General features: G+C 32.5%; 4 protein-coding genes and 1 pseudogene across 5 annotated transcripts; 2 read left to right on the top strand and 3 right to left on the bottom strand.

Moving 5' to 3' along the window:
* Positions 1 to 424: 424 nt before the first annotated feature.
* On the top strand, positions 425 to 6503 carry LOC114178282 (serine/threonine-protein phosphatase PP2A-2 catalytic subunit). The gene is made up of 6 exons (XM_028064101.2): positions 425 to 1055; positions 2017 to 2131; positions 3709 to 3817; positions 3894 to 3971; positions 5662 to 5853; positions 5951 to 6503. The coding sequence occupies exons 1-6, from the start codon at positions 803 to 805 to the stop codon at positions 6122 to 6124; spliced, it is 921 nt and encodes a 306-aa protein (XP_027919902.1). The 5' UTR covers positions 425 to 802; the 3' UTR covers positions 6125 to 6503.
* A 3265-nt stretch (positions 6504 to 9768) lies between these two features.
* On the top strand, positions 9769 to 10398 carry LOC146887845 (uncharacterized). Its single transcript, XM_085670281.1, has one exon. The coding sequence runs from the start codon at positions 9801 to 9803 to the stop codon at positions 10230 to 10232; it is 432 nt and encodes a 143-aa protein (XP_085526407.1). The 5' UTR covers positions 9769 to 9800; the 3' UTR covers positions 10233 to 10398.
* A 2059-nt stretch (positions 10399 to 12457) lies between these two features.
* PDE327 (FAD/NAD(P)-binding oxidoreductase family protein) lies at positions 12458 to 25571 on the bottom strand. 2 transcript variants are annotated; one of them, XR_003603532.2, is made up of 14 exons: positions 25164 to 25571; positions 25017 to 25079; positions 24008 to 24451; positions 23268 to 23339; positions 20685 to 20810; positions 20367 to 20579; positions 18674 to 18721; positions 16269 to 16430; positions 14725 to 14886; positions 13846 to 13939; positions 13644 to 13762; positions 13520 to 13564; positions 12840 to 13183; positions 12458 to 12728 (listed from the first exon to the last, which is right to left on the bottom strand). XR_003603532.2 is itself a non-coding variant. In XM_028066300.2 (13 exons), the coding sequence occupies exons 1-13, from the start codon at positions 25509 to 25511 to the stop codon at positions 12950 to 12952; spliced, it is 2130 nt and encodes a 709-aa protein (XP_027922101.2). In that variant the 5' UTR covers positions 25512 to 25571; the 3' UTR covers positions 12458 to 12949. The 2 variants fall into 2 exon arrangements, 1 of the variants encoding a protein (XP_027922101.2); XM_028066300.2 differs by having other exon boundaries at positions 12458 to 13183.
* A 3290-nt stretch (positions 25572 to 28861) lies between these two features.
* Positions 28862 to 30152, bottom strand: LOC114179181 (transcription factor MYB1R1-like). Its single transcript, XM_028065420.2, has 3 exons — positions 29836 to 30152; positions 29529 to 29737; positions 28862 to 29453 (listed from the first exon to the last, which is right to left on the bottom strand). Exons 1-3 carry the CDS (start codon positions 30032 to 30034, stop codon positions 29241 to 29243), a joined length of 621 nt encoding a protein of 206 aa, XP_027921221.2. The 5' UTR covers positions 30035 to 30152; the 3' UTR covers positions 28862 to 29240.
* Positions 30153 to 53651: 23499 nt separating this feature from the next.
* On the bottom strand, positions 53652 to 55761 carry LOC114175683 (glycosyltransferase family 92 protein RCOM_0530710 pseudogene; annotated as a pseudogene).
* Positions 55762 to 72089: the final 16328 nt, after the last annotated feature.

Raw genomic sequence — 72089 nt, forward strand, 5'->3', positions numbered from 1 at the left:
ACATCTCTAAAAAAGAGTATCATAAAAGACATTTTGTTCTCATTAATTAGAATTAATTATTACTCTTCTATGGTTTGACCATCATAGAAAAAAAAAAGGTAAAAATTAGTTCTAAAAGGTTTGAGAAAATTTAAAAAGAACAAAAAGGTAGTTGTGAATACCTAATTAAATAATTAAAATTCTTATAGATTATTTTTAAAATGTAATTTAGAAATTTAATCTTTATTTCTTCTAGAATCACCTTTACAAAAAATTAATAGCATCTTACATATTTAAAAAAATATAACAACTGATTTTTTGAAAAAACAAAACTCAAACAAACTCACCTATACTTTAGCCTTAGAAATTTTCATTATTTATTCTGTATTTGAATTTCATTTCATTTTTCTATTTAGTTATCTGGCTGGCAAAGCTCCGCCACCCTCTTCTTCTCTCTCAATCACACAAAATATGAATTAACAATTAAATTATTGTTTTCTATGATTTAAGAAAAAAAATTGTTTTGTTTTTTTGTTTTTGTCTGTCTCACTGAGAAACACAAAGCCGAGGAAACAAAGAGAAAGAGAAAAGGCGCAACCGCGAAATTGAGAGACCAAATCCAACCACGCCATTCGAAACGCTGCGTTCCACTCTCCAAACCCTAGCCCTATCCCCGGCATTCCTCCGTTTGCCATCGACACCTTCTGCCCTAACCGCCCGAACCTAAAGAAATCGATCGATTTTATCGTCTCGGAAGAGCGAATCGATCTGAGAGAAGAAAAAAAAAACAAGAAGGGGTGATCTCAGACGAGGGAACGAAACGATGCCGTCTCACGCGGATCTGGAGCGTCAGATCGAACAGCTAATGGAGTGCAAGCCTCTGACGGAGTCGGAGGTGAAGACGCTGTGCGATCAAGCGAGGGCGATTCTGGTGGAGGAGTGGAACGTGCAACCGGTGAAGTGCCCCGTCACCGTCTGCGGCGATATTCACGGTCAGTTCTACGATCTCATCGAGTTGTTTCGGATTGGAGGGAGCGCACCCGATACCAATTATCTCTTCATGGGTGATTATGTAGGTCAGTCACTTTTTTTGAATTCAATTCCCTTTCCCTTTTTTTTTTCTTTTTTGTATTATGGTTCTGAGATTATTATTTTTTGTTTAGCTGAGAAATTGGCTTTGTGGGTCTCAATGTGTAATTTGGTTTCATAAATATTCAATGAAATTATTATCAGGTTGATAGCACGGTCTTAGAATTATTTTTTTCGAACGGATTATTTTTTTTCTAATCGTTAAACTTTTGAGGCCTCTGAAACGCTTTTGCTGGAGAGCTGTTTGTGAAATGTTCTCCCAATTTTCTCCCTCCCTCCTGGTGAGGTGATTTTGTTTTGGGCTGCCTTGAAATTGAAATAGTGGGTATTAGTTTTATGAAACTGTGGTTGTATTGGCACTGGAGGGGTGAAGTTCTGTGATGTCCAATACGTGTTTGTGAAGAATTCTGGAGAGCTTTTTAAAATAATTGTATAATAACTATATGGTTTCCCATTACATGGCACATCATTTCCAGTTTTCTCTTGCATGATTGCTTTGATCTTCCGATCTAATGCTTATATCAACACAATGTACTAGCAAAGTGTGCATAGCAAAATCTCATCTTTCACAACTTTACAGATGATGGTTGATGGGGCGATGACTTTGGAGCTATTCCTCATTGTAGGAAATAGGCAATGATTTCTGCTAATAATGGTTTAGTTATATTTCATTTCAGTAATGTTTTAGAAGTATAATCTTTCTCTGGACTTTTGGAACTGCAATTGTGTGTGTGTGTATGTATGCATTTCTTATGTTAATATTTTGTTTTCTTGCATACTACATTTTACAAGAATAGATATGTTGCCTTGTACCTGCATTGTATCCGTGCAACATAGATGGTCCTTATAATTTTTTTGTCATTTTTCTTTTTATGACTTTCAAGTTATACTCTTCATCTCTATGGATACTTCTACCTTTTCCTCATTATCATGGATTAATTCTTGCAGATCGTGGGTACTATTCAGTAGAAACTGTTTCTCTTTTGGTGGCTCTGAAAGTTCGTTATCGGGATAGAATTACAATTCTCAGGGGAAATCATGAAAGCCGTCAAATTACTCAAGTGTATGGACCATTTCTTCTCATCAATGTTTCTCACACAACAAAATCTCTGGATCCGTTGTTATTTTTGTATATGTTAAGTTCTATCATTTTAAACTGAAGGTTTGATGTATATTCAGCCACAATTATCAATAGCACGCTGTAATTGGATCACATTGCAACTTGCAAGACAGCTGGGTGCTATGGATTGCAATTTTTCATAGCTTCCATTGGAACTATTATAGGATTGAAATTGCTGTCTTTTGCAGCTGGAATGAGTGTGACTGGGATGTGAATAATGGATGCAGAAACCCTAATTTATCCCTGTTGGTGCCTTACTATCTTCTAGGGATGTATTTCGGATAATTTTTCAATTTTTCCCCAATTGTTGTTAAATAAACGTTATAGGGCTGCCATATTCTAACATCGATTGACCCCTCTGCCATAGGCAATTTGCAAGGGAGGCCCACTAGCACCATAGGCTGCAATGTCATTTTTATATGGTGGAATTTTGGTCTTTTGCTATCCGTCATTGATAAATTTGATTGCCCCTCTCTATCGTTGAATCAGAGGTTTCAAATGTAATCCCAAATTTCTCTTAACTTGCATTCAATGCATTCTCACTGTTGGCGACATTATCCACGTAGTGGTGGATCTGCTGCCATTTTTCCTGTTATCCTTTTTAGCACTCTCTATTTATTCTCTTTTTCTCTCTCCTTTAAAATTTTTGGTCTGTTCTCTGACCTTGTTACTTTTCATTTCTAGCAATCAATTTTAGATGATATTTTTTTAATATTTGAGCATGTATGTATATATCATTTAGCATTTATCTAAAATTTCGCAATACTGGTCATTCCACTATCTGGTATCACAGTTTTGGTGTCAACCAGTCCACATCACTATCTAGGATTAAATCTCACTAATCATTGACTTCTTTGCCCAATGGAGCTCACTTATTTGTGCTCCATCTATCCAGTGGGTGATTTCAAAGGGCTTAGAAAAACAATTTGGTTTTGTAATGTCTTTAGGCCATATAGATTTTCTCTTTTTATATTTGTCTTTCTCATCATTATTATGCTGACTAAAAAGTTTAGTTTTAAGACATAAAAAGTTAGAATAATAAAGAATATACGCTTTGTTTATAGCTATTTATTAGATGCCTAGTGCTTATATAGACCTTTATGGTCACTGAATGAGTAGCAAGATTACTTTGTGCCTATGTGGTTAACTCTACTAATTATGGGTTCCAATGTGAATCTTGTGGTTGAGATAAGTTTCTATACATCTCTTAATTACGTTCAGAAGTTCAAAATTAATTTTACCAAACTCAACGAAAATAATACTTTGTTGAGATGAACCTGGTACATGAATTCCTATCGGAACTAACTTTAAAAGATACCCTATATTTTATTCTGAAACATTATGATCATATACCAAGCTTGTAAGTTGTGTATGAATGACTCTTGTTAAAACTAATTTATCAATATTAGGCAGAAATGAAATGGGAAAAAGTAGAAAATATTTTTGAACTAAACAATAGATTTTTAAACTATAAATGTATTGTTTTGCTATTTCATTTATCCTTTGCCTTCTGCTTTCAGGTATGGGTTCTATGATGAATGCTTGAGAAAATACGGAAATGCCAATGTCTGGAAATACTTTACAGACTTGTTTGATTATTTACCTCTGACTGCCCTCATTGAGAGTCAGGTTTGAGTTAAATATGTTGCAGAAAACTCATCTGGCTAATTTTGATGGCAGGCTCTAACTTCAACTTATATTACAGGTTTTCTGCTTGCATGGAGGTCTCTCACCTTCTTTGGATACGCTGGATAACATCAGGGCATTGGATCGTATACAAGAGGTTTGTGTGTAACGGCTAGCATGAGTGCACTGAATTTCCTTATGATCCATTTAATATGAAGAACATATATTTTGAAAATTATATCTTGAGCTTGATATAGGTCTGATGTTTAATATGGTTTGAAAAATATTTTACTTGATGTTGCAACTTGCAAATATAGTTATTCTCTGGAGATTTTTTTCATCTAGGATCAACAATCATGACCTTCCTCTTTAATTTAATCTTAATATATTTTAACAAACGCAAAAGAAGGAAATTAAATGACTCAAGGATTCCATAGGATGGTCTTACAATGTTAAAATTAATATTTATAATATTATTTAGTTTATATTTTAATTCCCTAAATGAGATGATGCCACTTGTAGGATCATCATTTAGTTTTTGGTGTCTCTTAGCTTATATAAGTGTAGTCCTTCTTACCTATTGTCATCAATGAAGAATATCAATGTTTATCTTTTAGCTCTCAATACTTCTTTATTTGTAGTTTCTCTTAGTTTAACAGTAGCTTAGCTTTTGCTTCTTATTAAATGGTGCTTTCATACTGTCTACTCTACCTCCCATGGATATCTACTACTCTACCATTATTTGTGGTCACTACAACACCCCCAATGGATTCGCAAGCTCATCAACACCAATATTTGTGTTATCCTCCACAACAACCACAACCATCAATGCCACAGCTGCTTCCACAGCACACAGCGGAGCTCCACAGCCATCTTAACGAACATTTATACTAACTTCACCAAACAAAACCACTATCTATGCAAGGTCCTATTTTCCTCTTGATTCCTAGACTCATTGACCTTTTTCACTTGCTTTTCCCCCCAAGCTAGCTGGTTTCCATCTATGTCAAAAGCAGCCAAGTCATTGGATTCCCAACCTTTAAACTTCCTCAAATCTCCATTCTCTATTCAAACTATTAATGGCCCTTCCAATTATTTGTTAGTTTAAGTCGTCAACCCGTCCCATCGCAATCAACTTTTCAAACCCCAAATCACCCCTTTAGGCCCCCATGTCACACCGTATGGATTTCCTTTTCACACAAATACACCTTCCCACAAATTCTCACGTATACCTCCAGTCACCTTAACACATGTTACAGCAAGCAAAATTGACCTTCCAATTATACCCCAACTCATCCACTTGGCTTTCTTCATAAAGCCACTATTAAACAAATCTTTCCACGGGCCTCTATTTTCAACAACTTGATGCAGTTTTCAAGGACCTTGCGGACAAGGTCCAATGTGAATGGGTGGGTAATGATATGATGGGTCTAAAGAGGCTGAAAAGAAGAAAAATTTAATGGTTAAAGATTTTATGGTATGTGGTCAGAATATTATTTAGTTTATATTTTAGTTCCTTATAGTGAAATGATGACACTTATAGGGTCATCATTTAGTTGATGGTATATTTTAGATTATATAAGTCTATTACTCTTTACCTATGAATGAATCATTGAAGCATATGAATGTATATTAGTTAGCTGCCTTCAGTTCTTTAACGGTACTTTTTCTTAGTTTTACAGTAGCTTAACTTTAGTTTTGTATCGGGCATAGTCAAGCACATAAAGCTTTTAGGGTATCTCATCTTAAACTCCACGATGAAATGGCATTTCTGAACTTTATGTTTGCCCAGTTACTTCTCGATTGTCTCACCTGGTTTGCCTAACAATCGTACTTGTATGTTACAGGTTCCACATGAAGGACCAATGTGTGATCTATTGTGGTCTGACCCTGATGATCGCTGTGGATGGGGAATATCTCCCCGTGGGGCAGGATACACATTTGGACAGGATATTGCTACTCAGTTTAATCATACCAATGGTCTCTCCCTGATATCTAGAGCTCATCAGCTTGTTATGGAAGGATACAATTGGTGCCAGGTGACTGACAAGTTCTTTCAATCAATATAACGATCTATTTCCACGTTGGGAAACCTTCTTGATACTATCTGTTGTCTTTATGTTGGCGATCTTTCAGGACAAGAATGTGGTTACCGTATTTAGTGCTCCAAATTACTGTTACCGATGTGGGAATATGGCTGCCATACTAGAAATAGGAGAGAATATGGATCAGAGTTTTCTTCAGTTTGATCCAGCTCCCAGGCAAATTGAGCCTGACACCACACGCAAGACTCCAGATTATTTTTTGTAACTTCATTTATCTACCTGTTTGTAGTTATTGCTTTCTGCTGTTACTGTAGATGTGTCTTTAAGGAAAGAGGAATTTTACTGTTTAAGTGGAGGGTGGTCATCAACATATTTCTTTCTTTCGGAGTTTACCTGCTGCCGCCGCTGCCGTATTTGTACAAGAAACCAATAGAACTGACGCAAGCCACCAATTGAGGTTGTATATTTTTGGGAGGAGGAAGCGGCAATAACATGGTATATCTTGTTCTGTAATCCTTTTTTTCTTATCGTTAAATTAAATCTCAAGTTAGAGAGCAGATTTTTGGATCCTGACATTGTTGTCCATTTGAGACTTTTGATGATGCCTAAAATGAAAGTGCAGGTGTTAATTTTTCGTGATTAAATTATGTCATGGTAACCTTAAGTTTTTTCATTTGAACCGATACCCATAGGTTTTGCTGTTTACTCATTTAGTCGTTGACTTACTTTTAATGTTGAACTGAGTCGACAGATTTTTTATCAATTTTTTCACTCAAATCGTGGATTAAGTTGCCAAATTCTTCAGAGGGTACATGTGCAGTTATTTATTAAGTTTCCTTATTTACCATTAGCTCCTACATTTTTCCCCTCTCACCTCTCCGACCGCTATCTGGTGCGGTCTATAATATTGCCCAACACATTATGTTCATCATGAGCAGTGAGTTTTGAAATAGACTCAGTACAATACCCTTTGTCTTTCCCTCCACCATAATGAAGTTTGTCATGTTGCATGTTTGCCAATGTAAATTTTCTGAATGAAAACTGTGGTGCAGTAGCTGCACACAGGTCAATAACGAGGAAAGCAGTGGGTGGAAGTGCAGGATGAGAAAAGGCAAGAAAAAAATAACGAAATGAGAAAAAAAAAAGGAAAAAGGAAGAAGAATGAGGGAAGGACTCATCGATAGACTATTTTTTGTGGTTATGAAAATTCGTTTCTATAATATAATTATTAGCTTCCGTAATATTATTTTTTAAAATTACGATATTGAATTCTTGTAATGCATTTATTTTTATACACATGGATTCTGGTTTCTCTAATATAAAAATTAATTGTATAACGGAAACTAATATCTAAAGTCGAATTTCTACATTACCAAATTTAGTTTTTGCTATGCCATTGTTTTTGTTCCTGAACTAGAGTTTAGGATTTAATTTTTCTACGCAATCCAACAGTTTAGTAATCAAGCAACTTACAGAATGTGAAAACTAGGTTCTGTCAAATAAAAAAGAAGAGGATTACGTGTAATAATTGAAAAATATATTTTATTTGACTTCTAATTTATCGTTGATATTTTTGAATTGCTTTAGCCAAAAGTTCATATTTTAACGAAGCACATGTATATTAACTTTGGTATTTTGGAAATCGTCAATTTCAAAGTTGGAGTATTTTATTGATTGGTGATGGTAAGACATTGGAAGTATTCACTAGGTAACAGTATCCTTAGAATATCATCATTATAAAATTGAATCGCCTGTTTGTTTAAGTTTTAACATATGATAAACCAATTTTGAATGTTGAAATGTATGAGTCCATGAAATACTGAAATAAAAAGACAATAATATTTTGACTCTCACAATTTGACTCTCATTTTGTATTCTTTGATGTGGCTTAGTATCAGGCATTGATTCTTTCAGAAAAAAGATAATAATACAATAATCAATGTTCCACACTAAATCACATAAGAAAGTTCAAACCAAATAAAAAAAAAATTGAGTAAGAAGATTATCTCTTAAGTGGCAATCGAAGATCTCAGTTTTAATTTTGAATTGAATGACAACACTATATTGTAACGTAATTGTTAACCATCAAAATGATCCTTAGTTCAATTTTCATTGCAAGATCCCATAAATCATGTTAGAATGACTTAGCAAGCTAAGTGAGGTTAAATTGCTCTTAGAACATCCACACAAAAAAATGAATGATTTGGTGAAAAAAAATGTTCATCCCAAAATAAAGTTGTTATGAATGTAGGGTTAAATGTTTACTTAAATAATTTTCAACCTCTCTAAATTTTCACTCGTGTTGTATGTTTGGTAGTCTTGTTTGCCAACCAATACGTGGGTACTTGTCTGCTTCGAGGATTGGGTAAAACAATAAATGTTGTAATTAATGCGAGACAAAAGTTCTAACAACTATACTTTTGATTTGTATTTATAATTTTTCATATGGGTTGATGATTAGGGTCATCCTAATTATGGTTTAACTACTTTTTAATCTTGATTACCGATATGTTTACATTAATTAAACAACTATTTAATTCATTCCGATACTGCTCAACATGACTGAACGGATGGCGTGACACGTTCTTTGTATAAAGGTTTAGGATGGGATCCTGTGGGCAGTTGGCATTAGGGGACTGCTCGATTACCAAGCGGTTGCTGATCGCATGATGAAGATCTTCTTCGAAGTAATCTCACACGAACGGTGAGTGAGCATTGATCACATTTTTAGGTACCTTCTTTAAAATAATCTCACGCAACCAGTCAATAATTCCGATCGACCGGTCCATTCAATACATAAATTAACCAAAGTAATTAAATAAGGTGCAAAAAATGTGATCATGAAAGTTATACACATTTTTTGGCCAAAATGACCTTTCACTGTATCAATCATTTTCTTCAATCACGTTCAGCTATACTTAGTTTTATAGACTAAAATATAAAGGCACACCGTATGAAAAAAAATGGTTAAATATATTTATAGTCTCTAAATTTTGACGTAAAATTTAAATTTGTTTTAGACTGATGGTTGAGATGAAACGTGTCAAATAGTATAAACAACTCAAATGTTAATCTAAAACAATGTTTGACACAAAAAAAAAATAATTAACGTAATTGAGTCAAGAGAACTATATATATTTATTTTTAAAGTTTCCGAACTTAATTATATCAAAGTTTAATGAATTTTATATTTTCGTTAACTTCGAAGAATATAAATATATTTAATTAAAAAATATAGAAAATAAAATTAAAAAAAGAGTGAAAGATGAGATGGAAGAGAAAGTGAGTAAATGGAGAGTAATTTGAAATGACGACGCAAGATCCAAAGTATTGATACTAACAAAGACATTGGTGCTTGAAGGCAACTTTGATTGACACGATGAAGTTGAAAGAAAGTAGAAGTTGGGGAAAAAACGAAGTAAGAGAACTTATGGTGGTCCCAATAAGCATGACAAAAACGAAGGACGATTCCAGAAGTTAAGGCTAAAGGAATTCATGCTTTTTACTTGCTTTATTTCCCTCTCCCAAACATCATACGTTCCTCACAAACACATCACTTTAATAATAAATGAGTCCAACTTATATAAGAAAGTTGCACCAGTTTCAATATAAAATTTTAAAATAATAAATTTGTACATTTTTTCTGTGGTACTATATTTATTTAATATGTGACTTAGACTTATACAATAATAATGTGATGAAAAAAAACAGAAATATCAAATAAATGTATATACTTTGGTGTTTCCGTGTGGATATTGATAAGTTACTCATTAGAAGCCAATTCAAGAACGATTTCTTTATTTCTTAGAATATACTTTTTGACAAAATATGCATTAAGGAATACTTAACATTTATGATGAACAACGTATAAATACGTGGTACATATAGTTATTGAGTTGTCACTTCCCAAATCATTGTTACGAAACTTTGTCTTAAAGTGAATGTGCTACGTGGTCACCATTTGGTTCACCATTATTATATCTATAATCTCTTCAATTCCACTTTTTGTTATGTTATTAAAACAATCATTTAAGCTTGCCTCAAGCATTTACACGCTCTTCGCAATGACCAACAAGGACTACAACAAGAGATCAATTTGTGAGACATCAATATTGGTGGTTGCAAACATCATAAGATTATCGTCTCTTAGATTTTGTGGGCAGAGTTTCAGAAAAGACCTTGCACCAACCAAAGGCAAAGAATGTTCAATGTCGAAAATTTACAAGAGTGAAATAACACAAGAGATGAAGAGAAGAATCATGAAACCACCAAAGGAGGACCCAACAACATTGGAAGATGTTGACATCAACGCTGAGAACTACATCAACCATGTTCGTGGGAAGATTAGGGATAGTGCTAATATTCAACATTGATACAAACCAAAACTCTTTTCTTCATACCTTCCTCCTCCTCTAGTATAGTCAACAAGGTTTTACCATTTTAGTGATTTATTGTGTAAATAAAGCTATATCAAATACCTAGCTTCACAAGCTTTTCATGCACAAAACATCAATGCAGAGTTAGGTTTAATTTCACTTATGTCTTCCTTTGGAATGACTTGATATGTTCATTCTATATTTGAATAATGAATAATCATGAAGGAATTACTTTATGTAATGCAAAAAAAAAAAAACGTTTAATAGTAATTTAATAAATTGAAATGAGATTGAATTTTATTTTTCCATGCAAATAAAGCGTAAAAGGGGTATTTAGTATTTGAAACTCGATTAGAAATGAAATCTAAAGATATGTATAATGAGATAGTAATTTTTTAACGAAATTAATTTAGAATCAATCAAATCTAATTACGCATGAAAGTAAATTGTGTTTATTACAATCATGAAATAAAAAAAATACGTACAAGTATAAGAAAACAATAACATACATAAGCACAATACTATCCCATATTATCCATTAGTTCTTGAATCATGTCTTTAATTGCATGAACATGTTACATGACGGAAGTTTTGGGATATCATATTTAAACATTGTTAAAGTCGTTACATACTCTGGTGGAGTTCTTAATATATAAGGACAATGATATTTTAACTCACTTTTCTTGACCCACTTTTAACCTATCACTTAAATCACCATTAGATCATCATATCACATCACTAAAAAGATCAAAATAAATTATCTAAAGGTAATTATAATATTGGATTAAAAATAGGTCAAAAAAAAAAGGTTAAAATATTATTTTTCGATATATTATTATAATTGTTATCCAAATACAAAAGTGTGAATATATTAATCTATAAAATAATATGTATTGAAGTTAATTAATAAATGTTATTTTTCATTCACATTTAAGTGTTGTCCCTTTTTGGGATTCATAAATAAAGCATATATAATTATTTTATAAATAATTTCATTTGTTCCTTGCATGAAAATATTGTCTATTGTGTAAAATATGTTATCATTTTACTGAAATATCTCAATTTTCTTCTCGATTTCGTTTCACCATCACGAACATGCATGTTTATATATGGAACCACAAAATGAGTATCAAATCAAAACAAAAATCGAAGTTTTCATTAAAAAAATAATAATTTAATATTGCATTTTGAAGGCAGACATAATCCATTACGCCTGAGTTCTGGAAGTGTTAAAATGAATTTCATGTTCTTTCGATTTAATTTTCATTAGATTTTAAATTTTAATACCTTTTTATTCCCAAACTAAATCAATTTAATACATTATTATTATTATTATTATTATTATTATTATTATTATTATTATTATTATTATTATTATTATTATTATATTACAACATTTAAACCGAGAATGATTCTCTTATAGATTATTCTTCAGGAATAATATAAAAAATTGATTTTTTTTTTCGTCCAGAATCAATTTTAACTTATTGGGATTATGTGTGTATCTTCATTGTGCCTCCATCATTGATTATAGAGCTTTGAATCAATTATGCATACAGCCATAAAATCAAATCTTATTCTGGTTGTTATCCATTCACACACCAAAATAAAGGAAAGGTGAAAATATATAAAAGTTTTATTACCATCTTTCGCTTTTCTCTTCAAAACAAAGGGGAGCCTTCAACCATTCTCCCGCATTTCCATCGTTGCAAATCAATGCAAATATATAAAAACAAACAATCATAATCATAGTATGTACTTTTCCATTTACATGTACAACATATGTCTCAGAATAAAAGTAAATAGATGCGATTCTTTTAAACTAATGTTATTAACTTTTTTTTGAATTTGTTAAATAATGTTCTAAACTAACATTCAAACTGAAATTTGTTAAAATGATATAAACAACTCAAAAATCATTCTAAATTCGACAGATAAAAAATTTTTAATACATTTAGATCACGATAATTATATTTATTCCTTTTAAGAATTTGGAATCCAAACTATATCAAAGTTTGGAGTAAAAACATATTTACTCTTATGATCAAACAATATAACATACAAACGATTCAAGCCGGCCGAATTGGATAACATGACAAGATATTGGACCGAAAATAGAAGCGGTTCGGGGGGCTACATTTGAACGGTCAATGTTGTTAAAACGTTGATGCAAACCATACTATGTTAAAACATGATAAGAACTTAACCACACACATATGGAGTTAATGGTGAAATACTCTCGGTTTTATTTAATAAATACCACATTCTATGTTTCTAGATATCATGGGCAGCTACATAAATGTTAATGTCAAATTTGTATTCTCCCAAAATCGCAGCCACCGGGTCAAATGCTCACCGGTCCTTGCTATAAGTTTCAACTTCTTAGCAGCAAGTGAATATCTGGTATGCTATTCAATTTATGTCAAGAACAGCAACCTAAATGGATGTTGAAAATGGCCATGCCTATCTCACTTTATCAGTCTGGAAGATAACCTTTTGAGACAATATGGCAAAGAAGATAGCAAGTATCACAGTGCTCTTCCACGAAAAGCTGAAGCTAACAGTACTGTTTGCAGACAAGAGTAAAATAATGTAAAGAATTACCTTGAATGTTTAGCATTGTAGCCCAGTATGGAACCTTTACCACTATCTGCAGTTGATCTATATACCAAAAATGTAGAATTCACTTGTTTAAGAGTCGATATTAGATCTTCTTAGTACTTGGCAACTCCGACACTTGGAGCCTTGCCCAGAACAGACTCAACATCTCCATGAAATAAGCTGAATCTTTTTGCTACAGCAAAACCAGCATGCATTCCATCTACTGCTGCACTAATGATCCCACCAGCATAGCCTGCTCCTTCACCAACTGGATACAGTCCTTTTACTGAAGTGCTCTCATAAGACTCAATATTTCGTGGAATTTGGATGGGTGAACTAGTCCTAGTCTGCGACCAAAACATTGTTTAACACAAATAAATAGCAGTTGCGAAGAAAAATCAAAAGAATCACATGGTTTATGAAGAAGTTTTGTTAAGTAGACTTTAAGTCTATCTCAACCCTACAAAACCGGTTTGTAAGATAAGATTTGCACCCACTTAAATATTGTAAACTCATCTTATCACTAGTCAATTTAGGATCTTCAACAAGTTTTATCAACAACGCCATTCTGAACCAGTTGGCAGGATCAAGGGAATAATTTGCAGAATTTTGGAATATCATACATACATCGAGAAGTATTGATATATCAGACCGAACCAGAAAGGATAGCATGTTTTTTATACCTCTACACCATGAAGGAGAGCCTCATTGCAGATAAATCCAGGTAACTGAAAAAGTTTGAATTAATAAGTTATTCTTGTTAATTTTGTTTAAATTTATATAGAAAGTACATGAGCAACTGCAAACCTCCTTGTCAAATGTTACAAGTGAATGTTTCAAAGCTTCAGTTATATGCATGGGAAATAGCTGATGGAGATTTGCTGCCTTCACGCCCAACCGATAACTTGATGAGGGTACAGATGTTACTGGCACAGATTATGAAGCTGAGTTCATCTATAAGCTGAGAACCTGAGTGTAATAAATAAAGGATTGTGGTCAATAATTTTACCTGACAACTGGTTCTCAAGAAAGTCTGTAACTGTCTGGACAGGCACTACAAAATTTCCTCCTCCCATCATAGCAGCTCTTTGTTCGAACTCTCTCTATATAATATAAGCATTAGATAAAACCCAGATACAGTCAATTTATAACAAAAAGAGCACTGACCAACTAGTTGAAAACTTAGTATCTGATTCTGATGCAATATATTGGTCCATTCACTTACACTTAAAGGACAGAGAAACAGGAAATAGATTGATATATTCTATTATTTAATAATTCAGGATTGGAATAAGGATCTAGGGAATGAAAGAAAAATTTATTAGTAAAAAAACTGAACAATGAAGATATCAAGTTTATCTTCACACATTGCTTTTGATAATAATAAAGATGTAAAAAATAAATGAATGATGTTATTATAATTAATGCTGTTAAATGTTCAGTGTAATTGACTATCTTTTAATTCATAACCGATGCCAATAATATTTATATATTTCTTCCCTACTTAAAAATTTCCATAATTCAACAATGAACAGTAGGACATACTTTACATACAAAAAATTATAAGAACTGCAACAAACCTAGGAAAGAGAAAACAGATATTGACAGAAACAAACAATGAAATTCACCAGCTTTTTTGAAAGATTGATTTGAGATTAGAAGGAACTCCTTCAAGGGTTTCTCCTTCACAAAAAGATTTCTACTATCACAAAAAACTGCAAAATTCATAGAGTGATCCTGTCTAATTTGATTTTCCCGTGTATAATTAGTCCTATTAACTAAACTAAGCAAACTAACTAACGGACTAACTGACTAATCCTTAGATCTCATTTTATACCTTGTACAGTCTAACAATAACACAACTACGAAAATAAGAATTCAGACCAACCTGAAATTTGATCCCCGCAAGAGGACCAAAATAATTCAAAGCTTCAAAATCCTTTGTTGTGACGGTCACCACAAGTGCAGCATTTGCCCACTTTGATGCTCTCCTAGAAAACGACATGCCATTGATGCAAATTTCTGATGGACTTGTACTGGTGAGAACAACCTAAAAGTTTCAACTTTCTGTAATTCAGTCGTGTTGATGACATCCAATGATGGCTGAGGAAAATTAAAACACTGAAATGACAGTTTAATGATACAATTATGCTAGACACACCTCCCCCTTCCCCCTTGCAAATCAATCAGTAAATATTTATACTATAACATTCATTTGCATGGGCTCAGCACCACAGAGCTCATATTCCAATTAATATGATAGAGACTTTGGTATGTGGAGTGTCTAAGTCTCATATCGAGCAACATAAGAAACTCATACATCCTAAACATCAGAAGGCACAAAGCTCAAGTACAACACTGCATACCACCCCAAACTGATGGTCAATCTGAAGGTTGGTTCAATAGTTGCTTGAAACATTTACGGTCCTTTTTTCCAAGGAGAATCCAAAGTAACGACTTAACTTTCTATCCTGGGTACATTATTTGTTTAATACCATATATACCATTGTTCAGCAAAAACGTCTCCCATTCAAATTCTACCAGGTTGCACAGACAACAAAAGTGAAGTAAATTTCAGTGTGGCTGACTGGTTGTATCTTAAAGTTCAACCTTACTACTTGAGATCTTAATAAGCAAAGAGAAATAAGAAGTTATCTATGTTACTAATGGTCCCTATCAGATACCCTAGAATTGGTTTGGTTGCATACAAGCTAGAGTCAGAGCATCTCACATCCATCTTGTATTACATGTATGCCTACTATAGACGGCACTGGCAACAACATCAGTTACAACCTCTACCACTAGTTCTAAGACAAGGAATTCGAGAGTTACAACCCTAACCAGAAGATGTGCTAGCTGTTAGGTTTGTGGATCACGGATCAACAGATGTTCTCACCAGAAGGGAGGATCTTCCTCCTTTTGGGAATTTGGGGGAACAATTTGACATCATTTTTGTTTTTTGTGGCGGGGGTAGGACCAGGAAGAGTGTAGGCCCGTAATTAAGCAAGTTATTTTAAAAGGGGACTAACTTCCTGCACTATGTAACATTGCTGGGTCACTTCCTTTCATTCTAGATTATATAAATTACATTTAGGAATGAAAGGAGGTAGCTCACGAACTTTATAGGGTGTAGAAAGAAATACTCCATAAAAGGTAGTTGGACCAGAGCTGGATGACCATTTATGTGTAGTTTTCTGTTATAAACAGTAAACCACTCTTTGATAATAAAAGGGGGAATATTGGGATATTGTTATGGAACTATTCAGAATTACAAAGTTTTGAGTCGACCAGACTCCAAAAGTTTGTGAAGTGTGTACAATTCTCATAGGGAGATATTCCCTATTATTCAATAAAGACCGACTATTTTTTGCTATTCCTGTCAAGTGTTCCATCATATGATGCAAGATATGCATGTAAAATGAGAACACCTACCTGCCCACCTGGACACATGCAGAAAGAGTAGCAACTACGATTTCCCACCCCTGAATTAGATACTTCGTGGAAATCCTCCTTGTCAAGATAATTGGCAACTTTGTAATCTGCCACTGGAATTTTACCACGTCCATGGCATACCTCCGAAGCCAATTCAGCATACTACACGTTTAAATGAATAAAATTTAATGTATCAGTATCATGAGAAATAGATAAATAGCTTTTATTACAGTCAACAAGCTTCTATCAGTACACAACAAGTTGAATACGGCATCACATATCTGTATGAAAGTAACTCTCTTTTCCCCCATTAAATAGTTATATATTATAGATCACTACCAAGACTGTGAACAATGTAAACTTATTGTTGTCTAATCAAGCAAGAGAACTATAGTAAAACATAAAACATTATACAATAAACAAATTTATACACAAACCCCATTTGTTTTGTTCTATTGCAGTCAATACCCTCCTCCGTATCTTCATATTACTTTGACCACTTTAATGAAACAGTTCTAATTTTATGTTGAATGACGAAGTTGTCCTCTATCTGTTACTTAAGGTCACCCCCTAACTGGATTAAACTTGCTTTCTTGGGGACACCCCTTTGAACTGCTCAGCACTAGTATCATTCACACCTTTTAGCATCACAAAGCGAAAATGCTAGCTATTGTGCAAATTCAAATTTGCTACTGTAGTTTTCTCCACCAAATTTTCTTGATCTGTCTGTGACAATATCTGTGTTTTTGTTCAATTTTGTTGCTGGATTTGTGATCTACTACCTCTATTAGTGTTGTGGAAACCCTTTGATTTTATTTTCATGTTATGTGGATGTTCAGTGTTTTATAAATTTGCTGCTTTTAATGTCATGGCCAAAGAGAATTGAAGCACAAACAAGGTGCTGGACAGACTAAAAAAAGTTCACTTTCAGAATATATTACTTTATTTTATTTTCTCTATTATTTTCTTTAAGGGAAGGGTGGATTTGGTGTGTAATGGCATATTGGACTTTTCTATCACTCGAGAATAGTTTAACCCCAAAAATATTAAATACTTGTTTTGAAATTAAAACTATAAAAATGGCACATATCATGGGTACTGGGTTGGTACTTATCACCTATGAATCATAGCCAAGAGAATGAACTAGGTATTGGTTTGGGTATGATCAGTAAAGTTCAGTGTGATCCTTCAAATTATTGAGTTTTCATGAGCATCAACTGAGTCCTCCTTGCTCTCGAAAATTTGGTTATGGTATTCTTTGGTGCTATGTGATGTTTGAAATACGATAGCTTGTGTTTTCATGAATATTCTTCTACCTGCAATATATTCCAGTGTCTTGTTTTAAGGGGTTTGAAATGAAGAGAGAAGATACTAAGGACATCCTGGGAAGAAAAAAACATTTAAAAAATCTGCCAGTCGCAGGAGGCATCCTGCAAATAGATTAAAACATTGCTTGAGTTGAGACACGGGTGGATGGGAAAGAAACAGGGATTCCAGCCACAATAGAAGCAAAGTACTGCGAGGTGAGAGCAAAAATTTCACACTTAATAAGCAACTATTTCAAACTATAGCAGTTTCAGATTTAAAATAAGATGAGGAAGAAAATCTCCCCTCAAACCTACAATTATTTGTTCCCTGTTCATGCAATATGAAAACGCAATAAAAAAGTAAATATAATGCTGTACTAGCTGTATTGTGAATTCAGACTTATAATGCTACGGCAGTAGCTCATTTCTCTGTTTAGAGTGCATCAGTTGAAATAGCCCCACAAAGTCAATTTAACATCTTTAGAGTTCATTCTCCTTGCTTTCTTTAATAATTTCCTTAAATTAGCAGGTTTTACTGAAAAGTGCACATTATTCCACATGCAGGCTTATTTTTAATCAGGGAATAAAATAAATAAGATACAATTGACGACAATCTCTAACTAATAACAAAGAGAATCCCAACTAATAGCTATAAAATATTCCAAGTTTCCCTATGATTCAACAGAGTAAATAGGGCATATGACTAGAGAATAGATTATTAGCATCTTAAGATCAAGAGCATGGATTGTTGATAGAATTACCGGAGGTATTAACTTTTGAGGTTAACTATTAACAATTGAATATAAGTCAAGCCCCAACTCTAAGTACCACATAGCCCTTAGAGTGTTTTTCTGTTGCTTCAAAATCACAGTTTAATTCCTCTCTAGATCATTTATAAATTGTATGCATAATCTCCCGATTTCAATTTTCTAGATAACACGTTGATTTTCAGAACTGATGATCACTAATAACTCTTTGTGGGAATGATATATCGGACTCCATCCTTGTATTACATGAGCAATAAGGAACACTTCTCATAAGTATAGTTTACACTAATCACAAAAGAAAGGTGTTGAAATCATTCAACTAGAGAAAAACCTGTATGCTGTTTATTAGCTCCTGCGGATGCTCAATCCGTAACCCTACCTGAAACAAATGTAAAAAACAAAACAAGAATCATGAGAAATTGAATGTCTAAGAAAACTTCATGCGATCATTTTTATTCAACTAAAACAAAATTACACATGACCAAGAAAGGGAACATGATGTTATAATAATAAATAATAAATATGAATTGATCAATCAAGGATTTTTCGAGAACTGGATCAGGCCTAAGGATCTAAATTAGTTTCTACTTAGTGAATTTAGAGGTCCAGCTTTCCATAAAGAAGGCTCTCTGGTGTCTATGGTATGAAAGGAAAGATAAACAAAAATGTCCAAGGTAACTTTAGCTTCAGATTTGTGATGGGTTTATCAAGGGGAGAATTCATTAGGGAGAGATTATGTGACCTAAGTCCAACCGACATAAGGGATTGCCACTACTTTCAACCCAAAATCTTAAGGTAAAGGATTTATGGGTCTTCTTTCTTATATGATGCTCAACTTTCTCATTTCTACCCAATGTAGGACTTATATTGTCAACAATCTCCTCTCAAGGGTGAGTCCTTTCTAAATTGGTATATTCCCCTCGAGTGAAAAAGCATGTACGGTGACCTTTACTTATATTGTCATTGTTGTTGTTGTTGTGATGGTGGTGTTGTTTTTATCACAATAGACTAAGTTGACCACCAAGACAAACCAATGACTCTGATACCATGGATGAATTTATCAAGGAGAGGAATCATTAGGGAAAGATTACATAAATGTGACTTGAGCCTAACCCACATAAGGGTTTGACACCACTCTCAATCCAAAACCTAAAGGTAATAGGTTTATGGATTTTTTTCTTATATGATGCTTAACTTTCTCATTTCTATCCTATGTGAGACTTAGACTCACATTTGGATTCCCAACAATTTGGGACAAGGCTATTGTTTTTTCTTTTCTGTGGGGAAAGGGTTCTCTGCAGTGGCATTATCACAGCATGATATTTGACTATTAAAAAATAATCATAAGATTATATATTTTAATTCTAAAATTGAGATTTAAAAAAGAAGGTAAGATTTTAACACATGAGGAAATCCTGCCGATCAGAAAAAAAGAAAAACTTGAGGAAATCCAAGTGTTCTTCATAAGAAACAGTAAATTTAAAAGAAAATTTATCCCTCCTCCATCAAAAGAAAATTTAAAAATCCAGTAAATGTACATTTTATGCAGATTGGCCCTTCATAAGACAACATAATGTAGGCCATTCTCCTAGCCACCAATAGATTAATCATGCATTAATTTGATATTGTTAAGAATGCCCTGATATTTTATAATGATCAATAAGCTCCAATGCTGCATTGTCAGCTGAGATTTTCAATCCTTTCGAGTGTTAAAACTGGCTCCTTCAAATGTAAGAGACATATGGAAAAGACAAGAACAAAAGATAATCTTAATGTCAAATGATGAATATCAAACAAAAACTGAACCAACTATCTAATCAAAATAAAGCCACATGAATCAAGCCTAACTTATAAACAATGCACGGCACTAAGAAGCCACAGCACTACCATTTGGAAGTTGGAACTGTTTGAGGAATACACAAATGTCACATGGGGATATGCAAACAGATGATTATGAACAAATAAGCATACCAACTTTAATAAATTAAAATAAAGATTAAAATACAACGTCAATATAAACTCACGGCAAAATCTTTTGGTATTAATTCCACATTGTTAGCATGAAGTACTTCATATGTATCACGAGCAGAATGACCAACAGCCAGAATAACTGCATCATATTCCATCTTCTTACTTGTTGAACGTAATTTATCAGCTGATTCAGATACCATGACTCCCAGAACATGTCCATCTTTTATAACTAAATCATCCACTCTTGTTCCAAACTTTATGGTGACCTACAAAAATAAGCAGTATTGTCCATTGGACAATGTGAAGCTACGAGGAAAACTATAATGACATGAATATATTTTTAATAATATAAGGAGGTTATTGGAACTCACACCCAAATCTTGCAGATGTTGTCTAAAGTTGCGAAGCAATGGAACCAACCTATCTGTCCCTAGGTGAGGTTTTCCATCAATTAATATCTCTTTTGGAGCTCCAAACTGCACTAGAGTTTTCATAATCTAACAAGAAGATATGAAGCCAGCCATTCAGTAAGAGATATAGGTTAAGCATTTTGATAGGATAATTGATAAGCCAATAAAATATATTTGTTGAAAACAGTCTTTTCTGAATATTCAGAAGATTCATGAATAATGCTTATTTTATGAATGTTCATCAACGTTTAGAAGATTCCCTAACAGTGATTATATTATGTACTTAGGGAATTGCATATTATTTACTCTTTAAAAATGAAAATAATTCTGAAATGTATTTATAAATAAATATATGGCGTTTTCAGTTCTTTTTCACTCAAGCAATTCATCAAAACTAAGTCTTCAACTATATTGTACACAGAAATGACATGCAATACAACAATACATTTGTTGTCCCAGAGAAAAGAAAGTCTCCGATGGGAACTAGAGAGTATTCTCAGTCCACAAACTACAGATAACAACACAATTGCCTAATTAAACACCATACTATAAGATATAATGCTAATATGATTACCATCAGTTATTTCCATGAGTAATTGCTGCCATATCCGACAGATTCTATAGTATAGGATAAGTAATTTTCTATGATATATATACCCTAAGTCCTCGTAACATAATAACATGTCTAATAACTGCAATCCTATTAAGTGCAGTTTTATGATATAAAATAAATTACAGTACAGGATGCAAGTGATGGTACTATTAGAAAAATTAAGCCAGATTAGTAGCTAAAGGTTTTCGTCAACACTCTGAATATGATTTTACTAAAACCTTTTCTCCAGTTATCAAACCTGCTATTATCAAATTAATTATCACCCTTTCTCTGCCTAAGCATTGGGCTTTCCATCAACTTCACATTAACAATGCATGTCTGGATGAACTTCTTGAAGAGACTATCTATATAATGCAGCAACCTTCAAGATTTGAGGCTGCTGATTCCTCACTCATCTGCAAGTAAATAATGCTTTCTATGGCCTTGAACAAGCTCCAAAGAATTGGTTTGACAAGGTACAAAACACACTTCTACAATTTGTCTTCACAGCTAACAAGTGTGGTCCTTCTTTGTTTGTATACCATGTTAACTCTGATGTTGTTTATCTACAGTTTGATGTAGATAGATAATTACTCACAGTTCTCCTTGTCTTACTCAGAAGATTATTACTCGGCTCATTCATACTTTCTCTCAAACAGTTAGGATCACTTGATAATTTTTTGGGTATTGAATTTATGAACCTTCATACTGGATCAGTATTACTTACGGAAAGCAAGTATATTAAAGACCTATTGCAAAAGAGAAATATGCTATAAGAAAAAGCCATATCCTCTCCTATGATGTCTACCTGTAAACTCTCCAAAAATGGAGCTGACCTTCAACCTGACTCAACCCTAATCCAGATCAGTGGTTGGAGCACTTTAGTATGCTAAAATCACCAAGCTTTCTTGTGAACGAAGTAAGCCAATTCATGGCCAAGCCTCTTGAGTGTCATTGAGCTGCTATATCAAGAGAATTCTTAAGTGATGTTGGACTTCATATTCAACCTGCAATTGCTGGTCAACCTTATTCTTTTCAAACCTTTTGAGATGTTGACTGGGCTGTTGACCCGATGACAGAAGATATACCACATGAGCTGCCATCTCTTTGGACTAAATCATATATTTCTTGGTGGTCCTGAAACCAACCTGTTGTAGAATGGTCCACTACTGAAATAGGGGAGTCTTCCTCAAGTTACTCATGAAGTTCTTTGGATAGAAACAATTCTAACAGAACTACAAGTACGTTTTCCAACTCCAACTATTTACTGTTACAACCAAAATACAATTTCTCTTGCTCGCAATTCTATTTTGTATTCTCACAAAAAACTATGTATATCAATTTGTCCTTTGTTCAAGAAGAGGTTCTTGCCAAGCAACTTCTTACTCAGCACATTCTTTTTCAAGATCAATGGGCTGATGTTCTCACCAAACCCCTCTCCACTATTTAATTTTTGTTTCTTAGGGTAATTTAGCTTCCATCTACATTTCAGCCACCTTGATTTTCTAGGGGTGAATGAATATTGTAAGAGTTTTTTAAAGCTAACTCTGGGGCAGTTAGTTTGTTATAACTGTCCGTTGTCAGTTCTCTTTTTATACCAAATCTATATATAGGGTTGTCTCTCGTGTATTCGTATAGGAAAAATTCAGTTTCAATAATACATATAATATCTTTTAATTTTCTCTCTCTGGTCTATCAGCAGTCCCGAAAACCTTGCAATGAAAGCTCTCTTTGAGCATTGTGCAAGTAAGAACTACGGACAGAGGCAACAGAATGCATTCATAATCATCACAAATTATGAGAGTATCTGATATTAATTTCAACATAGGGTAGAAGTAAACCATTTACCAGTTAGAAATGTTTCTTCATAAGTCTACAAGCAAAATCCGTTAATTTAACACATACAAAGGATGCACATATAAACTTTATAAATACTAAACAGGAGGACTAACTGCAAGAACACTGCCACTGTTGCGTCCAATTCTGGTTACCAACTTTCCATCGCTCCAGGTACCTGCACCACCCTGCCACACATAAGTCCTTAATAAATGACAAAGTAAATAAACAAGCAGACTCATATGAGAGAAAGACAAGTTAAATAATGAAACATGAGAATCACAAATGAGTTGAGCAAACTAACTTTAAAAACCCAATTATAATTTTCATACGATTTCAAAAATCCTAAGCAATGTATAAATATTGCAGCCTAGATGACCATTAAAAAGGTACATATTATTTCCATTAGATCAAACATGTCATATATTAAGAAGTGGAGTTTAAGTCTAACTCAACTTCACAAAACTAGTTTATAAGGTGGGGTTTGCACCCACTTATATATTGTGAATTGGCCTTATCTCTGGTCAATGTGAGACTTTTAATATCATAGCCAACTTGATTGTTCCTTTTGTAGAGATTCTGAAGAAAATTTAAATTGAAGTAACAAGCAACAAAGTTGCAAAAAGGAACGAAAGAATATTTCCATGTGTTTTCTTTTAGAGAAAAATGACATTTGTCAAAACCTGACTAGTTAATGCAAAATTTAAAATAAGAGTTGAATGGACGTAGTAAGAAATCCAAAAACAAACTCATTTTAAGTCAAAATTGATGAATGATGTAATCATGAATGCACCATTTGTCATAGTGAAACGAGAAACCATCATTAAGAGAAATAAATCAAGATGCATAGTCCAACCTCCCCAAAGCAGAAGTTACTTTCCAATTCTAAAATTCGACGAACTATAAGAGCGCCAATATCACGCCCTCTTCTCTCTACTGGTTGACCTCTTTCTATCAGTGTAACATCTGCACCTAGCTGAGCAAGAACAAGAGCTGCAAATAAGCCAGAAGGCCCACTACCCACTACCGCAATTTTTGGCTTCCTAGAAGCCTGGTTCTTGCACAACTCCGTTGAGAAAATGCTGTGTCCATTTCCCCCTGCCAAAGCAGCTTCTTTATTTTCTTTACAGTCAAGAATGATATTTTTCAGATCAGTAAAATCTCTTTCATCATGCACACGTTCCACAAGGCCAACTTTAGGCTCCAACCGTGAAATAAAGTCCCAACAACGAGGCTCCAGACTGATGAGCTTTTGGACATCCATATCCACAGTATGTACAAATTTGGGTTCTTTTAATTTCTAAAAGAGAATCAGCAAAACAAAATAAGAGGACGCAAATGAAATTATTTCAGCTATGGCAATTCAAATTGAAACTAACTGCTTCAAAGATTCCATACGTGTATAGATTTATCTCCTCAGGTTTATGTTCTGCATTTTGTTCATAGTTTGACACACACAAGTCATAACCAAAGAATTGAAATACAGAACATCTAACTCATACACTAACCCGAAACAAAAGGAATTAACAATTGCACAAGACCATGCCAAACATTAATTATTACGGTCAAATATTTAAAACCTCAAGCTAATTATTATTACTAGAAAGTCCAACTTCCATGTACAACAGCAATTGTTATAAAAGATTAATACTTTGGATTTTGGAGCAATTCCATGTACTACAACTGCAATGCAACCACAATTAGGGCCATATCAGCCACCCCACTACTCCTGGCAATGCACGCCCCCATTTCCCATTTAACCTCTATTGTATCTCTCCCTCTCTCAAATTTATTTTAAATGTAGAGAACAAGGAATTGAAGAGTGAATTTTAGTTTTTCATTGAACAACTGATATTAGTACATACCTTTCTAGCATCAAAAGACTTCCTAACGACGGTGAAAGCTTCTGCTGGCAACAGAGAAGCAACCTGAGAAAGAGAGAAGGGAATGAAAATTAAAGAACATTTCTTTATCGGTTTTTCTTATGTAGAAGGGTGGGTTATGTCAAGTACCGGGAACTTAAGAACTTTGGCAATTTGCTGGAGAAGGGCATCGGAAACATGGATAGAGTCCTTGCCAGGATCTTGATCAAGTGGAACGGCGAGCTTGAAGAGCCTCCACGTGCCCTCAAACTTGTCCTTCTCCTTGGACTCGGATAAGAGCTCTTTGTGCTTTGTTCTCAGTTTTTTCTTCTCGGACGGGTACCTCTGTTTACCGGTTCTTTTTGCACACGAGATGCGCCATGTTTCACTGCCGGTGTAAGGAACTCGTCCACGAGTGCGACCGTGAAACCAGACAGCATTGTGGTGGTGTTTTATTAAGCAGGTGCAGGACGAGGAAGGGGAGGGAACTACGAACATGTTCTGGTGTTGGTGTTGGTGAAGAAGTGACTGTGGAATTAGATTGCTTCATTTGGATAAGACTTTTTTCATTTCCTTCTCTTATTATGAGAGAATGTTAGGTGCAATTTTTCTTTTTTTCTTTTTACTTCAATATGAAAATAAGAACTTTAAAATAAGATAGAGTTGTTTGTTAAATGTTATTTTATTAAGCTGAAAATGGTTTCGTATTTTTATTTTTTTTTAGTTTTATTAAAAGCAACTGATATGCTCAAGTGAAAAAGTATATTTATAAATAAAAAAAATCTTGTTTGAATTTAATGTGTTTTATTATAGATGACAAATAAATTTGTCCTTGTTAGTATTGTTCCGACCTGTTTTCGTTTTGAGTTTTGATGGAAAATTCTCGCATTGATTGGGTATAGGTATGGGTACGTGGAATCCTCAAATTTTTCAATTGGATATGTGGATGGGATGAGGATGTCCATATTCCAGTTATATCTCCATCCTCGTTTAAATTATTAAAATATTCATACTTAATTAAGTAACTATATATATATATATATATATATATATATATATATACTTCCTATTTTTTATTTTTTTTTAATTATTTGATTTGTTGTGAAACTCATTCGCATCTTCAATATATTTTTTTATCTTATCATAACTTTTATGTAATTATGTTAAAATGATGTATGTCAATTAAAAAAAATTTATTTCTAACATTTGAATCTATTATTTTTTTAATATTTTTATTTATTGTATATTTTTCTTTCACACGATAATGTTTAATACTCTCAATTGAAGTGTTTAATAGCATAAACCTTTTATTTACTAACTAATATAAAAAAAATTACTTATTATTATTAATTTTTATTTCATTTGAATAACTCTTTTGTTTCGCTAAATCAATTTTTGTTATTTCTCAATCATTGAGTATATATGTTCATATTTGAAAAGTTTTCTTAGATCTCTTAGATATTTTTCATCTTATCATATCCTTAATTATACATTTGTTTTCTTTTGTGCGATTCTTTTCAATAGTCTCCAAATTGTTTATAAGACACACATTTGTTAATTTGTTAATTTTTTTATTTTTTGATTTATTTTCATCATGTAGAATAGTATTTTGATATATTTTATTTAATTATTTTTTATTTTCTAACTCATTACAATCATACTTTAATTTTTTCACTAAGATTGCATTAATAATTTTTATTTACTACAATATAAAAATATAATGTAATTGTCATGAATATTTTTTATCACCATCCAACAAATATTGAAGTTCAAAAGACACAAGATCTATATTAAAATTTTATTATTATGTTTATTATTTGTTCTTTGCGTCATTTTGATAAAGTGATATGCTATAACTTTTATTAGTGTATAAAAAAAATTAATTATAATTTAAAAAATTGAAGTAAACAAACATTTAAAATATATTTTAATTTGAATATCTTTTTCCTTTTATATTTTTTTTAAAATATTTTTAAATTTTATCAACTAGATTTCATCAATGTTTGCAAATTTAATAAATGTTTTGGTTTTCATGAAATTTTATTTAGTATTATAATCTAAAATGTAAACAATTATAATTTATTTAAAAGTATTTGATATCGAAGAAACAATCATCCTCTTAATATTGAATATTTGATACTATTATGTTCCTTTACCGTAATTTTTATTATTTTATAAAAATTAATTAAAATTAATATTAAAGTAGTAAGAAAATTGGTACATGTATGAGTACAAGATTATACCCGTTACCCCGGTGGGGATGAGACAAAAGTTTGATACTTGATGTTGGGTTTGGTGATGAGGACGGGGATATTTTTTTTACTGAGATGGATATGGGTTAGCGAAACTCGTCCCCGTCCTGTCGTTGTCATCCCTAGTTTTATACAAATTAAATAAAGCTTAATTAATGCATTTTAGATGTAATGATTTTTTAAATAATATACATTATCTCTTAAAGAAATTTAAATTTATAAAAAATGAAATATTTAAGTTATTACATATTCTTCAATAAATCTTTAAAAGCAGTAAATGATTGAAAATGTAGTAGTTTTAAATAATCTTAAATAATATATAATTTGTTACTGGCATCACGTAACACCTTTTCTTTTCAAATTTTTCGTAAGTTTGAATATTTTTAATTAAGTTATTATGTTTTTAGAGATGTTATTCTGCAATTAATATTTTAATTATTATTATTAATTATTAATCACAATATCATTTTATATTAATTATAACATTTTATATATTTTAATGCATTAAAATAAATAAACAAGATAATAAAATAATATAACAATCATATCATTTAATTATTAAAAAATAAAATAAAAATATTTAATTAAAAATATAAAAAAATTAATTACTTAAAATAAAAAACCTAATTAGAAATAACCAAATTTATATTAAAATTAAAATTTAATTAAGTCAACTAAATCTATAACAAATTATCTTAGTGTTGTTTTACGTACAATATTTATTTTATTTTAGTTTCCATTTTATTTCTTACTTATATTAAGATGCTCTTCTATCTTCTATAATACCCTCTCTCTCTCTCTTTCTAAAATGAAGCAAAATCCAGCAATATTAATAAACACTAACAATTTTTTTTGTTTTTTAAAATCATATCATTAATGACATTCTATTCTTTCACTTAAAAATGATCTGTGTCAATATTTGAATACTCTTTCGCACTTATAATATAAGAATAATATAAATTAAAAAGAAAAAATTATTTGTTTAACAGATACCTAATAAAATTTATGATTGATAGTTAATATTCGTGGATACGAATAATAAATAGTAAGTTTTTTAATATATATTTATAATTAGATGGTGTGTGGTGTGGATATCATATTATTCGTATTTATGGTATTTTTTATTTGCAAAAATTAAAATTAAAATTAATTTTATTTTAGTAACCTAAATTTAAATAAAATTAAAATTATATTTTGTTAGATTAAATTTAATTAAAATTGAAATTTAATTCATATTTAATTTAAGTTATATGTTTTTATATTTTCTTAATTTTTTTTAAATTTAATTTTATAAAATATATTTTTAAAATATTTAAATATATATACACAGATTTTTGTAAATTTTAAAATATTTAAGTATATTTTTTTAAAATAGATATTCAACACATAAATAGACAAGCTATAAATTAATATTTTTATTACAGGTGAATACTATTCATGTCCAACTTATTATCATTCCTAAATACAAAATAACCCAAATACAAAATACCCCAAGAACAAATCAGTTAACACAAATAGCGAGGAAAATATAAACTTTACCCCATATAAACCAATTCTTTCATGTATCATTCTTTAAATATTATAATATATACTTCCTTCATTCCCATCTTTCATTAATTATTAAAAAACAACTCTTCATCAAGGGTTTATATTCAAAAAAGAAAAAGAAAATCTAAACTCAAGAAATAAAAAGTTGGAAATCTCTAACACAAATCTAAGAAATTTTAAGACAAAAAAACACAAAAATTAAATAAATATCCGGTTTATTTACATCACGCGTGACAAAAACGTGAATGTCACGTTTAAACCAATTGCCACGTCGTTAAAAAATTAGGAGAGAATATTTCCCTATACTAATAGAGTTAATCTCTATCCCCCTTCTAAATTCCATCGCTATATCTTGTAGGCTAAATCTTTCACACACAGAAGAAGGTAAATCCATCAAAACCGCATCTCATCTCATCAATCACTGTATTCATGCAACACGAATCATGTCCACGTCACCGCTCAATTTCCCACTAGACACAGCCTCAAAAGTCACCGCCGACGGCTCCTCCGACTCCGGCAGCCTCAGCTTCAGCGACAGCGACCTCCCACTCAAGTCCAACTCAGCCATTCTCAAAGACGGAGGTGTCGGCAAAACCGGTTTCGACCTAGCCGACGGCACCGCTTGTTCCTCTTCCTTCACCTTCATTGTTTCAAATTTCAAAAAAGGAATTAGTGAAAGTTAAATTAAATTAGAAGCGTGTGGTAAAAAGGATACCGAGTTGGTGGTGATATCGAAGAGACTAGATCTCCGGCGGCGGCGATTGTGAGTGTGACGGCGGAGAAAATACTTTTGAGCGTGACTAGCGATCTGAGTGGGCGTTCGAGTCTTGACGAAGTTTCTAGAAATTCCTCTCCAATCACCTTTCCCGACGTTCTGTAATCCCAACAGGAACTGCCGGTGCTCCTCCTCCGTCCACGGAACCCCTAATTAATCCGTTAATCCAAACACAATCATCCATTCTCGATAACCAAACAAACACATCAACGAAAAATATTAATTAATCGATTAATTAATAGAATACCTCGCTTGCGCGTGCGACGGCAGAGGTGAACGACGTCGTCTGAGGCGTAGCCTGCATTGGGATGGTGCGGCGGAGGCGATTCAGAGTTTGGGGAGAGATTGTTCATGCTGGCACTCTTTCTGAAAACGGCGGGGTTGTTATCGGGTACGGTGAGGCGCACGCCGAAGAGCATGATCCCGTCTTTCTCCGCCGTACACATTTTGGGTTTGGTTTAGTTCATGCAAAAGACGATGAAGAGTGTTTGTGTTTTGTTTTTTGTAATAAAAGGAGTGAGATGAGACAGAAAACAAAGCGGGTGGATTTGTTTCTCCTCCTTCTTCACGTGCTTATTTGTTAGATACTACTATACTCCCTGTCATTGGCCAATCTTATTTTCGAAAGGCTTAACAAATATTCTTTATTTTTTGTGCTGTATAAATATTCGTTAGAATAACAAAAAATAGAAATGTCATATTTTTATTGGATCTCGTATATCGTACTATATTTTATTTTCCATTCAAATAGAACAGATATAAAAGAAAGTGGCATTTTATAAAGTTAGTCTCTTTTAATATTTCTTGGCAATATATGAGTAATTTTGTAATTCTATAATTAGTTTACTATAATTTCTTTATTTATTGTTTTAGAAATAACTTTTTCATTTTATACTATTTATCTTTAAATGAAAACTGTATATTTCATTTTTTTCTCACATTGTTTATTTTATTTTATGTCCTTTTTTTGTAGCATTTATTTATTTCACTTTTTTTTATCAGAGTTGCCTGTTATATATGTATGTCGGTAATCTATTCCAATAATTTTCCTTTCAATTCTACTTATTAGATTTGATTAGGTAAAACATTTTTAGTAAAAGAATGTGAAAATTAACTATGTTTTTAGTTTTTAAATTTTAATGTGAAATTGAATTTTTAAAATTTTGATATATTTTAGTTCTTAAATTTTTAAAATGAGTAAATATAGTTTTTTAAATCAAATTACGTTTAATCTTTTAACATGTCAAACACACTTCATACTGGTATTTGAATTATTTATATAGTTTAACCTGTTCCGTTTCAATATCTATCGAAAAATGTATTTGACATATAAATTTTTTTTAATGTAATTGGACTAAAAGGACTATCTACATATTCATTCATTTTTAAATTTTAGGGACCAAAATATATTAAAGTTTCGAACAAGAACGAATTTTAATTTCACATCAAAATTCAGATACTAAAAGCATATTTAACCCAAAATTTAAATTATTCTTCTCTAATATCTTTATTCGAGAATATTTTGTTGAAAATTCTAATATGAGTCTAAGTCCTATATTGAGTAAAAATGAGAAGGCGGAGCATTACATAAAGATGAAAACCTATAACCTTTAAAGTTTTTAGTTAAAAGTGATGTTAATCCATTATACGTGGATTGAACTCATATTTTATTGATATTGTATTTCTTAGTGATATTCTTTCAAAAGATCCAACATATTTAAATCTTAGAAATCTAATCCAATAAAAAATATCAGATTTGATTTGTTTCGAACACTCTAACTTTTTGCAATTATTTCGTTTTTTCTATCTTTCATGTTACTTTTCTTTCTATCTCTTACTAGTATGAAACTCGTGCATACGCACAGGTTTTTGTTGTTGTGTTGTTGATATTGTGGGTATTTTGTTTAAATATTATACATTATAATAGTAAAAAAATTAAATTAAAGTATTGTTATTATTGGTATAATTTATGTGGAATTGTAAATATATTATTTAGATTTTGGTTAATTATGACAATATATTTTATTTTCTCATTATTTAAGACCATTGATTCATTATATATTGATATAATCCATATTTTACACAATACATATTTTATAATTATACTTAATTTATATTGAAATATTGAAATCATTTGAGAATAAATCTGAAGGGTGTGATTTTGGTGACAAGGTATAGTAATAAGGTGTTTTGTGAACATTTTTCCCGTACATATGTACATATTGTTGTTAAAATAAAATGTATGTATATTGTGAACTTTTGTCCTGTGCAAAAGTATTGTTCACATACAAATAATCAACTTAAAAGAAAAATGAAAATTAAGACTCGTGCTTATGGACAGGTCTTTTTCTTTCTAATTTAGAGTAAAAATGTTAATATAATTATTGTAACATTTATAAATTATTTATTCATGTATATACATATTTTATTATAATTATATATATAATATTTAAATAATATAATAAAAATTAAATATTTTATTTTTATTTTTATTTTAATGAATTAATTAAAAGTAAATAGTATTATTTTATTATTGTTTTTTATGCTAAAGTAATAGGTTATAAAATATACGGCTAGTAATATTAATAATAATAGAATATACTAATGATAATTTAAAAATAATAGTTAAATATTAAGATTAAAAAATAATATTTAAATATAAATTTATTTGTTTTAAATTATAAAATTAACACAAATTAATTTTTAATAGGTAGTAAAATAATATTGTTATATGATTAAAATTTATAAGTAACTTTTTGTGTTAAATATTATATTAAAATAAGATGAGTGTGCACGATCATTGTTAAATGTAGAATGTAGGCATAATTAGGGATGACAAACATGCTCGTGCCCGCGGATATCCGCGGATAAAATTCGCGATGGATAGTTAGTACCCGCGGGTATATATTATCCACGTGTAGCGGGTAGCGGGTATTTTAATACCCACTTATAAACGGGTCGGGTGTGAGTATCATATTATCTGTACCCGCGGGTACCCGTCACCCGCAAAAAAGTTAAAATTAAATTTTAATTTATAATTTATCAAGTTAAATTTAATTAAAATTAAAATTAGCAGTATATTTTATTATGTCAAATTTAATTATAATTATAATTATAATTTAATTTAATTTAATTTATATTTTATTTTTATAATTTTATATTAAACAATTTATAAAATATATATTTTTTAAATATTTGTGGGTATTGGATATCCACGGGTACCCGCGGATTTTAGAAATATCAACGGATATTTTTTAAGCGGATACTCGGCGGATAAACGGGCGGGTAGCGGGCGGATTTTTTTTTTTGCGGGTCAGGTTGCGGGTAGGCACTATCCGTGTCCGACCCGACCCGTTGCCATCCCTAGACATAATGTATAAAATGGTCCCGTAAGTAAATACAAACATGAAATTAATGTTAAAAGTTTTAAATGAAAATTCATGTAGATATAAATACATGTATATTATATTAGGTATAATTACTGATTTGGTCCCATAATTTTTTGGTTTAATTTAATTTGGTTCCTTTATTATTGGTTGATTCAAGTTAATACCTTAATTATTTAAAAGGGTTCAACTTGATCCTCTCCGTTAAGTTAGAATTAACCCCGTGTCCATACAAGACACTTGTCAAGTCACTGTCACGTTGAAAACAACTATTACAACTCTGCCATGTGTCATGTAAACTGCTACGTGGCACGACAATAACCTAACACGTGGCAATTTATAAATTTTTAGAAAAGAAAATTAAAAGAAATTAAAAGAACATTCACGGCTTGACACGTGTCTTGTAAGGACACGGTGTTAACTCCAACTTAAGGGAGATTACCAAATTGAATCCTAATAAATAATTAGGGTACTAAATTGAACCAACAAATAATAAGGGAACCAAATTGAACTAAATAAAAAAAATAGGGGATCAAATAAGTAATTATACCATTATATTAAAATGAAGGCTTAAATACATATTTGGTCCCTATTTTTGTCAAAATTATTCAATTTGGTCCCTATTTTCGTTGTTTGTTCAATTTGGTCCTCATTTTGGTAAAATCACATTCAATCGGGTCCTTTTGGCAAACAGAGTTAAAATTGTTAATGACACAGTGACACAGTGTAACTGTTTGGGTTACATGTCAATTTTTTGAATACATGATGACACACGTTGGCACAGTGTTTCGTTAAAAAAAAATGGGGAAAAAAGGTTGAATAAAGTAAAAAGTTAAAAACATGGTAAAGTGAAAAAAAATTAAAACGTCGAGAGCATTCAATTGAGGGTTTACTGCAGCGAGAAGCGAGAAGTGTCATTGAGTGAAGAACTGAAATTGTGCATTGGAGAGGTTGAGAGCATTCGAGAGGTCGAGAGATAGGGAAAAATTAGGGTTGGTGAGAAAGGGGAAAATTAGGGTTTTTGGGTGCATAATTGAAGATAACATCAGTTAGGGTTCGCGAAAACGTGGTAGGAGAGTGATTTGCGATTGAAGCTTCGACATTGCGCTTGGAGGTTGGCATTCGAGATTGGAGCGTCAACCAGGTTCAAGTTAGTATTGTTGAGTCCTCTTTGTGTTGTATTTTTCGTTTGTGGTGGGTTTGCGGTGGGTTTTATAGCTTTGTGGTTTAGTGTTTAAAAAGTTGTACTCTTTTGGTTGATTTCTATACTGGCTTTTCGTTTGTGGTTGGTTTGCGGTGGATTTTACAGCTTTATGGTTTATTGTGTATTGTGTTGTATTGTCGCTTTATGGATTTTACAGCTTTCACACTTAAGTCTATGGGTTATTTAGCTGTTAAAGAATTATGGTATGTTGTAGATAGACGATTGCAGTTGTTGTATGATGATAATGGGTCCATTAATATGGTAAACGTTGCTAAGTGTATTGGAGAAGTCCACTTGTTTGTGGTTCATATTGTGTCAGAAGCAGTAGTTGTAGATGATGTGATATAGATAATAATTTGGAATATGCGATTGTTGAAGTTAATGCTGAGTTGGGACATGGAGGTTTGAGTAAGGTTGTCTTGGGGGATGAAGGTTTGGGGGGTGAAGGTGGAGGTCTGAATAAGGGTGACTTGGGAGGTCGAGGTGAGAATGAGGATGATTTGGGAGGTGAGAATCAACCTTCCTTAGGAGGTGAAGATGAAGCTGAGTTGGGATTAGGAGGTGAGGCCGAAGCTGATTTGGGAGGTACATGTGCGGATGAGGCTGATTTGGGAGGTGTAGGTGAGGATAAAGCTGGAAATGGAGGTGAGGCTGACTTGGGTGGTGCAGCGGTGAGGATGAGTTGGATGGTGCAGCAAGTGAGGCTGACTTGGGTGGTGCAGGTGGGGATGGAGTGTTTGAAAATGAGGTGGATATTGAGGCAGAGGTTCACAATTGGGATGAATCGAATACTAAAAATGAGGAATTTGTTGATATTCCTGTGAATGTAATGGGGGACAACAATAATTTTGATAATGATGTGGGTTATGTGGCAGTTGAAGTGGGTATAAGTGAAGAAGAGAATCAAAGTGAAAGTGAACACCAGGTGAACGTGCGAAAAGACATCGATAGAGGGCTTTCTGATTATCAGTGGCTGTCAAATGAATTATTGAGTGGTGCAGAATCTGATTGTGAATCAGAGGATGATGATAATAATGGAGATGTTTTTGGGATGTTTATGATGCCAAAATCCATGGCAGACTACAAGTGGGAAGTGAGAACATATTTCCTTGACAAGGAACACTTTAGAGATGCTGTTAGAACGTATTCAATTCATAGTGGAAGAAATATAAGATTTGTTAAAAATGATAAGCGTAGAATTAGGGTGAGATGTATGGGGTCCCAAGGAAACTGCCCCTGGTTAGCTTATTGTGCTTTGTTGACTTCCCATCATAACTGGAAATTAAGGAAAGTTGTTGATGTTCACACTTGCAGTAGAGAATTTACTATTGATATAATCAATTCTAAGTGGTTGAGTGGGACTTTGGAGACAGACCTGAGAGAAAATCCAAGTATAAAAAGCAATGAAATACATAACAAGGCTGTTAGAAAATGGAATACTAGAATGTCAATGTCTATGGCTCGTAGGGCAAGAGCAATGGCAGCAGACCAAGTCCAAGGTTCATTTAAAGAACAGTTTAGGAGAATTTATGATTACGCAAATGAGTTGCTGAAATCCAATCCTGGATTTACAATAAAATTGAAAGTGGAAGACGTGTAGGGTCAAGCCACATTCAAGAGGTTTTACACTTGTTTAAAAGCGTATAAAGATAGTTTTGTGTCGTGTAGACCAATAATTGGTCGAGATGGCAATGACCAAATGTTGCCACTATGCTATGCGCTTGTTGAAGTAGAAAACAAAGAGACATGGACTTGGTTTATGGAGCTATTGATTGAAGACTTAGGTGGGCCAGAAGTATGTCAGTCCATCACTTTCATGTCAGACCAACAAAAGGTAAATTCCATTACTGATTTAATTAATATTTTAAAGTGTTTGCAATATGCTTATGGACTTATATATTTCACTTTTTGCTTTTGACAAGGACTTATGCATGCTATACAAGAGCTATTACCTGGAGTAGAACAAAGATTCTGCATGCACCATTTGTACGCCAATTTTAGGAAAAAATTTGGTGCGAAGAAATTAAAGAATTTAATGTGGCAGGCTACTGTAAGTACATATCCCTAAGCTTTGGAAAGAGAAATGAGAAATATCAAAGAAGTCAATCTTGAGGCTTACAAATATCTTATAGCCATTCCACCAAGGTTTGTGTTTATTATCCATATTCACAATACTGTTAGACACTATGATGATGCTAACCTTTGTGTGACACTTTCATTTTCAGATTTTGGTCCAGATCTAGGTTCACAAGTCAAGCCATCTGTGACACTCTGGTAAACAACATGAGCGAAGCCTTCAACAGTGTGATAATTGATGCAAGGACTAAACCAATTATATCAATGCTAGAGGACATCAGAATTTATTTAATGAAGAGGTGGGCCAAAAATCGGAAGAAGGTGAAACCTTTTAAAGGTTCAATATGCCTAAGGATTAGAACTAGGCTGCAAGAAGAATCAGCCTTAACAAAGAACTGGATTCCAAGGTATTTAAATAGGCATTTTCACACAATTAATATTAATCATTTAGCCTTATTGCTAACTTGTTATGCTTTGATAGTTGGTCAGGAGAAAAGATTTTTGAAGTCAAGCACATTTCACTTATTGGAGAGAAGTACAAAGTCAACATTGACACACAAGAATGCACATGTAGGAAATGGATGCTCAGTGGTATTCCTTGTTGCCATGCACTTGCTGCAATGAGGTTTTTAAATTTGAATGTCGAGGAGTTCATACCACATTGGTTCAGAATTTGCACGTATGAAGAAACATACCACTCCATAATCTATCCAGTCAATGGGCAGTTGCTGTGGGAGAGGACTTGCTATAATGATGTGCAACCCCCCCCCCCCCCCCCCTCAAAAGGAGATTACTTGGGAGGCCAAAGAAAAAGAGGAGATTGGAACAGTGGGAGTTAAAGAAAAATGATACAGAATTGAGGAAAGGTGACCATCAAAAGAGATATAGGGTATGCCGTGAAATGGGACATAACAGAAGTAATTATCCACAACTCCCTCAACAAACACAGCCTACAAAGCAACCACCCCCCATCAAGTCAGCAGTCCACACAAACAACATAGCCTACACAACAACAACCACCACCATCAAGTCAGCAGTCCACACAACCAACACAACCTTCACAGCAAGCACATAAGTCTCAATACAGATTGGGCAACCAAGCACAAGGCGAAAATTGCAGATTCGAAGACCACCAACTTGAAGATCATTTTCTGTGTTTTAAATAGGCCTACTTAGGAGACCACTTTTGATGTACTTAGGCCTCTTTTGGTGTAATTTTGTAGTAATTGGTACTATGTTTTGTTAACTTCTTTTGTCTAGCACTTCGCTTTTGTTTATCATCTAAATTGCATGAGTTTAACAGATTCTGATTGCAATTAAATGAATATTGGTCTCCAATATTGGAGTTGTGATTGCCATTTGGACTTGTGTGATTGACAGGTTGTGTATGTTCAATATGGATTGAATTATATTTTGCTATATTTTGCACTTCTGATTGGAAGGTTGTCCTATAAAACAGGGACTGTATTCAACATTTTAAACTTAAAATAGGGACCAAATTGAACATTTTAAACTTAAAATAGGGACTAAATTGAACATTTTAAACGAAAATAGGGACTTAAATGAACCTTTTTAATCCAGAGTTGGGATCGAATTAAACAACTTAAACGAACATAAAGATTCATTCATGTAGAACAAAATACACATTTCATCAACAACACAAATAACATTCATAACTTCATTCATAAATTACAATGCAGAGCCACTGGTTTTTTACATTCATAACTTCAACACCCAAAAAACATCATCCTCACCTAAACACATTGAATTTTTAACATTACTGGCACCATGACTATAAAGATTACAACAACAACAATAACTAATTATAAGAAAAATTGAATCGTTTTCTTCATAGCCCTCACAGAAATCTCCAATTCAGAAATCTCCAGTTCAGAAATCTTCATCCTTTGCTGGGCTATAATACCATCCCTTTCATAATATAATTCTTCATCACACCACTTGAAGTAGTTACACCACACATTATCACTGGAAGCAACACTCTTGAACTTAGAACAACCCCAAAATTGTCTACCATTATTCTTCAAAGTTCTTGCCACTCGAAGCACTGCAACTTCTCCACATTTGCAAATGGGGATTAAACCCATACCCTTGGAACCACAAATATGAGACCCACTGCAACTTAGTTGCCCCCAACTATTACAACAAGAGGAGGAAGACGAATGGTGACGAGACATACCTCTCAAATGCGAATTTCGAATCACCAACTGGATTGTGCACAAGATTCTTCACCAACTGGATTGGCCACAGTTTTGCTTCAAACCTCTCAAACCCTAATTTCTTCCCCAAATCAATTTCACTAACTTTTAAACTTACAACGGGCATAAAATTTCACTGTGCCAATGTCACTGCTAAAATTTTGACACGTAACCCAAACAGTTACATCGTGTCACTGTACCGTTAACAATTTTAACTCTGTTTGCCAAAAGGACTCGATTGAATGTGATTTTACCAAAATGAGGACCAAATTGAACAAACAACGAAAATAGGGACCAAATGGAATAATTTTGACCAAAATAGGGACCAAATGTGTATTTAAACCTAAAATGAAATATGTATGTTGTAAACATATTGTATAATGGTCCCGTATAAAATAAATACAACATGAAATTGATGTTAAAAATTGTAAATAGAAACACATGTAAATATAAACACATGTATGTTATATTTTATATTAAAATGAGATGTGTACACAAATCGTTGTTATAGTAAAATGTAAGCGTATTGTGTAAGATGGTCCCGTACAAAATAAATAGAACATGAAATTGATGTTAAAACTTTTAAATGAAAATACATGTAGATATAAATAGGTGTATGTTATACTAAAATGATATGTGTATACATGGGTATACATATTATGTAATATGGTCCCGTACAAAATAAATATAACATAAAATTGATGTTAAACCTTTTAAATAGAAACACATGTATATTTTATTAAAATGAAATAGGTATGCACGATTGTTATTTTTCTTTTTTTACATTTTAATTTTTTTTACTAAGTAAATTAATATATATTTTTATTACATTTAAATAAATAATTTTATTATATAATTATGTATAATTGTAGATATAGTATTTAGATCAAGATTTTAAAAATATAAAAAAAATTAATCATTTTTATTGTTATTATAAATAGATTTGTGAATATTAATTAATTAACTTGATTAACTTATATATATATATATATATATATATATATATATATATATATATATATATATATATATATATATATATAAATAATGGTCTAGACCATATTGTGTGCTTACATACTCAGTGTTCTTTTTGTTAAATTTTTTATTTTTTAAGAAAATAATATAAAATAAATTTTGATTTTTTTTATTAATAATATATATGTAATAAAAGTCTCGTGTTTAAAGAAAATTGTACTAGTTATTAAAATTTAAAATAATCTACGATATACAAATATAATAAAAGTAATTAATTGTATCTTTCTTCTTAAAAATTTAAACTACAGTAAAAACATATATGTAATAAAAATATTGAAACTAAATAAAATTATAATAATTACTGAAATTAAAAATATATCTATATATGTAACTGTAATAAAAATATTTAATTATATTTTTAATATTAACTGTAGTAAAAATATATCCATAATAAAAATAATGAAATTAAATAAAACTTAATACTTATTAAAATAAAAAATTATCTAGTATATACAAATCCCAATAAACAACAAATGAATAATAGTTTTGTATAATAAATAGATTGAATATCAAAATGAAAAGTTTAATCTTTTAAGAAAATAATTAAATAATTATATCATTATACTAAATACTTATATAATTAATTATTATTAATAATATTATTAAATTATTTTATCGTATAAATGTATTTATTTTATTATTATTATTTTTTATTATTAAGTTATGAATTTGTATTATATATAATATAGTATATAGATATGCTAAGGAAAAAAAAGGCATGATAATGTAATAAAAGTTAGTAATTTAATTATCATATAGTAAGATGTATTAAAAAAACATTTTTATGCATAGATTAATGAATTTAGTTTACATATAAAATGAAATAAATGGAATACTGAAATGACATGGATAATTCATTTTTCTTTTCTGTTATTGTTATTAAGGTGCCTTGGCCAACACAAATTGATATACGATAAGACGTTTCAGTGTCATTCCTTTTTACATTATTTCAACTTCTGTTACTACTCCATTCCAAATCATAATAAACTGGTTACATGTGCATGTTATGCAGCGTTTCCTTTTAAAGTTTGGACTTTATTTTTATATAATTTAATATAATTTATATTTTATAAATCGTGACGTGTGGTGTTGGTTACAAAACATTAAATTAAAACATAAGAATGAACTGAGTAAAAAAAAATTAACATTAAAAATTATAATAGATCGAGGTACACCAGACAGAAATCAAAACACCACAAACAAGGACTTCAACATAACATCACAACTCAGCTAAAGGCTTAATTTGTCACATAAAGCTAAGGGAAGGATTCTACCATTTTAAGAACATACACAACATTGGAACAATACCATTTGATGTCCCATTTGTGCCACGGATGTAACTACCTGTGGCACGAATATTGTGAACAGAAACACCAATTCCACTAGCTGATTTGCTAATGATAGCACACTCCTTCAAAGTGTTATATATTCCCTCTATACTATCATCTTTCATGCACACAAGGAAGCAACTACTCAACTGCCAAAGCACATGAGCAGATCCAAATAAATGAGAGCTAGGATTATCAAATATCAAACTGCATGCTTACAAAAAGAGGAAGAATTGGAGATAAAGAGCATTAACATATACTGTACCTGTGGTCTAGGTGTTCCCGCATTGAAAAGAGTTGGAGATGCATGAGTGAACCACCGTTGAGACATCAAGTGATAAGTTTTGACAGTAAAGTCAATGTCTTCCTTATGAATTCCAACAACAACCCTCATCAACATGTGTTGTGGTCTTTCCACAACCTTACCTTGAACCTTTAAGAGGTAGGACCTCTCAAGGGTTTTGAAACCAAAATAATCGTAGTCAAAGTCCTTATCGTAGATGTTGACAAAAGAAGAAGATTGATTAAAAGATTTTGATGATGATAAAGATGCTGAAGAAAACACTTGAAGATATTGAAGACAATATAGTTTATATTTAAAAATTCTTATTGTAATAGATTTAAACTTTTTCTAGTTAGGTGTAAAATTGTTAGAACAACAGCCAACTCGCAACTCCTCTGAGACAAACTCATTTTTCGCAAAATTTAGTATGGTAATCGATTACCAACTCAAAAAATTATATTTTTCAAAACTCACTTAAGATAATCGATTAACACTACAAAAATTTGTGTTTGAAAATCACTGCAATAATCGATTATCTTAAGTGTTAATCGATTATCCTTGGTAGTTTCAGTTAAACTCTTCATTTCTAACTCAGTCTGTGAAAATCTCTTTAAATAGAACTCAGTTTCCAAACTTCAAACTACCTTTTTAAGATTCAGAGTTCTTGTGTTGTGACTGTAAAGTGTTGCTCTATGAGATTCTTAAAAATAGCTTTGAAAAGCCTAGTGTGAGTGAGTGATAACTTTTTCTAAGTAAAGTTCTTAGAAGATTGAGTGCTGTGTTGTTGTTAGGAAAGCTGGTCATCCTCTGTGTGATTCAGGGGGAGCTTTTGTTCATCTCTTGTGGTTGTTCAAGAGAGGTGTTTTATAATCCTTACTCTTTTATAATTTATTGTAATCTGATTATTATAGTGATTGAGTTAATCTCTTTGTTTAAGAGATTAACAACTGGACGTAGGGTCTTTTGATCTGAACCAGTATAAATATCAATGTGCATCTTCCTCCCTTAACCTCTTTATTTATCTGCACTTGGATTTAAAGTAACTGTTATTTTAAGTTAATCAATTAAATTTTGAGAAAAAGTTTTAAAACCTGTCAAGACTTATAAAAATCCAATTCAGCCCCCTCTTGGTTTTTGACCCTTGTTTAGTCATTTCGCTGCGCGATACCAACAATAGATTATTTCACTGTCCAATCGAGCAGCATTCTGAAGCATAACAGAAAACAACACAAACATGAAAATCCTATCATACCAAAACATTAAATTCAAAGTATGTAAAAATGATAAAAGGCCACCTTTGGAACTCTATGTGATTTCATCCAAGATCTTCTCCACCTCAAGCAACAACTTTTGCAATTTTGGAATATTGTCCTCGAGTTTTGGTATCAAATTAGTTCATTCCTTGCTTTATTTCATAAAGGCTTCAATTTTGGATGAATTGAAGCTTTCTCTTGCCATTTTAACAGAGACAACTTGTTCAACAACTAAGTTGTATATAGTATCCTGCGATGCCTACAATCATTATGAGAAATTTAGGGTAAAAACTGTAATATTTGAAGGAAGTAAAATTATAGTAAATTCATTGGTATCAGTCCTGCACCCACTGCCTTAAACAAACAACAATTTAAAATGAAACATAACAACATCAGGAAAAATCACAACCATAATCCAACAACATAAAAGCAAGAAATCATAAACATAACTAAAGGCATAAAATAGATAAACGTAGAGATGTCAACCTTAAGCCACACACATGGCAACTAAAAAATAGTTTTCCAATAAAAGTCTGATTTATTTGGTAAGAACTTACCAGTGGACCACTTGCTACATAACGTAAACCAATAGATTCCCCATATTCTTTCCAGAAGGCAAACTTCTCAGAGGTAACGTCCAACTTCTGCAGCTATAAATATTACTTGAGATGGTTTCGAGAGGGTATCCATCATCATTTGGTCATCCAGGGAAACAACTATTTCCCACATTCGTTTCACAAGTTTGAGAAAAGGAGTGTCCTTGTCTGAGAATTACAGAAAAAGAAAAATCACTGAAAACTTATGTTATTCTGAATGGAAGTTGATTGTATCATTGTATGTAACTTATAGAAAGGTAAGAGGTGTTTTCTACATCGTGGAGTTTGGCAACCACAAGCAGAAGTTCGAGCCAAGACATGCAAACTTGTCAAGTTGTCATCACCTCTGGCATAGGCTAGCGTGTCCTTCTCCTTTACCATTTTCAGGGCTAAATCTACAAGATATTCCAACTTCCGTGGATTGTAAATTCTAATGACACCATTAAAATTAACATAACAGTATTCATGCAAGATTATATGAAGAAAAAATGCTTATCGTAGAGGCCACAATTTATAGAAAGAAAGAAAAGTGTGGTCCAATTGAGCTCTTCAAATATGTGTTTGGTTTTAGGGAAGAGATGCCATGCCATTTCAGTTCTTCCTTGTAAAACAGCCAAGTGAAAAGGAGTGAAATATCCTCCACCCCTGATTGTTGGCAAGGATTCATTTTTTTCTCTCCATCCTGTAGAAACACAGAAGTAGGACAGTTATTAGTCCCAAGATAGTGTGTGATGGATGGTACACTTGGTGCAGATTGATGCAATGAAAATCAAAATTTCATCTATAAATATACTTGGCATTCATATTAATGGTAGATCCAAACCCAATTAAACACAAATAATAAATACTCTCACCATCAAGAAAAGTATACTACAATGTGAATCTGCATTGTAGTGTAAATTATAGGTGAAACTCTAACTCTGATTATTAGATTAAAAAACATTCCAACCTGATTATTACATTTAAAAACAGTCCTGAAGGTCTATGCACTCTATGACATTCAAGAAAAATAAATCTCACCTTTGTATTGCTTTGGAATTGACAATCTTAATAGGAAATACCAAAACCTAAAATTTTTGCATTCAGTCCTACACCATAAAAAATCCTCATCAGAAGACTAAAACCCCCATAAAAGCATAAGGTTAAGAAGACACTCGTAAAGGCATAAAATATCATAATAAACATATTAGTGGTTTAATAAAAAAGTTAAAACTGAAATATAAAAGACACATGCATACATCACAGTTATGAGTTAGAATAAATACTTACTTGATTAGGAGACTTCTCACATATATTGTTCAGAGCTTCAAATACTGGTTGGGTTTGTGATAATAATAAAATTACTTGAAAGCTTTAACCTTTCTTCAACCTTTCTACAGAAGGAAGTAAAACCATGACATGAGTAACTCATAAAACATAATACATATTCAAATTTAGAAAGCAGCCAATAACATCTGTCACAGAAACAAACGAAAGCCAAATCATAAATCTTACTTGATCAAAGGAAAGAAATAAGTAACTTTGAAGAATTAATAAAACCTCTTAATAATGATTTTTCATTCTTCTACCTTGAGAACTTCGTCTTGGGTCTTTAAAAGTCTTCGATCTACTCTTCAATAGAAGAAACGTTAAAGTACAAAGGGAAAGAAGAATAAGAAAAATTAGAAAACTCTAGAATACACAAATGGTGCTAACAAAAAAAAAATACATACCTTTTTACACGAAAACTTGGAGTCAGCACCTCAAGATCGCAATCCTCACAAACAGAAACGACAACACGATTCCGAACCAGCGCCATCACCAGAAACCGCACTTGTCCCTATCGTCATCCTCGTTATTCCAACACAATCAACCAAAGTGAAAGCAACATACATCAACCAATTTTGTAACAACTAAATCAATTTTTTCTTGGAACCGAAAAATGGAAGAGGAGCAGAAAGGGTGTTTAGAAGGGAGAGAAGACGAAAGAAATTTGAAATTCATAAGCCATCCTCGTAAGTCACAAAACCTAAAAGATGAGCGGGAAGGGAGGCGGAAAGGTTAAAAAAGTTAAAAGAGGAGAATAACAATAAAACCAAAAAATTGAACAGATGTCAAAAAATTAGATATGGGTATAAGGATAACTTCCAGAAAGGTTTGTTTTCTTATAGTTTAGATATTGTTTTCATATTTATTTAATTTTATTAGTCTTTATACACGTCCAATATTGTACGTGGCACGGAAGTTTTTCGAATAAAGGATACATTATAGAAAGTATATAAATAATATATTACATCTTTTACACCCGTTTATAAAATGACTTTTGTTATTAAGATCAATCTTTAAAAATATTATCAAAAGTATGTATCCACTGCTTTTTTGTACGACAATAAAATATTATTATTATAATTATAAAAATAAATATAAATAATATTTACAATTTTATTGTATATAATTATTTTAGTTTAGAAAAATTGTTAAATTTAAAATTTATTCAAAGAAATGATTAAATTCGAGTGTTGTGGTTCAATCTAAATTTGTGTTATATGTATAAAATGGAAGATGAAGTAAAGTTGCATCAAAATTACAATATGAATAAGTTAGACCAGTAATTTTAAAAGCATCATGCAACAACTTAAGGATTAGCATAATATCATGAAGTGATTATAAAAGGAAAAGATATTATATGATGCAAAAGAATTTAAATTAAAAATATGCAATCGTATATGATTTATTTAAAATGATATGATGTTAATAAGAGACACAAAATTTATGAAGAAAAAAACGTCTAAACAATCTACATAATTTTCTAATAATTCAATTTCATCATGAAGCCAACAATTTAAGGTTAGAATCTAAATTGCATGCAAAATATTTATCAATAGGAATATAGTTTATACCTATTGAAGTTTATGTAGCTTTGAAGTGTTAAAAGGATCCAAGAAATTATGAAAAGATAGCATGTTACACTTATGTAAAAGTTTGGCATTGGAGACAGAATGTTTTATGGTTGAGAAAGGTTGACATCATATTCTATGTTTTTTTTATACTTTAAATCTATTAAAAACATAAAATTTAAGTGATCACATATTTTCTTCACTGAATTCAACTCATAATATTTCATATCTAATTATTTTTAATCAGATTAAGTATCTAATATAGTAACAAAGATAAAAAAAAAAGTGATGAGATAAAAAATGTTCCATGCCTCCAAAGGTTAGGGGCTTTCACTAGATCTAAGATTAAAAATGAATTGAGATTCCATTTTAGTTTCATCTTACTTCCATTGATACGAAACTTTGCAAGTTTGGTTAATGTTAGAGAAAACAACTTTTGTATTAACCAAAATGTTTTAGAGTGTTTAAATCCAACAATTCTATATTTTGCAATAAAATTTAAGTGAGAAATAATACGCTACATCTATAATTCCATCAATTCCTAAAATTTTAGCAAAAAAATAAATATGAACACTTATAAACACAGTCTCTTCTGCAACCAAAAATACCAAAATACCAATGTATGTTTTACATGTGCAGCATCATAATTAATTAATTTCCAAAATATCACTACTGCCTTTAAAACTCTTTTTTTTTTTTTTGGAATTACAACTTCCAGAGGTGTCATACTCATTCTCATCTCTCCCTAAAAGTGGTTGTTAACTATGTTTTGTTAACATGATGCAGTTATTACTAACATAAAACGTGATAAAATTAAAAATTATGATTTTATTTACAGAAACAAAAGATAAAGTACCTTAAATTTCTGGAATGAAAAACCTAATTAAACCTAAAAATGCATAGCAGATAATTTATATGTAATATGAAAGTTGGATATGAGTGGGATGGGAGTAGAGAATATGAGTTCCATTGAGATAAAAGAATGAGGTGATATGTTGTGGTAGTCAGTGAAGATGAAGCTGATATAATGAGAAGAAGAGAAAAGACACAAATTAAAACTCAAACTTCCTATTAGTTTCAAAATTATTTTAGATACAATTTAAATTTAAAAGTTTAGAAGCATAACGTCAGTTTTATCAAAAAGCGAGTAAATAATTGTCATTATAAAATATTTTTCACGTAGTGTCTAGTATATTTACCAAGTGACGTTGTTTCGTGTCTATATGATTATTTTGATTTTTGTTTTAGTATTTTAAAAAAATAATGAAACAATTTTTGTATATAAAAATAATTAGAATTCCAAAGTTTTATTTTATAATTGCGCAAGATCGTGGTGTTATGCTTGAGATTGTAAAATCAATTAATTAAGTCGAGTTGATGACAAAATCAATTAGTAATGACTCAATTGAAAAACATATAAATTTTTTTTATAGTAACAATTTAATTAAAAATATCTAAATTTAAGAGAGACTTAAAACTTAATTAAGTCACTTTCTTTATTTTTCTTATGAAAACACATGAGTAATGATAGATGATGACCATCATGTCACCTCAATTGATGTTAAAATCAAATGACATAAACTTGGTTAAAAGAATATAAGAATTTTAAACACTTAATAATTTTTTTTAACATAATTGAATTACTTGATTATTTAATTAATTTTTATTTTAATGATTAAATATAAATGGCCAATCAAATAAGTTCACTCATAAACACTAGATAACAAGTGGAGGAGTGGGTACGAATTTTACTTTTTATCTTATCCTTGAAATAAAATTTCATCCTAGTATCTATCTCCATCTTCATACTCAAAAGACACTAAATTTTGTCTAATTCTCATCTCATTGTAATTGGTATAACTTTACCCACATTCTTATTATTTAAAGTATTAAATAAATACTTTTTTACAAAAAAAAAAATCAATATAAAGGAAATACAATATTATCAAGAAATATTATCAAGAATGCAAATCCAGAATATACACATTTTTTCTAAAATATCAAATATTAAAAAAAATATAATTACATAAATATCAAATAACTATTGAATAAAGATTAAATAATTATTTAAAAGAATACATGATTAAATGTGTGATTTATAAATAAGTTTCAAAATTAAGGATCAAACCAAACTTGATATACGTTTTTCAACTTACCTAATAAAATAAATATTTTGGTAATTTAAATTGGAAATATGTATAAAGATGAGGATAAGTGTTAGGAGGAAAACCAATATTGTAATACCCCATTTAAATAAATACTTTAATTTAAATGAAATGCCACACAAATAGAAATTTAGAGACAAGTCCTGGAGTATAAACGTTACTCCCTTCAATATCCAGAAATGCTAGAAGAAACCAAGGCACACCACCATGCCAGATACAAACAAACTCCAAGGACTTAACAATAGTTAACAGAGTACTAAAGAGCAGAGTAGTACATGGGCCATAGCCCTAAAGAAAAGCCCAAGTAAAACATGAAGTCTAGTCCAGGTAGACTATGCAGCAGAGTCATCCCTTCCCTGTTGACCTCGAGTACCTCTCGCATCTGCTCACATTAATAAATTGATGATCATCGCAAAAGTAAAAGAACCACATACAAAGCAATCAAACAAGCAAAAGGGTAAGCTAGAGCCGAAAAATAGTGTTATCATGCAATCATATACTTTTTCACAATCAATTATACGTACATCACTCCAGCATGTTAAGACCATCCAAACAATACACTAAGACTCGACATGACTCATCTAGATACGTATAATTTAGTCGGATTCAGCGGATGCTTGCACCTATGGTGGATTCCTCTGCTCACCCCCGAGTTGTTCACCCCCGAGCTAAGTGTTACAATGTCTCAACCCCCCACACAAAAGGTTAGCCCTTAATAAGTTTCAGGCCTCTTGTTACTCTCACCACAAGGGTCAGTCTGCTCTATGTGAGACTAACTGACCTCTCAGAGCGTCAGGATGCAACCTTACCTTGAATCCTTACTAAATTATATAGATGAGACACCACCATGAACTCCCACTAACAAGGGTCATGGAATTACGTCCCGACCACTGAAGCACCATCATGAGGTCTCACCTAGAGGTCCATGGAATTACGTACTAACCACAAACCAATCATATTCAAACAACCAGTAATATATATCATGCATAGAAACCTCATGCCAACCTCTGTAACCAATCCTCATTCATATCACATGTGGAATCCATACCAACTCATCATTCCCAATCCATGAATCATTCCATATATGCCTCATACTCAAATCATGTTAAACTCATAAGGCACAACCCATAATACATCTTGTTCACACAGAATCACTCAATGCATACTTTAAAATGTATAATCACTCTCAACATATGACCAACATTAAAAAACAAAGGAACCACATAACCAACGCACTCCTCGCCAAGCCTCTCGCTCAGGCAGAAGGGCCTCACTCAGGCAAGAGAATCCTCTCGCTCAGACGAGCTCACTTCGCCTTGGCGAGGGCTCGAAAAGGGAAACAATGGCATTCTACGCATTCTCGCTTAGGCGAGACCCCCTCGCCTGAGCGAGACACTCCCTCGCTCGAAACAAGGTTTGGTCTCCTGAGCGACAACTCACGTAAAAGGACCTGGGCGAGCCTCTACTTATCTCGCCTAGGCGAGACAAGCTCGCTTGGGCGAGATTATCAGTTCTCACTACTGTTCGCACCTGCGTCAACCGCACGTACATACCAAACATCACAACCAAGCATTCTATGCGTTCACAGTAGCATCCAATCTCAAGAACCGTAACAAACATAAAACAACCCACAACCATATTAAACAAAGAGGTTTTAGCTTCCCTTACCTAGAAATAGCTAGAACAGGACCTCGACTCTAAGTAGTGGGGTACAACAGCTCAAGGAACAACTTAAGGAGCTGGAAAATTAAGGAACAATAGGTACTTGAGTTACTAAGAGTAACAGTAGCAGGAAAATATGCAAGTACAAAATGAGGGTAACTTACGTGAAAAAATGAACCTAATTCGAACTTGCTTGGCCAAGGTGGTACTCAAACCCTAGCAGAGAGGGACGACTGTAGCTCTAAGGAAGAGGGGTTGATTCTGAAAGTGAGTAAAATAAGTGTGTTAGGACAGACTTAGGGTCTGGTCTCCCTTTGGGCCAGCCCTAGACCCAATTGATTGGGACAACCCCTTTTAAAATAAGGGGAGAAAAAAAATATTGGGCCTGAGACAAATATAAATGAAGGACAAAAAAAATATACATATTCCCATTTTTGTTCTTATATCAATTTGAAAAATCAAATATTATTTATATTCATTTTAATATACAGTAAGTATGAAATTTTTTATAATAATGAAACAGATATTAAAAATTAGTGGGACAAGTTTATTTACCTCTCACACTTATTATCTAGACAATATTTTCATCAATTGATTTGAATCTTCTAACTAGATATATGTTAAATAATAAAATGAATTTGCAAAAACTTACTTAAAAGGTTAAAAACTAAATTTCGGATAAAATAAAACACACATCTAATAAAATCTAAACTAATTGTTATATCACTCATTTTAGAAGAGATAGATCCTTATTAATAACATTATTACACTCCTATATTAAAGGATCGTATCAGAATTTAGACTCATCGGAAGACTACCGCATACTGCAAGATCACCAGGTACGCAATCACTCTCCAACTAGTTCATCCTTTTCTCATGGTTTCATTCTTTATATCATTTTATTTCACATTCTAAAATTTATCCTTTTTTTTTACCGCTTTTAAATCAAGTCAATTCTTCCAATTGTAGTGTACTTTGAGAACTTCAGTCTCAGCACTTCCAAAAATATTTTGGGTAAAATAATTCTTGTTCTTGATTCTTTCTTGCAAGGATAGTTCTTTACTGCTGTATAACATGCGGTTATGTTATTGAGATAATGTGTGTTTCTTTATGTTGGATCGAACACCTACTATTAGGTCAAAAGTTATAGATATTAGTTAGAACACAACTCTTTTCACTTAAGAGCATAACTGTCAAAGTATCACTATTTGATTGTGACTCGATCCACTTGACCTCTGCCATGGGATAATTGTGCAACCCACAACAATCATTCCACATAGTATTATTCTCTAATTGTCTTTAACAATCATGGTTTTTCTCCGATCTTGCGGTTAATTGAATATTTTTGTGTTTCTTGTGTTGATCTTATTTCTCTACTAATAGGGTGATTTCTTCATTGATGATCCATTTTTTCCAACAAGTGATATCAGAACTTATGGTTAGTTTGGGTGACCTGCTCAAACCAGTACATGGTCCTTGTATCAAAAGTCTTCTTGACAAGAATTACAGATAATTAAAAAGAACGACGATACAAACAAGGGTCTCATGATTTGTGAAATGTTAAAGCTTGAGGGATAAGTGCCACATTGAGTATAAATGAGGAAATTGAGCATCATGTAAGGATAAAAACCAACAATCTTATTGTCTTAAGATTTTAGGTTGAGAGTAATGTCAATGTCTTACATAATTGGGTTAAGGTCTTTTGGTTAGGTCTCGTTAATGTTGAATTGCATCCCAATGTAAAAAAAAAAGTAAAATTGAAATGCATTTTTGCTTAGAAATCGAAGTTTTTCACTTGTAAAATTGATTTGAGAGGTCTTAGAGAAAGAGAGTAATCGAGCTATTTAGAGGACATAAAGACCTACTTCTCGGATTTAATCTCTTCTTGCCCAAAAATTATGAAATCTTCTTAGAGGATACTCAACCACCACAGGTTCTTAAATTTAACACGTGTTTATCACTTATTACATCTGCAATCACATCATTTGATTGCTGGTTGATGATATTCACACAAGAGTTTAGTACAACTTAATTTTTGTTCAATATATAATTTAGCTTCTCTACTTGGAGGTGAATTCTTAATTGTGTTTCTTCAAGTTAAACATATTAATTAGATTCTCATGAGTGTAAAAAGGTTGTTGATTTGGTTTTCTTTACCATTAATATTATACCATTCCTGTGCCATTATCAAATTACCTTTGAAATTTAATTTAAAAGTTTGAATCTTCAGGGATTGTTTGAAATTGCAGTACTTATAAAGATTATTATAATCTTGATTTACTCTTTATTATTATAAATGGAAATGTATGACTTAGAAAGTAAGACTTTCTCAATTTCTTCTCTTTAGACACTATTCTTACAATTAGTGAAAGAAAATGATTTTTAAGCATTATCCTTACATATTTATGAACCACCTTCCTTTATCTTTATATGTATATCCATTTGATTTTGTTCTTTGTTCATTCCTTTTTCCCGTTTTCAATTTCATGCGTTACGATGTAGCTGCATTATAGTTTGGTTTTTTGATTTGGTTTTCTTTATTGCAAAATTGATGCGGTGAGTATTAGGGAAAAAAATGAAGGAATGTGTCACACTTTCATGTGAGAATGACCAAAGCACAGAAAAATTTGTGACCACCTTGAGAAATGACCCTGATTCTGACTTATCAACATTTGATTTTGTGACACATTGTTACAGACCAATCTTCTCACCTCACTGGTATTGGACGTGTTAACTTCAGACCATATATTTTTCATTTTGGATTTTATAATGAAATCTTATATGTTTCCTTGGGACTCTCGAATTGTCAATGCTCACATCGGAAAACATCCATAAAAGCACATGAAAGACCTTGCGTAACCATGAACCAAACATCACACGTTTTTAGCTCAAAGAAACTGAGTTTCATCGTATTCTTCACGATTCTGATAATTGTGTGGTTGTTGCTGCGCTAATTTGCGGCTTAATTTTTTTTTTTTTTTCAGTAAGTAAAATGTAATTATATTCTAATCACTCTATAATTGATATTACAATTTACATTACATTACCTTCTAGCACATCCCTTTCAGGTGTAATGTACACTTTCATCTCAACGGTTTCAGAATCGGAGAGCGATAGAAGATACTTTAACTATTTTTAAAAAATTAAAAAATGTATTTGTAATATAAAATTAAATTTAAAAAAATGATAAAAGTAACTGATAATGTTAAAATATCATATATAAACGATAGGAAGTTGTAATGTTAAACAATTTGGTTAGGATGTTGTTGTCCTATATATTGCTTTGAAAGTTCAAATCTTGAGTAAAGGGACAGTTCTAATATTTCTCTAATGATAAGAGATGCTAATCTTCTTTTTAAATTGTTATAGATTTCCTCTTTAGCTTAAAAGTATTTTATTGTCATTCTTTTTTACATTACATACGTATTTTTTAAACTTTTAAAAGTATTACCATTGTAATGATGAAAAAGAAAACAAAGAAGGGTAATTTTACTCCAAAAACCTACCATTAACAGTATTTTTTATTTTCAATTTTTAATATACTTTTATATACTATATCTTTTAAATAAAGAGTTAAATTTGAATCCGAAATTAAAATTGGTCTATAATTAAAACTTTGAAACATTTTAATAGCCAAACTTAAAAAATCTCTTAACCCAACTTTTAACGTATTGAAACATTCGAAACTGAAAGCTTAGCACACATAATTAGATTAGAAAATCTATAATAATTTATTTTTAAATTTTCATAATTCTCATTGAGGTTTTGTTGTAATTCTCCACGGCTGCTGCAAACCTTGGTTAGTACTTAAAACAAACCAGAGTATTCGTACCTACCAACGGCTGCTGCAAACGTTGGTTAGTACTTAGTACCTTTTAAACTCTCACACGCAGACACGTCTTCCAAATAGACCTACATCATCTGACACTACTGAAAGACAAGACATGTTGGATATGCTTAAGCTTCAGTTGCTACATTATATATGTAGTGAGCATCTTTCATATCTATAAATTCATTTCGAAAATTCCAGTGATTAGAAGCTATCCCAACAACAAAACATGAAATTCCAAAAGTACAATACCTGACTGTCTATCGTATAATACAATTCCTCATCCTATACCACCAAACTACTCTTTTTATATTCTTTCTTTCTCTTCCTTTCAGAACATGGAGTTCACACAGTGCTTATCCACTAATCTAATGATCTTATATCTCACGTGTCATCATCACTCCAAAGAAATAAACCCCTGTAACAATAATTAAATAATAAGAAAATGGGTGCAGAGACTATCGAGCAGTGGTTTCCCAAGGCAACAACCCTGTTTGGGGATGAGAAAAATTAGACAGAAGGAAGTCCCTGAGACGGGTGTCCCAAACCTCACAAAATCTCAACCCCCAATCACCTGGTTCAATCGCTTGGGTTCCCAGTCCAGGGACCCTGTCCTTCGATCCAATGTTCACCTCCTCCTTCCAATCCACCACGTAGGTTGCAACCCTTCTCAAGAACTTAGCCTTAAAAGTCTCCCACACCTGGTACTTATAGTGATTTATCACCGCAACGGAAGGAGGAACGTTTACGGCTTCAAATCCTTCCCTCACCTCGAAATGATGCACCACGTTCAGAAGACTAACATCAACCAAATCAGGCCGCACAATTGACTTGTGCCGCTCCGGACTCCTAACCCGGCAGGTGTACCCTACGCCCACTCCCCGTTTAGGGTGCGTCGTTAATCCGGAAGGACCGAAATTATGACACCCTGTCCTAATCTCCGCAACGGAGTTCCAAGACGAGAAATTTGCCACCATTGATCTCAGACCATTCCGTCGCATTTCGTTTAAGTAGAAAAACTCATCCACGTCGAAGAACCCCACCCACTTGCATTCCTCTTTCGCCCTCACCACACAATGCGAAAACCCTGCTTCTTGGCTTTTAACCCAAGGCCATGTCACTCTGCTAATATTGTAACCTTTATCCTCAAGCTCTCTTACCACCTCATCGATCTCATCGTCGCTGTTGTTGTCGTATATGAACCACCGTTCCACACCCAGCCACGCGTGGTACATCACCCACTCGCGCAGCGCACGTGCCTGGTTCCACACCATCGTGCACGCGCACAGTTCCGACATCTTCTCCTTCACTCGGCCCTTTTTCTCACAGCCGCCGATTCTCGCCACGGAGGGTATCACACCCCCGCCCCGCACGTGGCTCACGCTCACGCTTATTCCTCGACCCTTCTCGGGGTTGTTCTGAATACTCTGCGGCAGCGCGCACCGCACGACTTCCTGGGCCACCGATACCGCTTTCGTGGTTAACAGAAACGCACCGTTTGGAAGCCCGAAGTGGCACCGGAATAAGGCCGCGTCGGAAACCTTGTGTGGACGGAGGTTTAGCCCTTTGGCGAACACCACCACGGTGCCGTTGTCTAGAAAGGCCTCGTACGCTAACTTCTCCCAGTTGTGAGGCGTGGCTCTCGCCGGGCGGTGACGGTCCATGCCGCGCCAGGTCAAATCGACGGCGGAGAAATTTGTAGGGGGGAGCGGACAGCGCGCTATGGAGCGGAATTCATCATAGCGGTCCGTGGAGAGAAGCGGGAGGAGAAGCGGATTGGGTGAGGCGTTGAGGAGGTAGACGCAGTGGAGTTGGTGAGAAGGGAGGATTTTGGGGTCGGAGAGCGTGAGAAGGAGGTGATCGGGGAAGAGTATACGGTGGTGGACGCGGAGGGGTGTTGGGAGGTTGAGAGTGGAGGAGGGAAGGGAGGGGTGAGAGTAAAAGGAGTGGTGTGAGGAGCAGAAGAAGAAGATGAAGAGGAAGAAGGAGAAGTAGAGGAAAAATGATCTTTGCGGCAGCTTGTGTTTCCTCTTACGAGGTTGTTCTGGTGATGAATCCATTAGGGTAGAAGATCGTTAAAGGTGTGAATGTTTTGGAGAAGAGAATGCAGAACAGAGAAAAAGAAAAGAAGGGATACATGAATGTATTCTCCTCCACTCTTCCCTCACCATAAAACAAATTGAATGTCTTCTCCACTACTACTCTCCTTCACAGAGGAGGTAGACTGATATTGATGGCTGCCAATTCATATTTTTGGTAAGAACTAAATCTCAATTTTCTTATGTCAATCTTTTCTGTTAAAATACCTTAACCTGTTATTATGACTTTTCTTTTCAACAAATATTACTATTTCTTTTTAAACAAAAAACTAACTGCGGCTTTCATTTGCAAAAACTAATCTCCAATATCCACGCCATCATTATTTTATTCCCAAAATATTCTTAATTATGGCTACTATTTTAGTCTGTCACCAGATATTGATTAAATTAATTTTGGTCAATTATAATTAATTGTTTCCTCAAATAAAGAAGGTAATTGAAAGAGTTATTTTTGAAAATATTTTATATTTATGTGGTTCTATAGATAGGTGTGCTGTGGTGTTGCTTTTTTTTTTTTTTTTTTTAAAATTAGAATCAAAGTTTTATTTTAGATACTTATTAGAATCTCCCAAATGCGAACTTTTCATTACGTACATTATCATGTGAAAACTCAATTTTACTTTGAAAAAAAATATAGAAAATACGTAACAAATATAGTTTAGTACTTTGTTGAAAAGAGACTTACGTTACATCGGTATACCAAACGCTAAGTCATGTTTTAATTTTTGGGCGTTACAAGCGCTTGAAATTGTTACTATAACTTCTTCAAAATTGTATTAAATGGTACTGTACATTCTCTAATTTTAAAATAAATATTCATTTTTATCATCTTTTGAATAAAAGAAACACACACACACACACACACATATATATATATATATATATATATATATATATATATATATATATATATTATTTATAATTTTTAAATAATATTCACATTTATTATATTTTTAGGAAACGATCTACATTCTTCTTATATGTATGTTGTTTCTGTTGCAATAAATGATACGTAGTTCTTTTAACAAAAAAAGGATATTATTTTCGTTATTTTATTTCAAAATATTTATTAGTTTAAAATTTGAATAACAAAGTATGAAAAATAAAATTAAAAAAATATAAATTAATGAATCATTTTTATAATAATTTTCTTTTATAAGTGAAATAAAACAGTTAATTATTACTTTATTAAAAATATAGAGAATATTAGCGTATTTATTAAAAACGCTATGAAAAGCAATGCTTTATTTAGAAGTAATAAAAAAACGTGAGTGTGATTTTATTAAAAATATAAAAGATGTAAATATCTATTTTATAATTAAAAAATATGTAAATGTGATTTAATATAATCTAATGAGAAAATTAATTTAATTGCAGTTACTATTTTCTTAATATAGATCACATATCATGTTCATATGGCATGTAATTGATTTTGTATCTAAAAAATCATATATATATATATATATATATATATATATAAATATATATATATATATATATATATATAACAAAATAAAAATATAAATGATATATTTTATTTTTGAAAAAAAAATGAAGAAAAAATAATTCAAAATTTGATATTCGGTTAATCACAAACTATGATCTACATTTAATTATCCAAACAATCAGGTTTGAATTTTCACTATCAAATACTTATATTCTTCGAACACAACTTCTTACTCAGTATATAACCCTCCCATATATTGACCACTCGAGAATACTACACAAGTAAACAATCTTAACAAAAATTATAAAAAATATCATGCGAAATAAGTAAGATAAATTTTTATATACGTTTTCTTTGATATATCCCTCTAAATTCCTTTATAAAGATCTATATAGTTTCTTTAAAAAACTTTGATGCACAGTAATAATACTCTAAAAATAATATAGAAAAATGACTTTTGATTCTGAAAGTATTTAATACTGACTGTAAGGCATCTTGTATTTTGAAGTTCCCAATTTACAAATTAAAACATAATTAATCAATTATTAGTTGACTTAAATAAATTATATAAATATTTATACTATACTTAAATAAAATTTGACTATTTTGAGATAATCAATTATACACTAATTCAACATTTTAAAATAACCGATTAATCTAAATGAATAATAAACATTTTTAAATAATCAGTTATTTACAAATATTAGTAAATTTTTAATTATCATAAAGACATAATTTAATCAATTAAATTGTCATTCAAACGACGCTTATATTTAACTCCAAATTCAATTTTCATTCTTTGCCTAGATTACTTTGATGCACAGGTTAAAAAATAATTAATATGCATTAAATTTATCATTTTTATATTAAAAATTAGAATAATTAATTTTATTAATTAAAATAATATAAATATATATAACTAAAGATAAAAATATCTTTTAAAATTTGTAAGTAATGAAAATAAACATCTTAAAAACTTTATTAAATCTCATTGATATTTTAATTATTATTTTTTCATAAACTTTTTAGATGTTTTATATTATTTTTTGTTGATTTTTGTATTAATTTAATTTTTTATGTTTAATTATATTTTAATTTTTAATAATATTAAAATATAGTTATTTTATTATTTTTTAAATTTTATTGATAAATATTAAATGAAATATTATAACAATTATACAATATTTATGGATATTTTTGTCTTTTAAATAAAATAAAATTGTATTAATTATGATTGTCATATTTTATTTAGGCTTAAATACCTTTTTGATCCTCATTTTCGTAGTGTTTGTTGCGGATAGTCCTCATTTTGATAAAATGTTTAAAATGGTCCTCATTTTTACCGAATGTTTAAAATAGTCCTCATTTTCGCAATTCATGTTTTATTTGGTCCTTTTCTGTAACGCCGTTAAATCATTAACAGAGCACTGTACAGGTAGCACAGTTTGTATTAGGGTGTGACATGTACTGTACAGGTGGCTAATTAACGTTAATTTTTCAATTTAGGAAAAATTTTGCAATTAGAGAAATTTCTTCATCTTCGTCTTTCTTGAGCTCGGATTTGCAGAAGAAGCAGCTAATACTTGCCATTTCATCATTGGATTGCAGTTGCACTTTTTATCTCAATTTTCCAATTAATCATCATCAATGAGGTAAGTGGGTTTAGGATTTTTTGGATTGTGTTTGCTCGTGGGTTAGGACTGTTGAGAATGCACCAACTGCTGAAACTGCTGAGAATGCACCAACGGCTAAAACTCAAACAACTCAACCACCAAGGAATGAAGTGGAGAGTCAAGCAACACCACTACCAACACCATAAAAACCATCTCAGCAGTTTAGGATGAAGTTACAGATTAGGAGGAGGTCATGATAGCAGCTACAAACGTCTTAGTTATTTTTTGGAATTTATTATGTAGAATTCATTATTGATGTACTGCATTTTGACTTTCCTTAAACTTCGTTCAATCTCACTTTTGCCAAACATTGATGTAGTGCATTTTGATCAGGATGAATTAACGTTATGAAATTAACTTCTTCCAGACTTAGATCAATTTAATTTTTCCCAAGGTTAGATCAATATCACTTACTTCAATGCTCAGATTAAGATGTCATTTTGAACATGTTGGGACTAATATCAACATAATCAAACTAATTCATTTCTTCATTTAACAATAATACAAAATAGATTGGACTTTAAAAGATTACACACAATAACAGTACGAATAATACAATAACAATACAAGTGAACCCTATCACTAATTGCAGCCTATTCTCAGCAACCTTCAATGGCTTCTCCACATCATTAATCTACCTCATTTGTGTCATGATGATGACATCCTTTTCATCAACACCGCCATTTGAAAAAGTTGCAGCCCACATTATTGGAACCACCACTCTATAAATCAATAAACCAAAAATTAAAATCAATTTATTATTAACACAAAAATAAAAACAGATTGTACCCAAAATTTTCTACCAATATTCTTTGGAGTTCTTGTCATCCTCAAAGCTGTCATCTCGGGGTTAATCCATTTCTCGTTGAACCACCAACAGTGCACGAAGATTGGGACTGTAAAATACCTATATAATGGGATTGCAGGAAGAAGAAGATTGCAGCAACACCAATTGGGAATGGATGAACAAGATTGCCAAAACTCACCAACTGCCCAAACATTTCTTACCAAAACCCTAGCTCACTTATTTATCCCCAAATATCTAATTACCACACTTATACAATACACGTAACACACCCTAATACAAACCGTGCCACATGTACAATGTTCCGTTAATGATTTAAACGGCGTTACAGAAAATGATCAAATAAAACACAAATTGCGAAAATGATGACCATTTTAAACATTCGGTAAAAATGAGAACCATTTTAAACATTTTGTCAAAATGAGGACCATCCGCAACAAACACTACGAAAATGAGGACCAAAAAGGTATTTAAGTCTTTTATTTAATATCACAATTAATTATGAATTTTTATACATTTCCAAGACGTATTAATTATTCTTAATCATTATTATATATATATATATATATATATATATATATATATATATATATATATATATTAAACATCAAGTTAAGAAAAAACTAAGAAAGACATCTTAGAATCTGAAATATTTCTAAACTTTTACAAGTACCCATCATCAAAAACATATATTGACTATGGACTCTTAATCAATACAGAAAATATGAAGTTATTTCCTTATTTTAGAATTGACATATTGTATAATTAGTATTTATATAGTTAGTATGCTCATTTAATTTTTCATTTTATGATTAATACTCTTTTTTATATATTCCATGCCGGTAAATTTTTTTATTTAATTTTATTTACATATTATTTATCTTTTTATATTAAATTTTATTTATGTATAATATAATCAATATGTCCTACATATAATATATTATGTTCTATATCTAATATAGTATAGTTCAAGTATTCATTTTAATTATTATTTCATTTAAAAAATTTTAGCCAGTTTATTTTTTTATTTATTTGTATTTTAAGTTTGTTGACAACGGGACATTTTTTTTAATGAACTATGTTGGTATTGAATTTGGATTTGGATCGATCTTTTTGTATTATTCCTTCTATTATATCTTAAAATTACACTAATTTTAATATTTTAAAATATATTAACAATTTTCTTAATATATCAAAAAGTATATTTTGAAGATATCACAGAATAAAAACTGACATAAGTACTTGTCCAAAATGATATCACTTATCGAGATTTCAAGTACACTGTCCTTACAGAATCTCACAAGTATTGAAATCCTTACATGAAAAAATAGTACGTGTGACAGAGTTTGTCTCTAAAAGTCAATTACTGTTAGGGTGTTGGGTGATTTTTGTTTCTTGTTTTAGTTTCAATTGTTCCATTTTAGTTCATGTACTTTAAAAATGAAAAATTTTGAACTTCACCATTTTAACAATTTCATGTTAGTCGATGGATAACCTATTATCATTCCATTTTTAACAAATTATTAAAAGAAGTAATTAAAGAATAATTAATTTAGAGATAAAAAATAATTAATCAATATATTAACTAAGTTAGATTCCTATTTTATAAATTAAAAATAATTGGTATCTAAATAGTATTTATTAGGTTAAAATACTTTTTTGATCATTATTTTTATACCAAAATTTCAATTAGATCCTCATATTTTGATTAGTCTCAATTAGGCGCATATTTTTGTAAATCAGTAACAATTAGGTCATCTCCATTAGTACGATACTAACAACATTAAATATGTGTCACGTACCATCTCCTCAATGTTTTAATTTTTTTTACTATTTTTAATTTTCTTAAACTATTTTTATTTTTTCTAATTTTATTTTAAGAAAATATTTATGTCACATGTCACATTAGTAGTTTGTCATGTGTCAAGTCAGTAAGATGACACATGTTAAGTCAGTGTTTGAATCTTAATTTGGTCTAAATATTTGTTATTTTGATTTCATTTCAGTTTCAATTTTTTTTTAAAAATTTCAATTTCATCCCTTCCAAATTGAGATAAAATTTAATTTTTATATCGATGTTATAATGATATTTTTATTAAAATTGATATTTTTATTAAATATTTTAAAAATATTAAGTTTATTTAAATTTATATTTTACATTAAATTTTAATTATATTTTGTTTTAAAATTTTAAATATATTTATTTTAACTTGTTATAATGTTGTTTTAAAATTTTTGCATTTGAATTTATGAAATTGTTAGTTTTAAACCAACTCTAACATTTGTATAGAAGTTATTGATATATAATGTTATACAAATATTTGGAATATAAATTTATCCATCTATATATTTATAATTTTAAAATAAAATATAAATAAAGTTTAATGTAAAATATAAATTTAAATAAACTTAATATTGTTAAAAATATGTAATAGAAATATTATTTTTAATAAAAATATTATTATAATATTTATATAAAAGTTAAATTTAGTCTCAATTTGGAGGAGATGAAATTGAAAATTTTTAAACAAATTTATAACTGAAAAGGATCAAAATAACAAAAATATGAACAAAATTGAGACCGAGACAATAACTTACGTGCCACCATACTGACTTGACACGTGACATGATACTGATATGCCAAGTGACATATATTTTTAAATTAAAAAATTAAAAAATACTTAAAAAATGAGGAGTTGATATGTTGTACATTCTTAATGATGTTAATACCATATTAATAGAAAGAACCTAATTATTATCCATTTAAAAAAAATGTAAACCTAATTGAGACTAATAAAGATATGAGAACTTATTTGAAATTTTGATATAAAAACGAAGATCAAAAAATATTTTAATCTATTTATTATCAATGTTTTAACTAATTATATTAGTTTCAATTATTAATTAGAGAATAATTTAAAATATAATAATATTAAGTAGCTAAAAGTTTGATACATTATAACCAATTTAGACTTTAATTTACAAATAAATTATAAATTTTTATTAAGATTTAATTAGTAATTTAGTCCTATATTTTTCTTTTGACTCAATTAAATCCTTATATTTTTTTATCTGAAGACCTCATTAATATCGAGGATTTTGTTTACAAATAAAAGTGACAAGAGTTGAATCTTTATTATTTCTTTGTTTGTGTGTTTTACATTGTTTAATATGAATGCTTTTAGAAAGGAACTAGATTATTTTAAAAAATATGATCAAATCAATAATTAAGTCTTTTGAATCATATACCTTACCAATAAAAGGTAATAGTACATTCAGTACTATTGACTACGGATGGCAAGGGGAATAAGGCGAGGACGAGTTTTGCTATCCCATACACATCCTCGTAAAACAAATTCATTCTCATTCCCATACCCAAACTCAACGGATATCAAATTTTTTTTCCATCCTCATTCCCACTAGATAACGGGTTTAATCTCGTACTCATACCCGTACCCGTTTTCTAACTACTTCAATATTAATTTTTATAAAAGAAAAAAAAATTACGGTAAAAGAAACATAATATTATCAAATATTCAATATTAGGAGGATGGTTGTTTCTTCCATATCAAATACTTTAAAATAAATTATAATTGTTTATATTTTAGATTAGAATACCAAATAAAATTTCATGAGAACCAAAACATTTATTAAATTTGTAAACTACAAACATTAATGAGACTTAGTTGATAAAATTAAAAAATATTTTTAAAAAAATATAAAAGGAAAACAAATATTCAAATTAAAATATATTTTAAATGTTTGTTTACTTCAATTTTTTAAATTATAATGAATCTCTTTTTTATACACTAATAAAAGTTATAATACATAACATGATCAAAATGACACAAAGAACAAATAATAAACATAATAATAAAATTTTGACATAAATTTTGTATCTTTTGAACTCTAATATATGTTGGATAGTGAAAAAAATATTCATGACAATTACATTAAATTTTTATATTGTAGTAAATAAAAATTATTTATATAATTAACATGAAAAAATTATAGTATGATTGATAATAAGTTAGAAAAATAAAAATAATTAGATAGAATATATCGAAATATTATTTTACATGATGAAAATAAACAATAAAAAAATGTTAAAAAGTTAACAAATGTATGTCTCAAAAATAATTTGAGAGACTATTGAAAGAAATTGTACAAAGGAAATCAAATGTATAATCAAGAGTATAATAAAATGAAAAATACCTTAAAGATCTAAGAAAACTTTTCAAATATCAACATATATACTCACACTAGTGCAAAATTGCATTTTTACCTCGCCTTATAGGCCTCGGTTGGCAAGGAACCGAAGCATATAATGGCGCGGTGGCATTTTTGCAATTTCAGGCAACTTTTATGTCTCGGTTCAAGAAAAACCCAAGGCCAAAAGGGGTTATAGGCTTCGGTTAAAAAAAAACCGGTGCCAAAAGGTGCTTATATGCTTCGGTTGAACAGACCCGAAGCTAAAAGGTTACGTCTTTGACCTCGGGTGACATTGAACCGGGGCCAAATAGTTTAATTAGGGCACAAAACGCGAATCCCTCTACTTCTTCCTCGTGTCGCTGTATCTTCTCCATCTTATCCATCTTCTTCCTCGCGCGCACAGAACCATATGGGAACCCTAAACCCTAGCCACCGTGACCTGCGAAGCTATGGTCGTGAACCTGATCGGCGTCAGCCACCACTGCGACACGAAAATAGGGCACCAAATCTGCAACGCGGCAACGCGATCCACCATGGCAGCACCTTTCGCGAGGTCGCCATTGCGCTCCACTAGAGGAACCATCGTCGAGATCTCCGCCGCTGCAGAAAGCCACCGTCATCGCAACAGAGGTCGTGAATCTGCACCGTCGCCGGACTCGCGTTCAAGGTTCCTGGTGAGCTCTTCCTGTCTTCTCGCCATTCGTCACAACGACGTCGATGATGGCTTGTAGTGGTGGTTCGCGTTCATCGCTGCGACAATGGTGGTTCGTCGATGGCTTCGTCTCTGGTGATTTTCTTTCTTCTCTGTTTCTCTATTACTGATTTGTTCTTGGGTGTGAACGATTGGGGAAGATGAAATGTGAGAGCTTTGTGCTGGGATGGGGGTTCTGATCCGGTGTGATGTTGTATTGCAGGGATGAAGTTGTTTGATTCTGGTGTTGCAGGGATAAAACGATCCTGGTTCTGGTCCGGCGTTAGGTGGCTTACTATAAATCGACTTTCTCTGTGCCACGAAAAATTTAATTAAAAAAAATATTTTTATCTTATGGCTTCGGTTCTCATGGACCCGGTGCAGAAAAGGGACTCTATGGCTTCGGGTAACAACCGAGGCCAAAAAGAGATACTTTTGGCCTCACCCCAATATGCCTCGGTTCCAGACCCGAGGCAAAATGAGAAAAATAACCGGGGCAAAAAGCCCTTACTGCACTGGTGTCAATGGTTAAAAAATAACGAAAATTATTTTAACGAAACAAAAAAGTTCTTCAAATTAAACGAAAATCAGTAATAATAATAATAGGTAAAGAATTTTTTTATATTACCTTAAATTGAGAGTATTAAACATTCTCATGTGAAAGGAAAATATATAATAAATAAAAATATTAAAAAATAATAGAAATATTCAAATGTAAGACATACATTTTTTTTTAATTGACATACATCATTTTAACATAATTATATAAATGTTATGATAAGATGAAAAATATATTGGAGATGCGAATGAGTTTTATGACAAACCAACTAATTAGAAGAAATAAAATATAGAAAGTATATATATATATATATATATATATATATATATATATATATATATATATATATATATAGGATTACTTAATTAATTATGAATATTTTAATAATTTAAACGGGAACGAAGTTATGGCGGGGACGAGTATTATGACAGGATATGTACATCCCCTTACCCATCTCCATACCCAATTAAAAAAGTCGGGGATTCCTCATACCCATACCCATACCTATACCCGGTCAATGCGAGAATTTTCCGTCAAAACGAGAACGAGTTCGGACAATACCCACGAAAGTGGGTTTATTTGCCATCTCTACTATTGACCCTTTGTCTTTGAATTCTTGATTTGGGAGTAACTGATCATATGTCTTTGTTTTTTAAGTTCTTTAATTTGTATGTCAAAATGATAAAAGAACAATTCATTATAGTTGCAATTGTGATAATATATCCATATGCAAATTTAGAATCATCTATTGTATTAAATAATGTTTTACAAGTTATACAAGTGACCACTAGTATTATCTCTATACAAAAGTTAACAAATATTTGAATTATTTAGTAACTTTCTCTCTCTTTATTGTGTATTTTAGAAACATGTCACGAAGGAAGACAATTTTAATTGATAAGGAATAAAGTGAGTTGTATCTATTAGAATCCAAAGACTCAAAACACAACAAAGATCATAAGCCAATAAGAAACATCATAAACATGGGCAAACTCTCTAATATGACTTCATCACAAAATACTTAGGCATCCCCTTTCAACCTTGTAAAATTTTTGTTCCGTCATTTGTTCACTAAAAAATTTGTTGAGCCTTTCAATGTGATATTTGTTAATTCTCAAAGCACCACCATGTATCTTATCCCATATCTGGTAGAAAAAAGTAATTTTCCTTTTGATTTGATTCACTATGATGTTTAAAGACCTGCTTCAACATATATTTTTGGAAAAAAATAGTTTGTTACTTTTTATTGATGATTGTACTTTTGTCATGGACATACCTTATGAAAAGTAAATATGAGGTATTTCAAAGTTTTTTTTATGTTTTTCCTCTTGTCCAAAATCAATTTTAAAAAAATATAAAAAGGAAATAAGTTTGATAATGCTACGTACTAAAAATGTGAATAAAGAATTGTTCAAATTTTTCTTATAATGGTATTTGTTCATGAACTAACATGGGTTAGTACTTTAAAACAAATAAGAGTTTTAGAAAGAAAAATCATCAGCTTTTAGTGTTTGTTTCTAAAATCTATTGGGGAGAAACAATTGTAGGACTTTATTTTCATTGAAATCCAATGAGAACCAAATTCATCTTTATCCTAAACACTTTTTTTAAGAGCTCAAATGTGCATCAAGAGTGACTCTTCCCATTTTGAATTTTTTCAAGTGTTTTAGTAAAATACTTTGCTTTCTAATGCCTTGCAATATTCACATTCATAAATAACAACCTGAGAGGTGAAAACAAAATTACAAGAAAAAACATTTTTTGAATCATTTCCAACATTTCCAAATCTTATTTTGCAGCGTTTAACTTTTTTTTTTTTACAAATAATTTACTTTCTTTTCAAGTCAATTATTTAAGCCATTTAATCTATTATTTGTCACAACCAAAACATGTAAAGTAAGAAGGATTAAAATTAGATTTGTTTTAAGAGAGTACCTTCATGTCCTTCTTCTAGTTTTTCAGAAATATTTCAAACATTTTCATTAAGGAGGAAAAAGCTTTTTAGTCACTATCTCCATCAAGTTCTTCATCATGTGATTAAACTCTGCATAACAATATTTAGTGCCAAAACTGCCTTATTTTTGTCACCAACATCTTACTCAACTAACTTTTTCATTTTTAGCTTATGATCATGGAGGTAGCAACTTACAAAAGAATGCATCTTTTCCACAAAGAACAATGAGTAAACTTTTGAAAAATGTAATATATGCACTACCTAAAAGAATAGCTTTGGAAACTTGTCTATATATAACAGTTTTTTCAAGAAGTAGCTTATATTTCATACAAAGCATCTATTAGACAACATAAAATGATAACAAAGAAATCTACAATACTTTGTAGAAGGCAAATAGTGATCAAGAAAGAATCACACAGAAAATTAATGTGATTCAATTAAAATATTAGCCAACTTCAACCTATGCCTATAAAAGAATTTACTATATCACAAAGATTACAACTTCACTCAGTTTCTCTCACAAGATTTTATTTATAGGGCAAAAGTTGTTATAATTGACAATGTGAAAGGCTCATATGAATTAATAAAGAAACAAGTAAGCAATATTTCTCATCATAAAACAAAACAATCACTAGATGGTTCCAATAAATGTAACATGTTAACTAAACACTCCAATGGGTGAGATGGTGTAAAAACCTCTAATGAAAATTTTACTGAGTCATTATTCACATCTCAATGTAATTTTTTAAAGGTGTCAAAGAAAAGAAAATTTTTACATATATTTTTGTAATCCTAAATGAGAAAGACTAGTGAAATTAGTTTAGAAGTGTCCCTTCATTAACTTTTTTGCATCAATTATTGAAAATTTCAATGTTTTCTCGATAAAACCGTTATAATTTATGTACTGTATGGCTGTCCAGCGGACCAAAGTCAAGCGGTTAGAGGCCGCTCGTTACGAACAAACCTCGTAGCAGACGCCGAGGCGACCAATCTATCGGAGTCTCAGCTCTGAGCAGACTAAATCCGCTACCCGTCGGTCGGACGAACTAAACACTCCCTCCGCTTTCACCTCCTTTTTGAACTTCGTCTCCATCTTCACAAAGACTCTCAACTTTAAAAGGCAACTCGTCAGGCCGTGCGACCCTCGGTCGGTCGGCCAAACGGGAACCTTGGTCAATCAATCAGATTAATTAAGATAAAACAAGTCAGTAATCACAATTAAAAAGCCATTAGGCAATGATTAAGGAGCCCTAATCACAGGCCCACACCGGAAACTATAAATAGGGGCCCAAGGTAGGTTGGTGAGGATTTTTAATTCGCATTTATTACAGCAGTTACAATTATCTACCGATCGGCCTTAACTAATTTAAGCATCAGAGCCTTTTAGATAGGTACACCGATCGCCCGCCTGACCGATCGAGGAAGAAGGAAGATTGTGTAGAACGGAGGATACGACGTTACTTGAGAAGAACACAAAGAGGAGAAAAAGGGTAATTTAAGTGTTGACTGTAGGTGCTTGGTCCCTACACCCGAAACATTTTGGCGCCCACCGTGGGGCCAAGCAGTTGTTCGCAAACCTTATACCCTTATGGTGACCACAAGAAATAGGACAAGCAACGCAAACGGAGGAATGATGGTTGACGATCAAGCTGATACGAGAGAGATGATCAGAGCAATGCAACAGAGGAGGGATGAGATGCAGAGGAACCACAAAGCGCAAATGAATGCTCTGCGGAGGAGAACGCCGCTCTTAGGCAGAAAAATGATCCCATTCCCTCCACCCCAATGGTACCCGATCCTTTTTGCTTGAGTAGGGCACAACCCCACCGAGAGGACGAGCGACTGGAGAGCCGACCTCCCCTAACGGGCGCAAAACAGTCGCAACCGATTAGAGTGGAGAAGACACATGCATCTAGAGGGAATGCCTTCCATACCATGGCCGAGAGTTTGGGAGCCAGCAGAGGAGGTCACCCCTCCAAACAACCAATCCACGCTGAAGGGAACTTCCCCTTCATTCAGTTTATTTTGAAAACACTTATGCCCGAGCGATGGAAAATGCCAACGTTTGATAAGTACGATGGCACGACCAACCAGGACAACCACATGCGAGTGTTCACGCATCAGATGATGTTTCACGTAGTGAGCGACCCGATCTGGTGTCGCGTGTTCTCGACCTCCTTGACAGGAAAAGCTTTGGAGTGGTTCTCCGAACAACCGGCCAACAACATCGAAAAGAAGATGCCCAAGTTCACCACATATACCCCGTTGGCTATCCCACGAGCTAAGATCCTGCAGGTGGCCTTCAGCGTCGAGACACTTCCAGCGCCGAGACACTTCCAACCCCGAGAAGAAAACCCCCACCACTTGATGCCGACGGTAGCAAGCACTGCCAATACCACCGGACTATCAGCCACACCACTGAAGAATTCCACACGCTCAAGGAAAAAATAGAGGAGCTGATTCGGCAAGGGCACCTCAAGAAATACATCAAGCAGGATCGCCCCCCACGAAGTCCAGTAAGGAACAGAAGCCCGATTCGAAAACAAATCCCCCCAAGGCGTGAGGAGCGGCGGGGGTGGGAGCTTGACTAATGGAGGAGGGAACTGTCCAGAAGCCATCGGAGCAGCAGGAGTCGTAGCAAGAGCAAGGACAAACCCTTAAAGGGGTACATAAACACCATCTTAGGAGGATTCACGGGAGGAGGTTTGAGTTCGTTCGCTCGGAAAAGGCATGTCAGGGTGCTCAAGTTGGTCCATCTCATGGAGAAGAAGGTGTGATCAATGCCTCCCATTACCTTCACCGATGAGGACTTCAAGGCGCCTGATCCAGATCATGACGACCCGATGGTGATCTCCATCGAAGTGGCGGGGTACGGGATCGGAAAGGTCCTGGTCGATCAAGGAAGCTCTGTCAACATCTTATATTGGAAGACCTTCCAGAAGATGAACCTTTACGAGGATCTGATCGTCCCCTACAACGAGTAGATCGTCGGATTCTCGGGCGAACGGGTAGACACTCGGGGATACTTGGACCTCCACACCAGGATCGGCTCTAGAAGAGACGGACAGGAGGTAAGAGTCAGGTTCATCCTAGTTGAAGCTAACAATTCCTATAATGTTTTGTTATGAAGGCCTTGTCTAAATGCCTTTGGAGCGATCGTCTTGACTCTTCACCTAGCCATGAAGTTCCCATCAGACAAAGCGACGATATGTATTGTCTATACCGATCAGCAAATTGCGAGGCAATGCTATGCCGCTGGGTTGAAGATTGCCCCATACAGCCGCCCCAAGAAGTAGCATTGGTCAGAGGTGGCGATGACTGATCTGGACCCCAAACTAACGCGGAGGATCGGATCCAGCCGAAATGAGACACCAAGAACATACCGATCGGGCAACAACCACACCAGGTCACCAAGGTAGGAGGGGCGTTGAAACCAGAGGAGGAGGAGCTCTTAAGTGCCATCATCACTCAGAATAAGGATCTTTTCGCCTGGTCGTCAGCCGACATGTCGGGCATCCATCCTGATGTCATGTCCCACAAGCTGGCCATCTTTATGGAAGCCTGACCAATCGCATAGAAGAAGAGGAAAATAGGCGAGGAGTGACGACGAGCGGTCCTAGAGGAAGTCAGAAAACTGGTAGAAGCTGGATTCGTGTGGGAGATCAAGTACACCACATGGCTTGCAAACGTGGTGATGGTGAAGAAGGCGAGCAGAAAGTGGAGGATGTGCACAGACTTCACCGACCTTAACAAAGTTTGTCCGAAGGACGCTTACCCCCTCCCCAATATTGATCGGCTCGTCGACGGGGCATCTAGGCATAATTTCCTAAGTTTCCTAGACGCTTACTCGGGTACAACCAGATCCCCATGTATGGTCCAGACAAATCTAAGACTGCGTTCATCACGAATCGAGCAAACTACTGCTATGAAGTGATGTCGTTTGGTCTAAAGAACGCCGAGGCAACATACCAACGACTGATGGATCACATCTTCAGGGAGCATATCGGCCAGAGCATGAAAGTCTATGTAGATGACATGGTGGTGAAATCTCAGACGATCGAGGATCATACTCGCGACCTCAAGGAGATCTTCCACCAGGTGCGCAAGTACAACATGCGGCTCAACCCAGAAGAATGTGTGTTTGGAGTACCCGCCGATAAGTTCCTAGGGTTTATGTTAACCGCCCGAGGAATCGAAGTCAACCCCGATAAATGCACCGCCATCATGGAAATGAGAAGCCCCAAGAACCTCAAGGAGATACAACAGATGGTTGGCCGACTAACGTCCCTAACACGTTTTTTACCAAGACTGACAGAAAAGATCAGGCCGATCCTCAAGATCATGAAGAAACAGACAACCGACAAGTGGGACGACCGATGCGAGGAGGCGTTCCAAGGAATCAAGGCAATGATCAGCAGCCCCCCGATCATGAGTAAACCGGTCGGGGAACTCCCTTTGCAGCTATACTTGTCCATTTCAGACGACACCCTCAGCATCGCTCTGGTACAAGAAAATCTGGAACAACGACCCGTATATTTCATCAGTCGGGTTCTGCAGAGCGCCGAAACAAGATACCAGCTGGTGGAAAAGATAACCTTAGCATTGCTGATGGCCGCTCGGTGACTTTGTCAATACTTCTAGAGCCATTAAGTAATAGTACGCACTGACCATCCCATCGCCAAGATCCTTAGAAAAACGGTCCTCGTCGGTAGGATGAGAGCCTGGTCGGTGGAGTTGTCAGAGTTCGGTCTCAAGTACGAGCCGATGGGATCCATTAAAGGACAACACTTAGAAGATTTTGCTACAAAATTACATGGATCAACCTCCCCTACAGAGCAAACATGAACGCTCTTCGTTGATGGTTCGTCAGACAAGCGCAACGCGGGAGTCGAAATTGTTATCGAGGGGCCGGGCGGCTTCTCGGTGGATCATTCCCTGCAGTTCAAGTTTAGAGCGTTGAACAACCAAGCGGAGTATGAAGCGCAATTGCAGGTCTGAGGCTAGCAAAAGATTTGGGAGCACGGAAGCTGAGGTGCAACACGGACTCGCGGCTGGTGGTAGGGCAAGTGCAAGGGGAATACCAAGTCAAGGACGATCTGCTGCTTCAATATTATCATAAGGTGGTCAAAGCTATCAAGGAATTTGAAGAAGT

Source organism: Vigna unguiculata, chromosome 3 (assembly GCF_037176805.1).
Source record: "Vigna unguiculata cultivar grain cowpea cultivar isolate G323 ecotype 2 chromosome 3, ASM3717680v1, whole genome shotgun sequence".
In the NCBI taxonomy this organism is placed as follows: domain Eukaryota; kingdom Viridiplantae; phylum Streptophyta; class Magnoliopsida; order Fabales; family Fabaceae; genus Vigna; species Vigna unguiculata.

Coding starts and splice junctions, on each gene's coding strand:
- LOC114178282 (XM_028064101.2), top strand. CDS start 803: ATGCCGTCTCACGCGGATCTGGAGCGTCAGATCGAACAGCTAATGGAG. Junction 3,818..3,893: donor CTGCCCTCATTGAGAGTCAG/GTTTGAGTTAAA, acceptor CTTATATTACAG/GTTTTCTGCTTGCATGGAGG. Junction 5,854..5,950: donor AAGGATACAATTGGTGCCAG/GTGACTGACAAG, acceptor GCGATCTTTCAG/GACAAGAATGTGGTTACCGT.
- LOC146887845 (XM_085670281.1), top strand. CDS start 9,801: ATGTGCTACGTGGTCACCATTTGGTTCACCATTATTATATCTATAATC.
- PDE327 (XM_028066300.2), bottom strand. CDS start 25,511: ATGTTCGTAGTTCCCTCCCCTTCCTCGTCCTGCACCTGCTTAATAAAA. Junction 25,080..25,163: donor CCAAAGTTCTTAAGTTCCCG/GTACTTGACATA, acceptor TCTCTTTCTCAG/GTTGCTTCTCTGTTGCCAGC. Junction 13,565..13,643: donor TTGTAACATTTGACAAGGAG/GTTTGCAGTTGC, acceptor AAACTTTTTCAG/TTACCTGGATTTATCTGCAA.
- LOC114179181 (XM_028065420.2), bottom strand. CDS start 30,034: ATGTGTACGGCGGAGAAAGACGGGATCATGCTCTTCGGCGTGCGCCTC. Junction 29,738..29,835: donor CCGTCGCACGCGCAAGCGAG/GTATTCTATTAA, acceptor CGGATTAATTAG/GGGTTCCGTGGACGGAGGAG. Junction 29,454..29,528: donor TCGATATCACCACCAACTCG/GTATCCTTTTTA, acceptor GAAACAATGAAG/GTGAAGGAAGAGGAACAAGC.